The 72089-nt window shown below is 39.8% G+C and overlaps 1 protein-coding gene and 2 long non-coding RNA genes across 9 annotated transcripts; 1 reads left to right on the plus strand and 2 right to left on the minus strand.

Moving 5' to 3' along the window:
- Positions 1 to 15961: 15961 nt before the first annotated feature.
- On the minus strand, positions 15962 to 24142 carry LOC148416324 (uncharacterized). Its single transcript, XR_015867229.1, has 4 exons — positions 23822 to 24142; positions 22954 to 23041; positions 19895 to 19992; positions 15962 to 16637 (listed from the first exon to the last, which is right to left on the minus strand). It is a non-coding gene; the product is annotated as an uncharacterized LOC148416324 (long non-coding RNA).
- On the plus strand, positions 23691 to 42485 carry LOC148416325 (uncharacterized). Its single transcript, XR_015867228.1, has 3 exons — positions 23691 to 23862; positions 32043 to 32152; positions 41913 to 42485. It is a non-coding gene; the product is annotated as an uncharacterized LOC148416325 (long non-coding RNA).
- Positions 42486 to 55914: 13429 nt separating this feature from the next.
- On the minus strand, positions 55915 to 61825 carry LOC148416326 (uncharacterized). 7 transcript variants are annotated; one of them, XM_088427652.1, is made up of 5 exons: positions 61546 to 61825; positions 60592 to 60679; positions 60435 to 60508; positions 59887 to 59975; positions 55915 to 56275 (listed from the first exon to the last, which is right to left on the minus strand). In XM_088427652.1, exons 1-5 carry the CDS (start codon positions 61678 to 61680, stop codon positions 56215 to 56217), a joined length of 447 nt encoding a protein of 148 aa, XP_088283778.1. In that variant the 5' UTR covers positions 61681 to 61825; the 3' UTR covers positions 55915 to 56214. The 7 variants fall into 7 exon arrangements, 1 of the variants encoding a protein (XP_088283778.1); XR_015867210.1 differs by lacking the exon at positions 60435 to 60508 and having other exon boundaries at positions 59887 to 59980; positions 61546 to 61820; XR_015867213.1 differs by lacking the exons at positions 60435 to 60508; positions 60592 to 60679 and having other exon boundaries at positions 59887 to 59980.
- Positions 61826 to 72089: the final 10264 nt, after the last annotated feature.

Below are 72089 nucleotides of genomic sequence, written 5' to 3' on the forward strand. Positions count from 1 at the left end.
ACTTTGAATGATACCGGAAGAACGGGGTGGCAAAAACTTATGTCAGCGGGGCCCCCGGACCACAACGAGTCCGGCAACTTGTCCAAAAGCGAAGCGGCGTCCTCGTGGTCCGCGAGCTCCCTGCCGTGAAATCGAGAGCGTGTGACATGCTCCAGCAACCCAGGATCCACAGCGTCAACCTGGATACAAAAACGTTCAGTGCTCTGGGAATACATTACCAAGGAAATGTCACCTTGTGTTCGATCACTGGCCAATTGGCATTACCACACAATGGGTCCCAGTTCACGTGCCTCCCAGCCTGCTCCTACAGCCAGTTATGTGTGGTGTGAATGACTCAGCTATCATGAACAATTGAGATCGCTTATCTGTCAGTGATGTGTACGTCGCAATGCCTTGTCTCTCCACAAAAATGTGATGACTAGTCAATTTCCACTCATCGCCTTTGATTGTTTGAAATGCTTCCTAATAATTAAATCATTGTTGCAGGCATACAACAGTGTGAGATGGAGAGAGTCGGCTGAGGCAGGAGGAGAACAAGTCGATTCAGGGTTTTCACCGCAGGAACGTCAAGTAGACACTCCCTCCCTCCTTTAGTTCATGTAGATGGCTGCTTGTGTCTTTGTTCATAGGTCTTGCCACATGCAATGAATAGGTGTTTGATTTTCAGTCAACACCAAGTGGTGGGTGAGAGTTTGTCCAACAATACAAGTCATTTTGTGGTGTGGAGACAGGTAGAGTTGTGGGAAGATCAACAAAACCCATCTTTGGCCCAGTCATCGTCATCTGCATAGAGGTGGCTGATGACCGCCTGCTGGTGTAGCTTGCTCAGTTGTTGCTGTCGCCAGGGAGCAGGGCCACGTTGCCCAAGTCCTTGCTTCGTGGAGGTTGTCTTCCTCTGTCTCCCCTCGGGGGAGGATGGCCCTGGTGCTGGCTTTGTTCTAGCCAAGGAAACGTGCACTGTCTCCACCAATGGTCCATACCGTCACACCTGAAGCAGCCTTGATTTGGAGCTTGGCGAGAGCCGCCATGACCTCCTTTGGTGTTCCCCCTTCCACAACACGCCCCTCTGCCTCTCGCCGGCCGTCCCTCAACCATCCACGTCCGTTGATCTGCCACCCCCTTTTTGGACTTTGTGTCCTTTGCTTTTTTTTTTTTTCTGCGCTTGTGCTAATTGAAGTCTCAGAAGCCGTTCCTGCATTCCTTTCACTCCCTCATCCGATTTGTTTTGCCTGTGAACATATAATTTTACGTGGTGAGTCACATGTTGATTAAAATAACCGTCATTACCTTCCAGCAGATCAGGGTCTTCAGAAAGCTTCTCCCTGACCTCCATGGAAAGTGTGTCTAGATGCACATGTCTACAAATCACACAAAGCGGCTTGTCACAAGATGGATGTGAACTAGTCTTATCTGTCAATGCGGTCTGGCAAGCACTGAGGTGTGCAGCGGGATCCATGGTGGGTTTCAAGTCTGGAAGTTTTGCTACGGCTGACGCGGAAGAAGGAAAGAGATCCTGGAGCACAGCAAACAGTCGCATGGTGAAAGGAGCAAACAACCAATCAGGTTCAACCATATTGAGGCCAGAATGCCTCAGGACTTCGTCAGATTGGTGAATTGAGGAACAACATGCCTGGATTAATCTTACCATGTCGCCGCAAGCCAAATTCATACCATCAGTGTGTCTCCTGAAAGCTTGGATCCAGGGCTTGGCGCCGCCCATTAATGCGGGGAGCATCTTCTGCAAAAAAATCTAAATTTTTCCAACGTCATTTCTTGATAAACTAACCCACGAGGGGCTGGTATCATGGGGTAATTTCTCATTGGTCAGGTATATCTATCAGATGGTCTAGTTTGAAATTCAGATTGAGGTCTGATCTGACTCTTTTCATAATTAGTGGTCAAACAGTTGTTGTCATTTGTTGCTTGTCTACTCCAGTCATATTCTGTTGAGTGCGCGCGTTGCATGTATGTGGCAAGAGGTTAGGAGTCAGTAGGAGGGAGGAGTGTGAAATCAAACAATGGGTTCCCCCTCCCCGTTCTCAATGTCTGTGTCTGTTTTTTTTTTTTTTTTCTCATACTGGTTCTAAATTTGTCCACTAAGGACAACCACTCTGGATCTTGGGATGCATATTGTCCACAGTTCGCCTGTCTAACTGCTCTGTCCAGTTGTATGTCTTTGAGTTGGGGGTCATCTGGTCAGTCACCACGATTTCCTGTCGATTTCCCCCGCCTATGTCCTCTACAACAAGTTTTAGTCCGTCAGTCCTTTCAGTATTTGCAGTCTCTACAAAAATTCCTTCCCCACCCAGTTCATAAACTGAGGCTTGCAAAGTTACTCGTTGACCATTAGATGCAGTTTGGGATGGCTCAGTGTGCTCGGGGGGTGCAGCGGTCCTGCCCTCTTTTGCAACACGCAATGGCGGGTCAAAGTGACCCTCTTTTCCCTCCTGACCAGCAGCCACAGCAGTCATCATCAAACAAATTTCATGCAAATTGCACTGCAACTTTTCATACTCCTTTATTTTTCTTTGGTTAAATTTCTCCTCTTTGTCCATCCACTTTCCTCTATCTTCTCCCTCAACTCTTTTTCCACTGCAATGACTTCCCTTTCTGCCATTTGAAATCCTTAGCCAAATGTGCAAATGTACATTTATCTCTATTAACCTTTTTATCCTCCTTCCATTTCACCCACACTTTTTCCACTTTGCTTGTTTTACTTTTTGCTTCTCCTTTTCCACACATGCTAACAACTCACTTTCTAGTTCTCTCCATAACTCATCCATTGTTTTATGCCATCTTCCACCATAACTTTCACAACCAAATTTACAACATTCTGCATTCCTTTTTCTGTAACTGCCGCGCTAACTTCGACACGTCCCATGTTCCAGGTTCTCCGCAAAACAATTCATCCTTCTTTAATTTCAGAAACAACTTCTGGTACCGTTCTTTTCCCTTAATTTTCTTACTTTCTGTTCCACTAATCAACTGTGATTCCAGTTTAGCGTAATGACCATTAATCTCCGACCAGACTTCAGTCCGTTCGTCTGAAGTGCCACACCCGAGACCCCTATCACACTCCCTCTTATCCGCCATCCTGAAATCCACCCGTGTGTGTCCCAATCACTTTTTACACAGAACAATTTTAGTTTTCACACTCACACACTTTCACGCTTCCACACTGATACGTAAATCCCAGATTTTAAACCGTATCGTAACCACGAATAGTTCCAAACTATTCTAGTAGGTAAATCCCAGATTTTATACCCTACTAACGTCCACACTGTTACACTTTTACGCCGTTCCGCTCCTCCTTCCTCTTATAATTTAGCATTCCCAATGTGCAGAATTTGAAAAGGAATCTGCCTACCTTGTTTCACTGTGGGCCCAAGAGGAAAGACGGTCGGACGTGTGGCTCCTTTATCAGGTCGTCACCTGGTGTGGACGTGGGTCCCAGACCCGAGTCCCAGACTCTTGTGGTTTTTCATGAAGTCCCAGACTTCTTGAAGTCCCAGACTTCTTTTACCTCTCTTGCATCACGTCGGGGTCACCATAAATTGTTGGAATTTTATTTCTAATTCAACATAAACTCAAGTTAGTAATCTGACTCCAATTTGTGACCTTACCCAACTGCCACTCATCCAACAATTTGCGCGCTCGTTCTGCAATAGAAAGGTATCAGGAAGCCGGCATTTTCACACACGAGTGGATTTATTCCTAACACGCAGATCTAATACAAGCACCTGGGTCTCGGGTCCCTCTCAATACAGCCCTGTACGCCGCTGTTGCCACCAGCAGACGTACTCTCATCCGAGTTGCCCAGCAATGAGTTATATCACACAATATGCAAATGGCACATCAACAAAGGCATCCTGGCATTATTTTATTGGCTATGTGTATACTGTTGTTAACTTTAGCTTGCTCTCATTGGTCTTTCTTCCCCTGCAGAATTGCTTGCTTACTCCTCCTGGTTGTAGTTTTCCTCAAAGTTGTTTTTCACCAGGTGCCAAGGTCATCTCGTCCCCGCGACTAGCACCGTTTGCTCTGAAACATTCCATTCTTACACTCCCTTGCACCCCATATTGTTTTGTTCACTTTACAGTCTCACACTCTCATACACAGAATGTAGCAACATCTAATGAACTACTTTAAGCTCAAACTCTTATATTCCTTTACCCGTCATGCTTCTGCAACAAAACTGAAGTCATGAATCCCTGTTTAGCGGTCACTCTTTGCTCAAATGGTTTGCTGTAATCCGGTAGTGTCAATACGGATGAATTAAACCAATTCCAATTTCACACTGTCAACTGCCTCGTCAGCTTTTTTCATAACTGATATCAAGCAGTGGCCTAGTCAATTCAAAACAAATTTTGGAATCCATATGCTACAATAATTCATCAGCCTCAAAAATGACATCATTTGTCTTTTAGTCTGAGTTTTTGGGCTTTCGCAATGGCCTCCTTTTGTCTGTCAGTAACAATTCTGCCATCCTTATCTCATTAGTTCTGCCAACCTTCTTCCATTTGTTTCCACTTGCCCAAAATCTTTCTTGCCACAACGCCAACATCCTTATGCATTCAATTTTGTCTTTCAACTCTCTCTTACATCCTTCTTTTCCGCTACCACAATTCCTGTTTCCAACACAACACACTTCCACTTCTCCATCACACCAGAATGTCTGTTTTCTCCCCTACATTCTTCTACTTCTCTTCTTCTACTCCACTCTCAGCTGAATAGTCGATTTATCTAATCTCTGAGTGTTGGAGGTCACTCACATCTACATTTTTGTTTGTCGTATAGTTCCATTTAGCCTTGCATTTTCTCAGCTGCTGTCAATATGTTCAGCCTGTTTATCCATTATCTACCATAATGCGATTTGTTTTTAGAAAACTCTTGCAAACTATACTATATCAAACAATTAACATATCAACTGGTTCATCCTCCTTTTGCACAGTTGAATCTATTTTACTGTAAGACCTGATCCTATCATGCTAATCTCTTCAAACAATTATTACATATAAGGCATCAATCTTCTACCTTTTAAATTCATATTTTGTAAGGTGCCAGGCTTTCTTCCGCTTTTGCGTACTTGTATTTTGCAGGGCCAGTATACAAAAATAATTCTGTCCTTTCTGCCTCCTTTTGTCTTAACATGCAGGGTTTGCTACTTGGATCATGAAATACAACTCCCTATCACGTGTCTATGCAATTTTCTATACAGGTGTGGTTGGTAGAGAAGGGTCGCATTCCTGTTTTCAGAAAGTGGAGGATAAATTACGAAAAAAAGGTCGCAGTCACGGTCAAAAAGGGAGGCAGAGGCCTCTGATTGCCACCCCTGCTCTCCGCGCCTCTGTTTGTCCTGTTATCTGCAATTCTCGCAAGCAGCTTTGTTTGGTGTCTACTTGGCTGTTTTATTTTTTCTACAGGTCATTTAGTGGCTGCTGCTATTTCCAGATTCAACTTTTTCTCTTTTATCGATTTTGCTATTTGAAATTTTTCTTCAGCTTTGTTCTAACAAATTCAGTGGTCTCTATCAATTTGCCAGTTACAAATATTTTCCACTTTGAAGAACAAAAACAGCAACAACAACAAAATCAACTTTAGCAAAAACGACAATTCTCACAACTATGACAACAACAATAACAGCAACACATGCAGCAAACTGTGTGAAAATTTCAACAGAGCAAGCTTCATAAACTTAAACTCACAATCACTTCTCATTTTCATACCACAGTCTCCCAAACTGGCTATCATACGACAACATGCCTACATGTTATTAAGCTATGAAAACACAACATTTATAATTCAACGTCATCTGGCTATCCACCCCTGGTATAGCCTCACATATAACACAACAACTTTGTGTATTTTATTTGTGTTTCAACCACTAATTATTCATTGCCAGTTAATCTAGCATTTGGAAACATCCTAATTCTTAATTTAGTCTCAACTGATCCCATAATATATTTTTCCATTTTTTCTCATTTCACCTGTGTGCTGAGAATTAACCCTGTGAATGGACCAGTTTCTGCCCACAAACCTCAGGTTTGAAACCATCCCAAATTTGTCATTTTGACTTTTAACCATGCAGACTAGATCAAGCCCGATCTAACAATGTATTTTAGCCAAATTTCAACAAATATCATTGTTTATTTCTAACAATCTAACATACAAACATGTAACACACCAATAGTTACACACCAGCAAACTGACAGATACACACGCAGATCCACATCACACAACATGCAGTTTACAACGTATATGCGGACTTTGTTAAGCACGTACAAGACACACTTTTTGCACACACCATTTCAAATGGCATCACTCCTTTGGCTTCATGTCAACCCTCAGTACTCAGATGTGGAGCTGAGACCCAGTCCCGAAAAGGGTCTACTGCCGTGGCCACGGTCTTGCCTGGTTGTCAACTCCGCCTCTGAAAACCTCAGGTGTCTGGGTTTAAGAATATGGTGGTAAACTCAGGTACGAATTGTTGGTGTCTGTTTTCCACCGTTAATTTGGGTTTACTGTCTGGCTGTGTTAGTTGCCGACAGGTTAGTGGCTGCGGTCAAATCATCATCTGCTTTCCTTTTTTTCTCAGCCACCTTCCATGGTCGTTTCGGTTTGGCTCTATCAACTAAAGCCTTGCATTTAAACCACAGTTAACCATCACTGTTTTCAATCCTTTCCCTGTCCTTCAATGACAACTTCCGCAACACTTTCTCCAATCCACCACAATCATCCACGTCTCCTGAAAAACCGTATTGGATTTTCCATTTTTCCACATACTTAGTACTTTCTCTGCTATCTATCTCTGCCCGACGTACTTTTTCCTTCGATTCATCCACAAAACAACAACATTCCTTTTCCCATTTTGCCTCCTTGGGCCGAGTTGCGGCCTCGGAGGACTTATTTCTTTTTTTTTCTCATGATTAACTATGTTTCCTTCGTCACGGGAGAAATGCTACGTGCCTGGTGTCGTGTCGGATACCGAGCTTCTACCTCGAAAGGCGGATATCCCCAGGTGTTTATACTCACGACCGTTTCACCAGTTTTAGATTTCCCGTCACTCAGGACAACCACTCCACATTCATTCCACACTCATACATCACAAAAATGATCAGCAACTGTGCACCGGATGTTAAACTTTCTCTTTTTTAAGTCAGGCCGTTTGTTTAAAGTCCAATTGACTATACGTTTAAGGTCCAATGGACCAGCCAGTCTCGTCAGACTGAACCCGTCAAGACGTTCGTTTAAGGTCCGATGGACCGCACGTTTAAGGTCCGATGGACCGCTCGTTTAAGGTCCGATGGACCGCACGTTTAAGGTCCGATGGACCGCACTTTTAAGGTCCGATGGACCGCCCGTTTAAGGTCCGATGGACCGCCCGTTTAACATCCGGTGGACAATTCAGACTCGTCAGACTGACATTTTGTTCTTGCAATCTCTCCGCTGGTCGAGTCACTCTGGTTCGTTGGATGGTGTTTGCGTTCCTCCGGTGAGCGGTGTCCGACGTCTGGCCTCGTGGAAAGGAGGGCTTCCAGAATCTAACGGATTCCGACGGTATACCGATTGGTTCAGCTGTCGTCGATCGTCCACCGAAGAGAAGGCTTCTTAACCATCCGGCTCGAAGGACCAAGTTAGAATGTCAGAGAAATCTCAGAAAAGAAGACTAGGACAAGCCTAGCTGCTTAAACAGCAAAAAGAGTAACTCAGACCAGCCAAGATTGACTTTTCTATGCCGGCATAGGGAAAAAAGCTTGGGCAAATGTAACTCGTGGGTCTTCCAACGCTAGTTTTCCCCTGCCCAGCCGTCCCCCCCTGGCTTTTATTGAGTAGAAGCATAGCAGATTACAAGACACAACAAAAGAGCCAGCCGGGCGCCACCGGCAGCTGGGCCAAGGTCCCGGCTCACACTTTCGTGCGTCAACAGTTCTATCTAAGGACAGGGTCAAGATGAACTAGGATTGCATAAATGGGTAACAATGAACTAAGAACATAATGATAACAACCTAATATATGATTCCCTTCACAGTCATGACAATCCTGTCCAAGCAATTCATTGTGATTGGGGTCAGTGCTATGGGACTTCAGAGTTTAGTTTGCTCCCTAGCTCGGACTAAACTTATGCTCGTCTCGGTGAGGACAGAATAGTTTCACATTGCTGTTAAGAAATGAACTATTGAAATAAATTTGGGAAAACGTTTAAAAATATAATCATAATTATTAATATAATAATAAAATAGTATTTTTTTTGGAATATGAAATGACAATCTTGTTCTTTTTTGTTTCCTCTTATTTTATGCTGTAAAAGCTAAACAGGTTATAGTTAGCTAAAAAAAAATAGCAATTGTCAACATACTATTTTTGTGGAAAAAGGCATGCTTCTTACAAATCAAAACTTAAAAAAAAATACACTATCTACTTCTGTTATTCTGTCTGGCAAAAACGACCCACATAGTATGATGGTTCTTTGCATTAAATGTATATAGATTAAAGTAGAAATCATTCTGAAGTAATGGAATCGAATTGTTTTGAATCAAAAATCAATTCTGAATCGAATCGGAGACCCCAAAATCGAATCAAATTGTGAGACAGTCAATGATTCCCACCCCTATTATCTCACATGCGTTTGGCCACAAGCAAAAAATGGTCATGTTTTGCTGGTTGAACACTTTTTTGCATTAAATGTAATGTAATAAAACTAAACACATTAAATCACTTCAGCTGTGGCGCACACATCATGTGACAAGGGCGTGACCTACCACAATATTTTTTTCATACTCAATGTGAAAAGTGTAAACATTACAATTCGATTTTAGTTTCATCCCTCTTAGTACAGCAATAATGTGTACTTCAGTCTGCCACGACGTCATTGTGTTATCATTACAAAACTAGCAATAATGTGTACTTCAGTCTGCCACGACGTCGTTGTGTTATCATTACAAAACTAGTAAAAATGAAAACATTGAGAAGTGACCCAAAACATTATATTACAGTGATCCCCCTACTTCGTGGTTGATGGGGGAGTCAACCCCCGCGAAGTCTGAATCCCGCGAAGTAGGGTATCAGATCCTAGATTTCTATGTACGCCTCAATATAGCCGCAGTAACCATAAACAATCCTTTTTTTCTTTGTATTTTTTGCGTATTTTATTTCCTTTCTCCTATTATTTAAAATTACATTATCCTTATTAACATTATTGTATATTCATTAAATAACTAATATTACTTAGTTTGTTGAGAATTTGTTCTCAGGACCGGTTATCTGCCCCAAGACTCCGGTGAAAGAGTACGCAAGTCATCACGTTGAACCACATTTATTTTGGCTCATGTATGGTGTACCATGTAGTATCTGTTGAATAATAAATCAACAACAATGTAAAAGTCAATCAACTAACATATAAGCACTTGCCGAATTTTAATCTATGAATATACTGTATTTTTAGCCGACATTAGCGGGTTAGCAACAACTAACAACAACTACTAACTATAAAGTGCAACCTCTACACAAACAAATACATAAACAGATGAACACTAATCGTTTACTAAACATAGGCAGTAGCGTGCGTTATCAACATAAATGATAATAATCTATGAGATTACGTTGTCATTCACCATGTCACCGTAACGAGCCGAATGACGCACAGAGAACGTAAAACAGGAAACGGAAATGCAACGCGACCCGACAAATTAAAAGCATACATTTCAAAATAATATAACAAACGTCACGAACTCAAACGCTTTAAGAATTCTTAACATAGTCATTAACTAATATTACTTAGTTATTTGATGAATACAGTACTGTATAATGAACTTTTTTGGTTTTTCCATTTTTTTTCCATTTTTGTGCATTTTTTTTAATTATTTTTTTATTTTGAAATACTTTTAATTTTTCCTGAAAAAACCCGTGAAGTGCTGAGACCGCAATATCTGAGATCGCGAAGTAGGAGGGATCACTGTATTGACATTACATTATTCAGTTTATAGATGACATTGTGGATTTTGCATGTTTTCCCCTCGCTCTTGTGGGTCTTCTCCGGCAAACTCTGGCCTCCTCTTATATTCCAAAAACATGCATGTTAGGTACGCATATTTGACTCTCCAAATTCCCCTCAGGTGTGATTTGAGTGTGAATGGTTGTTTATCTCTGTGTGTATGGTGTTATATTTGTGCCAGAATTACGAGCGCGCAAAAAAAAAAATTGAGCAGAGAAAATCAAACTGAGCGAGCGAAAACAGATTTTGAGCGCAAGAAAAAAACTATTGAGCGCGTAATTATAAGAGTTTGTTTTAGCGCGCAGAAAAAGAAATTGCTCGCTCAAAATTCCTTTTTGCTCGCTCGGGATAGCCCTCTCTCGCTCAACATCTCGCTCTCGCTCGTGATACTCCTCCCTTCCTCGCTCAACATCGCGTTTGCTCAACATCGAGCTCTCGCTCGCTCGAGTTGTCCTCTGCGCTCGCTCATTTCTGCTCACGCGTTACGTTTGTGCCACAAAACCAGCCAATCAGAGCTTGTAAAAGCACTTTGATTAACAGCTTGGTATCCAATGAGATTGCTTGTACGCTATCCGTTGACGCACTGTTTGCCCTGTGTTCACCTGGAAAGGGCAAACGAGAGTGCGCCAACACGGACTTGGGCTGGAGAATTAATTTTAATATTATTATTTTTACTGTATTGTATCATTTGACAGAAATACCTTGTTAGTTTTTGTACTTTAATAATATAAGCCCACCTCCTCCCGCCCACGTCGATGTGACGCACTCTCGTTTGCTCGTTCCGGGTGAACACAACAAGCAATCTCATTGGATACGAAGCTGTCAATCAATGTGCTTCTACAAGCTCTGATTGGTTGATTTTGTGGCACAAACGTAACGCGTGAGCAGAACTGAGCGAGCGCAGAGGACGACTCGAGCGAGCGAGCGCTCGATGTTGAGCAAACACGATGTTGAGCGAGGGAGGGAGGAGTATCGCGAATGCTAGTGCCAGCAAGCTAAAAGGAATTTTGAGTGAGAAACTTCTTTTCAAGAACTTTTTTTCTGCGCTCAAAATCTGTTATCGCCTGCTCAGTTTTATTTTCAACGCTCAAAATTTTTTCCACGCGCTCGTAATTGTGGCACACATATAACGCCATATGTGTGCCCTACAATTGGCTGACAACCAGTTCTGGGTGTCCCCCAGCTACTGCCTCAAGACAGCTGGGATAGGCACTAGTAAGCCAGCAACACTGTTGAGGAGAAGCGCCTATAGAAAATGGATGGATGTTGTGAGTGGTGTATATGAGCTGACATATTGAATATGGACTGTCATATTGAATATGGATCACTTAAAAAAAGGACATCAGAATTAGCACTCGCAGTGTTGATCCTAGCTGTTGATTTATCTCAACACAAGGTGCTGATTGGTATGCCCGACAAGTTAGAAGCTTGTCAAGATAGATCGGTGTGATTATTCTCTTGGCTCCAGCTGCTTAGAAGGGTAAGAGGATTTTGTGCTGCCACACAGAACCAAACAAAGTAGATGATTTGTCTCTGATTTAAAACATAAATTGAAGACCTCCTTTTTTATTGATTGCTTTGCCTCTTCAGGTTTAAATGTGTGTGTGCGCATGTGTGCGTGTGTGTGTGTGTGTGTGTGTGTGTGGTGGGGGGTGTAAATTGATTCGAACAGAAGATAGGGGAGACAGGTTTCTTGGGGATTTTAGTGTCTGTTCCGTCTAATATTTCCCATACAGCTCTTTACTTGCTGAACTGGTCTTCTATCATTGTCACAGAGGAGTAAATGATGTGAGGCATATGTTGATGGAGAAATGTTTTAACACTAGGCAGCCAGGACTTTGCATCATGATATTTGTCAAGCGAGTCTGCCTGATTGATGCATATTTCTAAGTGATTTTTTTATGCATCACTCAAAAAAAAAAAAGAAAAAAAATATCAAAAGCTTACATACCATATTCCCACAAAAGGTGGCCAGAAGAATTTATTTCCTCGACTGGAAATAGGGGAAGGACTTTATTTGACATACATTGTTAAAACATTAAATAAAGTTATGTTAAATTTATTATTTTATGTACATGGAATTAGGTAATATAAAAATTCTATATACAATCCCACCAGCCTTACTGTTTGCGCTCCAGTTGTTTTTTGCCAGCAATGAAAAGGAGTTGGTCACCAAACAACGACAGGAAGACAGTAGCACTGCACAGATAGCTGCATTCTCATTTCCTATGTTCATTCAACTGATCTCAAGATGCTCATAGTTGCCCCTTACAGCCACACGCACACTTCCGCTTTACAGTTTCATTGGTCCACTCTAAAGTACTGGGTTAGGATTATTGATAAATCTCATTGAAAATCTATTAACAACTTGAATCTTGTCAGTAAAAACTCATATATAAACTTGAAAGGCATTACATTACAAGCTGAAGAGTTCCATGTGGTAATAAAGCTTGTAGTATGGTAAATGTGGTAAATGTGTTCATGTTGAAATGTTTACTGTTGTTTAGGAAAGACATTATTTCAAATGTAGGATAAACCTCCGGTTGTCAGTTTAAATGCAATAAATACTTGAGTTTATGTACGATTACTTGGCAACTCGACTCATTTCAGATGATTTTTTTAACATTGCTTAAAAAGTGCAAATGATTTATTATTATTTATTTGCCAGCCAAACACAATACGAGGAGGGAAATTATGTTTGCAAATAAAATTGTGGGGGGGTAGCAACTAATGAGTGAGGATGAAAAAACAAAATTTATCAAATTAAATAGAATTGAATAGAATTTGAACACATGCTACCTCTCCCAGGCCATCAACTTCAACACTGTTTATTTTTTTGAAGGAAAGAATTTATATAATGTGGAAATGCAATAAAATATAAAATTACGCCAAGGTGAAATTGGAGTATAAAAATAAAAAATAAAAATAAAAAATGTATACATTCATCAAAATGGCAGGAACACAGACAGAAACACTTGAGCTGCATAGCTGCACAATGAGAAAAATCTCAGCATGCATTACCTGATAATGCCAGAATCTGATCAATTGATTCATATTCAATTAAGAACTCATTTAGATCACAAGATAAGACGAAAGAGTAAACCATCTTATGTTTCTGTGCTGGTTAGTAAGCGTTGAATAGTAAGCGACAAATTGGAAGCGTTAATTTGAGGGTGGTGTTTTTGTTTGTCATATGCAGGTGATACACTTGATTAGTTGGGCCATGGGGTTCATCAGATGATCCGTGAAATTAAGTCAAACGTCTTATCAAAGCACCTGTATTATCTAATTCCTAAGAAAAGAAATTTTAAAAAAATTCAGAAAAGAGTGTGAGACACCTAACAAGCAATAAACAAAAACATTTACATATGAATGTCTCTAGTTACAAAAAGCTCAGGTTGTGAAACACCTCTTTGGAAAAAAATATTGTCTGTTTTTACAAATGAAAATTCAGGATATGAAAGGCGAAATGTTTGTTGGATAGTTAGACACAAGACACCAGCACTCACTCTTACAAGACAGTAATGGCATACTGCGTCACAACAAATATGTATTTGTTACAATCCTCAATGCCATTTTATAATTGATGAAATTGCTGCCTTGTCCACAAACTAGAGACACGAGTTCTTAACATTGATGTCTACTGTTTTCTTGCACTTTTCATCTTTACACACTTCATCCATACTTTCAACCATCAATTCACACTGTAGGACTAACAGTCATAAAATTGACATTAATATTTAACATTGAACATATTCACGAAAAAAAAAAAAACATACAGATACCACTTTGGACTACAGTAAACAAACTGGTGAACATTTACTCTTGAATTACTAGCTAACTAGCGCTGTCATGTCTGTCATTTGCATCGTTTCCAGAAGGCTGAACAACACAACCCCACTTAAACCTAAACTTAAGTAAACCTATATGCTCAAAATGATTCAAAAAATAAATCTTACTGCTCCTGTGGACTTGTAAACGTTGCTCGTAGATCACTGGAAACGGACAAAATAAATTCCCCAAACAAAATTCGCTGCACACACCACCAGCACACCAGCCCCATCTCAAAGGCAAACAAATGAACAGCATGTATCTTGTCATCTGCTTCAATTAATATTATTCATTTAAAGGGTTTTGAAGTTTTCAGGGGGGCTTGGAATGGATTAGGTTATTTCTACTGGTAATACATTTCCATAATGAAATAACTTCTGGAACATATTAATTTCATTAATTGCGGTACCACTGAATTTTAAAATTTCTATTGCACAAACAAAACAGTTTTGTTGTCCCTATTAAGAAGTTGCCATATTAATTTTGCATGTCAGATGATTAGACGGTTTCTATTTAAATCTGCCTCCTTAGAAGTGTTAAAAAAAAAAGATTTGTTTACCAGTTCCATCACAAATTATAGTTATTCTAATTGTTAAAGTTTATTATACTTATGATGTCAGGTTATATTAGGCCAGCAGAGAAGGCCTTGCTGGCCCTGACCGTCCCCCACTGCTAAATTGACCTTAGGTGTAATCGGGTGCGTGAATAACAACCAACCCTCTCTCTTCCTTCCTCAATTAATGAACTACTAATGCATTCGCTTTCACTCCCCCACCCACATGTACGTCACACACAACTCTTGTCACATTCAGGCCTTGTCTACATGTAGCTGGGGTTCTTGCAAACAGGCAGTAAATGTCTCTGTTGTGCCCTATTTGTTATATGTGGCTGGGCTTTTTTTTTTCATCAAAATCGAATGTTTTAAAACCTTCGGCCAAAGTGGAGATTTGCCCAAGCCTCCGGTTGCTTCAACAGGGATTTGCGTCATTGCGCCGCTTTTGTTCCCGCCAAAGACGCGATACCAGTGGCGTCATATGCGTCAGAGGCGAAAGTTCTTTCTGATTGGACATAATTGCGACATTACTGCCACCTAGCAACTTGGCATGCTTGTACATGAATTTGAAACCGCACAATGCCGTTTCATATAGCCGTGACTTCTTTAAATAAACAAACAATGACGACGAGCGGAAGACTATGCGGATTTAAATTTGCATTTTACATGTAGACAAGTCCTCTGTTTAAACCAATACAAAAGGATTTCCTAGAAAATCCATGAATTTTAAACTAACAGCGGATCCTGCACTCAGCCATGAACAGCAGACATGAGTCAACAAGACTACAGTAAAGGTTATAATCACCCATCCCTCGATTTAAGATAGCCTGTAATAGCTCCTTGATCCTCGATTTTTGCACCCCGATGGGCATTGGAGGCTCTCCCAAATATGGCAGTGTGAAATCAGCTTGCGGTTCGCTTCAATGTTTTGAGGAGCAAGGAGCTAGAATGAAACAATTAAATTACATGAGTTGAACCCTGTATACAACAGCTCAAACCATCTGTTCCACCACGAATTCCCAACTCTTATTACATACCCATTCCAGATTGTCTTTACTGTAATGTGTTTCGGCTTTTGGTAAAGTGTTTCATGAAATGTAAATTCTTTTCGGCTTTTGGTCATTTGTTTTCTGAAATTTAAAAGTGTATAGTCTTTTAGTGATTTGTTTGTGAAATGTCTGATATTTTAATGTATTGTTTCACAATTTGTTAATTAGTTTTGCACTTCTGGGCCACCATATAGTTTGATCTTCCAAGGCTGAAAGGAGAAGTACTGCAAACCTGAGTAAGCGAGTGAGTGAGACTCGGTCTCTCATGGCAGTTGGACAAATCTGAACATGTGACTGGCACAGTCCAGAAGTGTATTTTCATTCATAGTGTTGACAACTGTTAAATGACTATAAGTTGTTTGGTGATATCACTACAAAAGAGGAACTATTTATTTCATACATTTTGGTGTATTTTGATCTCTGGTTACACAAGATATCATCAAATGTAAATGTAAATGTGCTTTATTTATATAGCGCTTTACAACCATCTAGAGGTGGTTTACAGTAAAACATACAGTACAACACATACAATTTAAGACGTAGAATACGCAATAAAAAAACATAGAATAAAAGATTTAAAAAAGAGAGTCACCACACTACTGAATATTGAAAGCCGTCCTGAATAAATGGGTTTTCAGTCTTGATCTGAAGAGGCCCAGGTCAACAACAGCTCCTTCCAAAGATTCTGGAGTACCCCCTCTCAAAATAATACTGTGTTAACAGTTTTTTTTGTCCTCCAACAAAGCAGTTACATTTGTCTGCTAAATGACTGAAGGGTGCTTTCCAGTGACCTTAGGCAGCAGAGCTCACAAGGTCAAATATGCATGTATTATTTTCACTCAGCATCACTTCATTTCATCTTATAGGCATGACATAATCTATTATGGGGAAAACCTAATGTTGTACAGAGACAATTAGACACTACTTGCTAAATAAAAGGCAGTCACATGAAAATGCTCCAAAAGAAATGGATGAAGTAGTATCACCACGTTGTGAAAACATTTTGTTTTAATGTGTTAATAAGGTTTTAACAGGTATTTTCACGAGAAGATCCTTTTTGAAAAATAAAGTGGAAAAACAACATTGGTCATAGCTTCTTCTACATTCAAAGCTGGGGACTATACTAAGGCCAAGCCAATTTTCCAGACTGACTATGTGCTGAGGCGTGACCGATGCTGCTGCCAGTGAAGCATGATCATTTCTTTGACAAGTCCTAGCAAGAAAGAATGACAAGAAATGAAAAATTCAACACAAAGAAAGGTGGTCCTTATTGGTTATTATAAACCATGTGACACACATTTGACTGCATGGGTGTTTCATTTTTTTTTCTTTTTTAAAAATATAAATCACAGGAGTTACCCTGACGAAATGTCAGTGATGCATAAATGCCTCTGTGTCTCAGTGCAGTGAACATATTATTTAATGACCAAAACGACATGAGGCATAATGCTCAAGATTGCCAGGAGCTTTAAATTAAAACTTGAACACACATAAAATAACATAACATTCATTCATTTGTCCGTACTGTTTGTTATGTTCAGGAGGGTGCTGGTCATGGTATCACCAACAATAGTTCTCAAATGGGGTACTAGTACCCGTAAGGGTACTTGAAGGAACTTCAGGGAGTACTCGAGATTGAATATTACACAATTAAAATAATTCAAATTAAAATAATCATTGAATTAATGAATTGTTTCAGGAAAGTTCATTGAACAAATTTTATGTTTAGAAGGTTATTCAATTCATTATTGTAAAAAGCCAGATTCTTCCACATACTACAATGGTTCGACCCAATTTGTCACCTTTCTCGTCACCTGTCTAGTTGATGATTTATTTTTGCAAATACATCTCTACTATGATCCCAAAAGTTGAATATTTTTCTGTGGATTAATGTTTATTTATAATTTGTTCATTTATTTTTGAAATGCCTGACGCTTTATGTTGATTATTTTTGGGGGGGACAAATATTTATTAATAATTAAGTTCATTATTTTTGTGAAGAGATCTTTATTGTAATCCCAGAACAGGACACTTTATGTTGAATATTTTTCTGTGGACAAATATTTATAATTATTTCTTTTTTAGAACAGATCTGACAGTTTGTTGATTATTTTTTGTGGACAAATATTTATGAATACTTAAGTTATTTATTTTTGTGAACAGATATCTATCAGCCAGTCAGGTCACGTTCAACGTGAGGCCTCTAGATGGCGAACGTGTGGCTCGATTAACTATTACAGCTGTCTATTAAGCATTAGGGCCACTAACATATCCATCTGCACTCTTGCAGAAGCCTGCGCCATGTTGATGCAAATGCCCTGGCCTCTGGCGCAGGCAGATTTCACACAGCATGTCGACACAAGTTAGCTGAATTCTAATTGGCTAAAAACTCTAACATAAAACTACAGCCCTGCAAGGAGTGTAACCAAATGTAGAGAATATGGAGAATGATTGTATATATATATATATATATATATATATATATATATATATATATATATATATATATATATATATATATATATATATATATATATATATATATATATATATATTTAGTAAAAATACATGTAAAATGAAATTAACTTTTATGATAGTTATTACAATTATTATAGTTTATTATATTTATTAATATCAGGTTATTTTAGGCTAGCAGGCCTTATTGGCCCTGACGGTCCACCACTGATTAAAATATACACCAGAAACACAACTAGACAGGCACGACTTTCAGCATTTGCCTTCATGTCAATAGAAAACGATTTTTCAGAAATGAAATGCGCAGACAAATTCAACAACCAAGTAATTGAAGTCTTTCTAAGGAAAGAAAGAAGAATGGATTTTGTTTTAAAATAAAGGAGAGACAGCTGTTTGTTTTGGTGAGTGAAAGGATTTTCTTTATTTATTGTCATTTAAATATGTTTGTGTTTTATTCATTTCGTTCATATTCTTGTAAGTAAAAAAAATAAAAATAAAATGATATTATTCTCATATTAAACAGTGATTTGTAATTTGGACTTCATACAATTTTGTGGATATTTATTTTAAATGAATTCTTTTAAGTTTTGACAGCATGACACATAATGACAAGTTGTAATTGCTGATGCGGATTTATTGACGTTTAAGTGCTCCGGAAAATAGCCTGTGTGGACCAGCAATGCGTAACAAGGGTATTTATTCAACAGTCTGACATCACAGAAGGCGTATGCGTCAAACTCACAGCCTGCCACTGCATATAACCATAGGTTATTAACATCTTAAATGCCTTACAATACTATATCAAATTAGAGGAATAATCGTTTTAAGCCTTGTAAATGTAATATTACTTCTTTTGCATTTGAATTCATGTAATTCAAACACAGATATGTGACGAAAATTAGTCAGATTCTGAGTTATGCAGGTATAAGCATCCGCGAGTCTGGCTTTAATATACGCTAATGCTAATATTTGCTGGTTGAGCAACATCTTTTTTTTTCTTTTTTTTAAATAACTTTATTTGACTACTTCAACCGTTAAACATGGTGGATCAATATCGCACCGCCTTCCTGCAGTGAGCATCCAGTTACGACACGTTCTACGTGAGGGTTCTTAAATGTGTTTTTATGGGTCGATTGGCTATTGCAGCTGTCTAACAAAATATTGGCCCGTACATCATATGTCATTGCACACCGCACAAAAGTCTTTATACCAGCGGTCCCCAACCACCGGTCCGCGGCCCGGTACCAGTCCGTGGATCAAGAGGTACTGGACCGTGTGGGCCGCACCCGAAATAATGTTTTGGAACTGATTTAGTTTAACAGTTCATTCATTTGTACTTTGTTTGGCGTGATCTTTGTTTTTTAGCACTGCTTCTGGCCGCTGTTGATATTATATAGTGTCGCGGGGGTGCGCGGCGGGTAGGAAGGCTGGGGTGGTTGCGGAGGTGGAGGACCCAAAAGCAGGGAGGCTTCGATCCAGGGGCTTCATGTGATCCATATTTATTGACTCAACGAACGGGAACGAAAGCGGGAAAAACAGGACGGCAAAAACTCAAACTAAGGGCGCAGGCAGGCTGGCAAAACAGAAAACAAACACTATGGGCAGGCTAGCAGGAAAACACAGGGCTGACGGACGACGGAAGAGACACGACAATACGACAGTACGAAAATGCGAAAATGAGACATTGATCCGACAAGGGCTATAACGGAAACTAGGTTTAAATATATTCACACACTAATCAGAAACGCATGGCAGCTGGGCAGGGACAATAGGCAAAGGGAGCGGATTGGAGGACACGAGGGGCAGGTAACGCGGACAGGTGGACTAAATCAAAACTAACGCAGGGAGACACGAGAGGAGCAGAAGCAGGAACTATATACGTAAACAGAAAGGAACAGAACCCCTCAAAATAAACCCACAACCCAAAATCCAACAAACCATGACATATAGTGAAAAGGATGTGCTTTTTGAGAGCAGTCAGTCAGTGATACGCACCCGGACCGCAATATAAATCCCAAGGTCCATGGTGATGAAAAGGTTGGGGACCGCTGCTTTATACTGTTCGAGCCTCCAGGCTCAGGGAGATATGAAGTCTGCATGGCGAAACACATTAGGTGAATGCTAATTGGCTAAAAACTCTACAATACAACTGCAGCACTTAGGAGGAATGTAACCATATGGATATGACACGAAAAGAACAGAAAATGGTGAATGATTCTATATATAAAATATATATATATTAAGAAAAATAGATTTAAAAGGAAATTAACTTTTATTATAGTTATTATAATTATTATAGTTTATTATACTTATGATAATATCAGGTTATATTAGGCCAGCAGAGAAGGCCTTGCTGGCCCTGACCGTCCACCACTGCTAAATTGACCTTAGGTGTAATCGGGTGCGTGAATAACAACCAACCCTCTCTCTTCCTTCCTCAATTAATGAACTACTAATGCATTCGCTTTCACTCCCCCACCCACATGTACGTCACACACAACTCTTGTCACATTCAGGCCTTGTCTATATGTAGCCAGGATTCTTGCAAACAGGCAGTAAATGTCTCAATTTTTCCCTATTTTCTATACGTGGCCGGGCTTTTTTTTTTCTTTCCAAAATCGAATGTTTCAAAACCTCCGCCAAAGTGGAGATTTGCCCGAGCCTCCAGTTTCGAGGTTGAGTGTGACTAGCTTCACCGGGGATTTGCGTCATCGAGCTGCTCTTTTTCCCGCTGAAGAAGCGGATACCAGTGACGTCAGAGGCCAAAGTTCCCTCTAATTGGACATAATTATGCGGTTTTATATAGACGCGAACTTTTAAAATAAAAAAAACAACGACGACGAAGGGGAGTCCATGCATATTTAAATTAGCCGGTCACATGCAGACAAGGCTTTATTCACCATACCCGCAACACGCTGTCTCTTCTTTTGGACCAAAATGCCCTCAAATAATGCAACGGCTTCGCACATGTAGAATAGTGAGCAGTGGTTTAGATTAAGCAAATGCTGCTTTATTCGCAGTTGAACAAAACTGAACATTAAAATTTTTAGACTGATTCGGACTCCATGTTAGACTGAGCTTGGGAGTGTTGTTGTAATACAGAGGGTGGGCGCTGGTGTAAAGCCAAGACGGAAATTGTTGTAAACACTGCATCTAGGGTATAATCAACAAATGACAATCGACGTGTGTTTTGGCAAATCCACTGTTAAATGGTAAAACCTGAAGGGATCACTTTAGTTCAAAACAAAGTATACACATTTTTGCCTAATATACAGTAGATATTATTCTTAGATCTATCGATACACACGGATACACACTTGGATATACATGTATATGTTTCAAAGTTCATACAATTTGGTCAAACTTGAAAACGTTCTAGTTTTAAGTAGTTACGAAACATTGACAGGGGTCATAAGTGACAGGCAACTTCTCTCGGGGCTCAACAGGCTACCATGGATGCCAAGTATAAAACTGACACATAATGCAGTACTAAACAATGCAAATTGGAACAAAAGGAGTGTCCATAAAAAGGATGAAAAATTGCAGAAAATTGCTTTCGGAGAAAAAGCTCCTTGCCTGGCAGTTCCATCTTTATAGCACGCTATTTATTCTTGGTCTAGTCTACCCCAGATATTGTTCCCATTGACGGGTGCATATCTGCACAGCAGCTTAGAATTCGGTCATTATCGTGTTGAGCCCACTGCAAGCCAGGAACAAGGGTCGGGAAAGCAAAAGAAGAAGCAGTACTTAAACAGTACACCTAAATGCAGAAGAATAGAATAGAATAGAATAGAATAGAATAGAATAGAATAGAATAGAATAGAATAGAATAGAATAGAATGCCCTTATTGTCATTGTAAAGGTTTGCAGCTAAATTGGGGATTTGAAGAACAGAGTCAAAAATGTCTCAAACATGTTGTAATAGACAATTTGGTGAGGTTCCATAATGCTCACTCAAATAAAAACGGAATGCAAATGTACAAGGAAAAAGACATGAATCTATTCAAATGTCTTTCACAACAAACGAATCTCCACTCCCATCTCTTTGGACAAGCTTTTGGACTAATAATTGGTTTAATTCGTGGCTAGAGTGGAAAATAGATTAATGTAGATCAGTCAGTGAAAGTACTAACAGGTCACGATGTAGCTGACTATTTTAGGAAACGTTGTAAAACACTAGGTCCGTGAAGGTGCTTTTCTTTCGTCTTAACTATCTGCCTCACTTTTTAATGAAAATGTTAATCATGGTAGTCTTAAGTAATTTTGATGGGATCCTGCCTTGTGCACAGTCAAAACTTGGATCTGAGTGAGTCACGATGATAGAAGTTCCCTTAATTAGCTTGCGCAGAGAATCACTCGTAACTGCTGATATATTAGGAAAGCATTTCTACATGGGAGGTAGACAGACAAACTTGCATCTGCAGTTCCAATAACACAGGAAATGAATATGATAATAGACGTGTATGGGTATCAAGTGCCAATCATGTCGGGATCAGGTAATGTGACATCTACGCTATGGAAGCTATCAAGCCGACTGAGTTGATGCAACACTCCAGAGAGGTGCACTGATGAACACAATCAAATGGCACTACCAGTCCTTGCATCCTCTGGGATGCCTTGCAGCTACTCGAAATAAAGATGGTTTCCAATCTCTTGCAACAAAAATAGTTTACAATTTTCATTTATTCAACTGCTCTCGCCTCACAGAAATCTAACAGAACGCATTTATTTTGGTCTCGGAAACAGACTATGCAAATGGGGATAGAATAATGTTAAGAGTTTGTCTGAAACACAAATATATTTTTAACTAAACTAAACTTAAAATCCTATATTTTGTCAGAAATTGACAGTGCAGCTTAAAATTAGGTGTGCCTTATGTATGCATGTGAAATTGAATTCAAATTTTGCTCATTTGCTGTACTGTTTATTCTCCCAATATTAAGTAATGCTTCTGACGCCTGGTGTGCTTTATGATTATTGAAAAGCCAAATGAAGCAGGACTTTGGAGTGCATCTCGAGTAAAAGTGACCAGGTGAACTAGCGCTCATCCTTACTAGGGTTGCTGGTTTGCTGTCTACGGGCAGTAGGCGGGGTACACCGTGAATTGGGACACAGGGCACACAGAACGAGCAGGTCGTAAACCTTGAAAAAAAGACAATTAAAACAATGTACATTGATACAATGGTATCTGACAAATTAGCTAACAAAATGCCTATGCACATACAATGGGTAGTTATATAAACATGATATACAAACAGATATGTAGAAACATGTATAGCCTAAATTTTACGCAGTTATACTACTTATACTGTATTTGATAAAATATCTTGTATTCACTTGTATTGTATTGAACTGTATTCACTTGTATTCATTACAAAGCTGATGTAAATCGATAATTGAAAACTCAGATAAACTACACTGCCCAAAATGTTTTGTTCAACTGATACATTCGCAGTGTCTCCCTGCCATCTGTCAATACCAGCAAATAAACTTACACACGCAAAAACTTATCAGTCCTTGCAGTAGAAGCAAAATCCCCGGTCCGCAGGCCGGTACCGGTCCGTGGATCAACTGGTACCGGGCCGCGTGGGCTGCACCCGAAATAATGTTTTGGAGATGATTTAGTTTAATGGAGTTGGCGTGACTGGGCGCGAAGGCACGTCGGGCGACGCGATGGACGTGAATGGAGTGACGCAAATGGCCGCGTGCGGTCACGAGAAGCGAAATTTCGCCTTTTGCGTGAAGTTATTTTTTGATTTACTTTTTCCGCGTTTCGAGTCGCCACAGCCAATCAACTTCGGGAACATTCAACGGCTGCAGGGGCAGGAATGAATCATGGCAGCCGCTTTGCGGTCACCGGGAGCGATCCGACACAGCCAGCTGAGCTTTCAATACAAAACAGAGCCAAGCAAGAGCCCTCACCTGGCTTGTCGAAAGGCGGAAGCGAGAACTTGGGACAACTGGTATGTGCAGGGTTTGCTTCACTTAACAGGTGTTGAACCGTAGTTACTGTGCTAAGCTAACGATAGCGCAGCATTGTCAGCACAATATTCAGCACGGTCTCGGCCACTTGATTTCAACATTGAAACTAATTTTTTGGCAGGCGAGTATTGCTGCAAAGAATAAAGTTGCTGTCGGTGAAAATATTAACTCTGTCACATCCCAGAAAAGTGAAAGTTCTCAGTAATGCTCTTCTTTCCGGGATCTACCGTAAAGTGCACAGCAAGCTCGATCCACTCCCCTCACCTCCCCTCTCCTCGCGCGATTTAAAAAAAAAAAAAAAAGTGGACAAAAGTACAACAGCGACAGAAAGCCCCCGTCCATACGTTTGTGATGTGTTTTTTTTAAAGCAGCAGCACCCCCCCCCCCTCCGCCGGTCCGCAAAATAAAAATATAAATTTCAAAATAGAGCAGCCAGCACCCCCCACAGTAATCCCTGATTTTTGTGAAGCGTGGGTAGACAAAAGTTCTTCCTTTGTGCACTTTACTTGCCTCCAATGCACACACAGGTTGCAACCATAACTGATAGTTCTTTCAGTGACACTTGGCATTGTTGTTGGCCTCTAGCTCGGACAGCACAGACAGCGTTTTCGCAGTGTCCATGCAGTGAGCCACGAGTACCATGTAACAACAAGAGAACAACAACTCGTCTGTTATTTGGGTCTAAATGTTGTATTCAATGACCAAACTTGGCTCGCTCAAAACTAAAACAAGGAATTGGCATATAACCGGTGGTGGACCGTCAGGGCCAGCAAGGCCTTCTCTGCTAGCCTAAATAAAACAACCTGACATTATCATACCTATTATAAACTGCGATAATTATTGTAGCTATAGTAAAAGTCAATTTCATATTAAATTTATTTTTACAAAATATATTTATTTTGCATATAAAATTATTCACCATATTCCGTTCTATCATATTGTATCCATTTGGTTATGATCCTTCAAGTGCTGTAGTTTTATATTAGACTTTTTAGCCAATTAGAATTTAGCTAACTTGTGTCGCTATGCTGTATGAAATCTGCCTTCGCGGCACGGGCTTCTGTGCAAGCGCAGATGGATTTGTGAGCAGCATGTATACTTAATAGACTGCTGCAATTGCCAATTGAGTCATAAGATCGCACTCTAGAGGCCTCAAGTTGAACGTGGCGTGATTGGAAACAATGCATGTGAGGCGGTGCTATGCTCAGCAACCAAACTACAAGGTGCTGCATTAACCAAGTTGTGTTGCTGCGTTAAATGCGTAGTGTGCAGCGAAGCCAGACTCACAAGATAAATCAAATCCATTGAGCAAAACATAGATTTGGTACCGGATTTACGTGCGAGGTAATTTTCAAGACGGACCTTTTGTCAGAGAAATCTCAGAAAAGAAGACTAGGACAAGCCTAGCTGCTTAAACAGCAAAAAGAGTAACTCAGACCAGCCAAGATTGACTTTTCTACGCCGGCGTAGGGAAAAAAGGCTTGAGCAAATGTAACTCGTGGGTCTTCCAACGCCAGTTTTTCCACTTGCCCAGCCGTTCCCCCCGGCTTTTATTGAATAGAAGCATAGCAGATTACAAGACACAACAAAAGAGCCAGCCGGGCGCCACCGGCAGCTGGGCCAAGGTCCCGGCTCACACTTTCGTGCGTCAACAGTTCTATCTAAGGACAGGGTCAAGATGAACTAGGATTGCATAAATGGGTAACAATGAACTAAGAACATAATGATAACAACCTAATATATGATTCCCTTCACACCTTTCAAGAGAAGCTACTGTAGATCTCGTGAGAGGAGGTTCATCTGATATTTGAAAGAAACTAGACAAAGGAGAAAAGACTTTTGTTTTTCCACCTCATGCATGAGGAAAACGGAGGACTGCATGAGTACAATTCTTCGGTGCTCTGCCCAGCCTCTCCGAACCCTCTCTTTTTATTTGATTCAGAGGTTCCTAACTACATGAAGGTTCCGGCCCTAAAAGGGGGAAAGTGCATCAGGGAAGATAACTATGGCAGGAACCCTGTCTACTTGTCCTTCAATGTGTATACATTTGGGTGAAAGATTAGTACATATATGGTAAAACATCATGTGTAGCTAGACATTCTGCAAAACTATTTTGTCTCCAAGATATTCTGTAAATCATAGGTGAAGTGCCATCTGTCTGCAGTAGAGCCCGAGCAGGCTGGTTTGAGCTGCCCTTCCTCCGGCAAAGTTTGAGACAAAATAACAACAAAACATTTTTTCTTTGCAGTCATCCTCACAGCAAAGAATTTCTTCGTTGCAAGCAGTTACATTGATTGTGACAAATGTATAATGACAAGTTTTAAAATTACTATAGCACAAAATCATCAGACTAAATGAAAAGTGTATACCTTCATGAGGAGTAGGAAAACGTTGAATCAAACTTAACCATTTTGTTGAAACCTCTCTTTCAAGTGTAACCCCATAATTACTAATGAAGATTTGGGTTGATACTTATAATTATAAAGTATAAGTATAAAGTCGACATTGGCCTCAATTATTTTAAAATAAAATAGATTTTATTATGTCAAAGAAATTCGAACCAAAGAAGATGAATAAAGTGGAGCACAAATAATTTGGAGCATTTAAGTCGAGCATATTGTCTGTCATCATGATGGCTTTAACTTAATGTTCCACATTTCTGTTGGGGAACATAGCACTGTTACTTTGAAAATCCATGAACACATTGTGAATTAGATTGGAGGTGTTTTGTGCTCAACACCAATGGGTATTTAGCAATGATATACAGCGTGTGACACCTTCTCACATTTAATAAGCTTGGACGCCAAAGTGAGTTTTCATAGGAAACATTCAAAGCTAGCATGCAGCTGTCACTTTGCTTTAGTCAGGACAGCAACCCAATAAATATCAAGCAGCTTCTTATAGATTTACTGTACTACAAAAATTCTGGTCACTATTGTATATTTATGATGCATAATACTCCTATAGAATTTATTATTTACTGTAATGTGCTGTTATTGTTGATGTCATATGCACTGAATGTAGTTTGATAAGATATGGTTGAACATTTTTCTTTGTTTTTGTTTTTTTTTTTTTTTTAATACATGACATGCCTCTTGGGGGTTGTTGCCATTTATGCATGACTGAACCGGTCCGCTCAATGTAGTCAGCTTCTTTGCTGTAGGTGGAATCCTGGGCTCCATTTAATGATTATCACACAAGAAGCTAAACATGTGAATTAAACAGCAAACATTTTCCCTGTATCTAACATATGTTGAACGGCAATCCAATTTGATCCTCTTCCAAGTCTGTAAGTGCTTCTAAGCTATTTTATTGCAAACAAGTCTTAGGTTCTGACCTGCGTAAGACAGCATGATTTGTTAGCCTTTCTAAATGAATTTGTTGGGTCGACTCCAGCTGTGTGTCCCCTGACTCTTCACGCAATGCCACATTTTCTTGCTCTCCATCTTCAGTACAGTTTTTATTATCTGCTCTCTTTCTCTTTACCATATAGCTGCTTGAGTACATCCACTGCAAGACTGTTAAAGCTGAAGGTGACACTGCAGGTCACATGCATCACTTTTTATGGATAAGAAAATTTCAGCAAGGCAATGCTTTGTTTCTCCAAGGCTGCATTCAGGCTGCAGGTCAAAAACTGGGGTTAAAATATATTATTGAGACCAGACAATTTGGATATGTTGTGCCATCCATCATCTTAACCGTTTATCCTCTTGAGGTTCACGGGCATATTGGAGCCCATCTCGACTGTCTTCAAACAGAAGGTACACCCTGAAATGATGGCAAGCCAAATGCAAGGTAAACAAAGACAAACAACCATTCATACTTGCAATATACCTAATTGGAAAAAGTGATTCCAATCTGAGCATTGCAGAAAGCATGCATTTCATGCTGCCATGTCATGATCAATATTCAAATTATTAGAGCTAAAAAAGTTTGAGGTTCTGTTTGTTAAAGGGATGATTCAGTTTTTAACCATTTGCACCTTGGCAGCTGGATACTCCAGACCCTGCAACTCGCCTGCTGGATGTCCCAGATCCTGCACCTCGGCTGGTGGTCTTCACAGACCCTGCACCTCGGCATCTGATCATTCTGGACCCTGTGCCATGGCCGCTGGTTGCCCGGACCCTGCGCCTTGGCGTCTGGTCGTCTTGGACCCTGCGCCTCGGTTGCAAGTCTGCCAGTTGTAAAACTCGTTAACTTTGTGATAGCGAGGGGACTTCATCACCTCCAATTTATTTTCTTAAGGAAACTAACGCTGATCACACTGACTTATTGTACCATTTTAATGTCCACTGGTTAAGTTTAGGAAAGGTATGTCAATGTGTGTGGGAGCTCAAACTGTGGATTATTTTATTTTGAGAGCTACTTGAGGATACTGACAATTTTCCTAAGTTGAATGACACAGACTGATATGACATGAACTAGCTGAATGTGAAAAGGGAAAAAGCAGTTCGTGAAATGCAAGCAAACATCAGAGCCTTCAAAACCAAGCTCGTTTTATTTTCTTACGTGAATGTCAGACAAAACATTTTCTCATTTCCCCACACTGGGCTAAAGAGGCCCTGCAAATGTGAAAAAAAAATATAGAAAAATCTTTGAATCACTTGAAGGAATTCTGCCGTTGGTTTTGTGATTTTGGAAAATTGAAAGGGCACAAGCTGGTGTCATGTCCATTCTCACAAGATCCCGATGACGATCCACAGACAGAAAAATACCAAGAGAGCATAATAGGCCACCCCCAATGGATGGAACCCAGACATCCCACAATCAAAACAAAAAACACAAGCAGGGCGGGCAAAAGTGGGCCCGCAGGAGGGAACAAGGCCAATCAGCAGTTACAGTCCAGGGGGTGTCTTGGGCGCCAGATGATGTGCACCCGGAGGGGTGAGTCAGGAGGTCCTCCAGACAGGCTTTGTGACCCAGATGATGGTGCCCACTTGATGCTGATTGGCAGTGACAGCAATGGTCGCCGGATGCTGACCTGAGACGGAGTTGGCTACTGGATACTGACCTGAGACTGAGGGGAGGTGGGGGACGTCTGGACGCTGACTGAAGACGGCGGCTGCTTAACACTGACTTGCAGCTGAGACGTAGGCAGACGGAGGGCTGCACCTTGACTTGAGGAAGCCACTGCACCTTGACAGCGAAGGAGATCAGGCGCCGACTTTTAAAGGACTCAGAGGTCAGGCTCTGACATGTAATGGACTTGGAAGTCGGGCGCCGACTTGTAGCAGACACAGACCTCGGGTGCCGACTTATAGCATACACAAGGTTGGGTGCAGAGAGCCTACAGGACATCGAGCTGCCGAGACGCAGGCTACGGGCCACCTAGCTGCCGAGGTGCAGGGTCTGGAACATCCAACCGCCGAGGCGCAGGATCCAGGGCCAGCCAACCAGGCTTAGAAATAGGGACAGAGGCTCTTGCCACATTAGCCTGCCACCATTGGGCATGAGGAATAATAAAGGGACTGAGGCTACAGGAACTGGTGCTGGTGAATGGAGTGGGTCAAGACGATGTGAGGAAGACAGGAAACTACGTGATGTGGGGACATATTGTGAAGGGAATCATATATTAGGTTGTTATCATTATGTTCTTAGTTCATTGTTACCCATTTATGCAATCCTAGTTCATCTTGACCCTGTCCTTAGATAGAACTGTTGACGCACGAAAGTGTGAGCCGGGACCTTGGCCCAGCTGCCGGTGGCGCCCGGCTGGCTCTTTTGTTGTGTCTTGTAATCTGCTATGCTTCTATTCAATAAAAGCCAGGGGGAACGGCTGGGCAAGTGGAAAACTGGCGTTGGAAGACCCACGAGTTACATTTGCCCAAGCTTTTTTCCCTATGCCGGCGTAGAAAAGTCAATCTTGGCTGGTCTGAGTTACTCTTTTTGCTGTTTAAGCAGCTAGGCTTGTCCTAGTCTTCTTTTCTGAGATTTCTCTGACACATATTCATGAGGGAGCTGCTTGGAATTATGTGGTGTAGAATTATGTGGTAGTGAGATAACGAGAAGGGAAATTAATTATTTTAGAATTGTGTCCTTTACTTGGTTGCCCACGCTGGCCACCACAAGGAGGGTAAATGGCCCAACGGGTGATCAAGTAAAGATCACAATGGCCAGGACTTAGGATCACCAGAAGCAAACGGGACAAAAATTGGCCAAGTTTAGAAAAAGTAATGTAAAAAAATCAAAATTAGAATCAAAATCATAGTCATCAAATCAGAGGGGAAAGACAGGGATGAAAAGTCGAAGTCTAAAAAGAGTCGTCGAAATCAGAAGCAGAAAGAAGTTTTCCTGAGTTTTCCAAATCAGGGACATCAGTAGTTGGGCAAAGTATTATGGGAGGAAAGACAACGGACACGGGTGAAAGAAACAAAGAGGAACAGCACAGAGGGCTTACATGAGAGGAATCAGGATGGACAGCAGGGTGAGGGTGTGGGCGTGTGGCATCTTGTCCGCTGCTGAGAGCTTCCTGCTGGTTCCTGTCTTGGTCAGTTTAAATAAGGACATGATGGGAGAGTGTGTGGACAAAGAGTAATATTGTAATAAATCAGAATGTCAAGTGTCACCGCTGCTTCCCTGTGATCATGTTTGGTCAGCTATATGCTCCTCTTTAGGTCGACATTTGAGGGATGTTAAACTATACATACATACATACATACATATATATATACATATATATATATACATATATATATATATATATATATATATATATTTGCTTGTATGACGAATTGCTTGTATGACGGGCAATCCAAACCTATGTTAATTAGTGAATGCGTGCAACACGTGCAAAAACCTTAGGTAAAAACATCACGACTTTAAACATAAATAGATAATCTACTGTACAGTTAAATTAAATAACATAAACATACAAAGGAAAAATGACATTTATTTTGGGGCGACGTGACTTGAGCTGGGTGGAGGCGGAGGGGAGCAGAAACCAACCCGCAGAATTTATTTATTTATTTTATTTATTTTCTCGAACTAGAACATATCACCGGCGATTTCCTTCTCTTTAATCCATAATAAAAGAAGCCTCTCCATTTTGTTGTTGACCGCGGTCCGTCCCCCGGCAATGAAAGTCTTGCCCTTAGGAGATTGCCGAGCAGTACGGCCATACTCACTAGCAAGGTTAACTATGCGTGCGCCTCCTTCGTATTTTTTTATTATCTCCTGCTTTGTTTCTATTGTCATCATCCTCTTACTTCTTCCTTTACCGCCACTTGCAATTTTAGAAGCCATGTCTAACAGATAAAGTTTGCAAAGTCTTCACAACACACCGGCCAGCTGTGCCTAGATGAAGGCATTCAGCCAATAGCATATCGGCATTTCTATGATTGACGGGACGCCGGCCAATAGAAAAAGAGTTCTGTTTTTAAGGTGGAAAGAGTAATAGGCCAACTGTCGTGTTGACAGAGTTTGTCACAAAAACAACAAGGGTACAAATGCATAGGTAATGAGAGAAAAGTTATGTTTCTAGGTAGAGGTAATGATGCATAAGAGAGGGAGATAGAAGAAAAGATCATGATCCAGCAACAGCTGTTAAAAATAGCTGCCCTTCCTAGCATGTTCTATACCTTCCAGCAGTTAACTGCCTAATAATAGTAAATATACCCACACATGGCACATGGCTGAAGGCCACTGCAAACATGGTGGGGAGAGTGAAAGCAGGAGAGTAACATACCTGGAGGACAGTGGACACGAGGCTTATGGTAATTTTTTGAAAGACAAGCTTCATCCTTAGGACATGTCACATTTCTCGCAGTGCCTTAGTGCTTAATGAGCTCCAACAGACATGAATTGAATACAAGCAGAGAAGGCACAAGGAAGAAGATGGTATGATGATAAATTGCCGTCTTGGTCAACAAAACTACTTTCCAGAAAGTATAAAAAGTACATTGTCAGTGTTAAAAAATACCACACTCTGAGAACAGCTGGGGTGAAAATAACCCAATAATGGATCAACCAAACCAAAACAAAGAGGATCAACCCAATCGGGTCAATTTGATCCAACTTTTTGGAAGTGACTTGCTCTGTTCAAGATAACTTCAAAATGTGGCTTGTTTTGTACAAATTGTTTTTATTAAACAAAAATAACAAGAAAATATGCATACAGAAAAGAGCTTAGTTGAACAAAAACATGATGTTTTTGCAATTTCAGGGAACCATGACTGACTATTTTCCAGATGCAATGCAGTTTGCCATCCAAGCGATGAGATATTTGTTATGCTTGTGTCAGGACAGGGTGAGAACCCAAACCCAGGGAAGCAGGTAGGCTGTTCAAAACATCATTCTTTAATTTGGCATAAAGAAAAGAAAATAAGGTTACAATAACATAAAACTAACGAACAAAACCAGAAATAAACAGACATAGATAGAAAAATAATCATGGTAATTAAAAAAAAAAAATACTACCAAAATAATAGTCGTTGAACAATAATGCTGTGAATCTACGCTTTCAATTAAAGGTGAAGTCAACCCCCAATTTGATTTTTCCTAAAATATGTTCTCGGCACCCTTACTACTGTCATCTTACCATGATGTTCTGCTTAGTACAGTAAGTATTCCCAACTATGGACCTCTGTCAAACAGCAAATTCTCAAATCTGGAAAAAAAAAAAACATATGTATTAAATTTCTATGATAATATTACATTAACGATTGATCCCTTGCAACGGAACTTCCGGTATCCGGAAGCTATTCAGAAGCGCACACGCCAGAGGTTCCCACTGGGTATTACGGAGTAACTGTGTCCACTCATTTATCATTCACCTCTCATTGGATTTAACACAGCGACATGTAAAGTGACTTTTTATTTTTAGGAGTTTGGCTGTAATTACGAAACATTTTTATGTTATTCATTTACGTCCTGTAGATCATGGCATCCATATGAAAAAGAATGGATGAAGAAGATAATTTACTCAGTTACACTCCTGATCAAAAGCCCCTGTCAAGCAAGGAAGCAACCTGGCATCAAAAATCCTTTTGTATGCACAAGAATGAAAAGGACAATAAAAATCGGGAGATATTGAAAAGATTGATCGATTGTGACCGCCGTTTGATTTGGTGTGTGCAAGCCTTTCTGTATTTATTGTCCATCCATCCATCTATCCATCTTCTACCGCTGTCTTCCGGGGTCGGGTCGCGGGGGGCAGCAGCTTGAGCAAGGAAGCCCAGACTTATATATATATAATATATACAAGGCGCACCTTTTTTTTTAAAAAAAAAAAAGGCTTTTAGGTGCGCCTTATAGTGCGGAAATTACGGTAGTCAAAAAGGGTTAAAGTCCAAATAAAACCTGTTCTCACTTCTTTCTGGTTTTGGCTTCAGTAGCTCTTTCATTTCTGTCTCTAGAGTCTCTTTCTCTGCTGCCCAGTCCTCTCTCTTCCCAAATCAGCCAGGCCTGCTTTTATCCCATTCCATCAGTGGCTGCACCTGTTGAGGCTGTGATGCATGCTGGGCAATGGAGCTCTCGGCATGTCGGCCAATTTGGGGTGTGGCGTTTGCTTATAGAAGGGGAAGTAGATGATGAGATGATGAGAAATTCCTCGGATGTCCTACTAAGAGCAAGGAACAAGGAGCTTAGACTTTAAATTAAGTTTATTACAAAAGGCAAGAGGATTCCAAAGCTTATATTCGTCTTTCATGATTTCTAAGACGCCTGTGTGCTCAAAGCACGTCCTTCCTATGACCAAAAAAAAAAAAAAGTAGTACTGTTCTCACCTGAGTGGCCAAGCGAACTGACAGTTGGCCCCCGCCCAGTGCCCAGTGTCGTGATTGAGTCAATTCAATTGAAAATCTGAAAGGCCAAGAAAAATAGCAGGAAAAGGGATTCCTAGGAAAAGTGAGTCCTGTATAATTTCTCTTTGTGCTAAAATGTGGTCAGCCACCAGAACAACATTAATCACCAAGTTAAACTCTGGAACAAATATGAGCGTCCAAATATAGACGGACTTAAGATTCTAACATGGACTCTCGAAACGAATTAAAGCCTGCCCGAGTGATATGAGTGACAATAAAAGCATCCAAGTGAGACATTTTTTCCTCATTATGCCGCAAGGGAGGGGATTCACTGTGTTCCTCATCAAGCCCGATGCATCTGATTTTATTGGACCAGAGCCAGACACAACAGCTCATTTATATCGAGGATTCTTAGTTTTGGGCATCTGTGGAAAAAGTGAGTCGCAGAAACTTTGTAGAAACAAGTAGACCAAATCTTCTTAGAATCAAGGCTCCTTGACTTTCTTGTGGCTCAGATGCCAGCTAAAGGGGGCTGATGTTTAAAAATAACACCTTGCCAGTCGTGACCCATATTTTCCTAAAAAAAAAAAAAACCTCTCTAGATTACCCAAAACCAAGAATGTGCGAGTTTAAAATCAAATCTGCTTTGCATTTCAGTCACGCTCTTGAAGGCCAGCAGCATTAAACTACAGTACAATCCATTGAAGAAATTAAAGGCCTTTTCTCAGATATTTTTACTTAGCCCATTGTTCTCTTTGATTTATGGAGTTATTATATGATGACTCTTGTCAAACTATAAGATAAATCTCAAGTGTCCGTTTACTGGGATTTTTTGAGGTTCCAAGCTTGACCTTTTAAACAGTGAGAAATTATTTATGTCGTTTCTTTGACCCAACGCCTAACTGATTGAGCTTTTCATTATTAGGGACCAGAAGTAGTTAAATAGTGCGCACTTTCCTGTCCTTCAAGTAATTACACAAAATCGCAATCAAACTGCGAATATATGTTACACACATGAAGAAATCCAAAATGAAAAGAGGTTTATGAGGGAATGATTACTACTTCATGGAGGAAATGATCCTGTCGGGTGTGAAATTAGGAAGCACTAACAAATGCGCATTTCATCTCATTTTCTAATCATCCCAGTAAGACTTGAGCTGTCGATGTTCTGCTGTAGCATTGTCCTGCTTAGCTATCATGTTCACAGATGTTTCCTGCAGGATTCAGTAGTCTGCTGACTTGCTTCAGAACTTGTCATCTGCCAGTATAATCAATATTCTTTTACGAACAGCTTACGTGTAGTTGAATGTAACTAAATGAACTAATGTGTTTCGTCAAGAAATACGAAGAATGATAAACTAGCCTAGCATAGACTAGGCTACCCTCACAAGGGAATATGGCCATAATAAGCTCGTCAGAAAAACATAAATAAATCCTTTCTAATTGTTTTTTTATTTCTGATGTTTTCTGATTGTATACATGTATATTAAATATACGTAGCACATACTATACTATTTTGATAATATTTTTTTAATATGTATATGCAATTTTGATGTTTTTACCTGGGGTTTTACGTGCATTAGCGAATTAAAATAGGTTTGGATGGCCTGCCATACGGCGAATTCACGTTACGATCCCAATCGTGGAACGGGTTAATCTCGTACCCCGGGGGTCCACTGTATTTGCCTTTCATTGCATTGAATTGTATATTTATTATGTAATGTATACAAAATATGTAATTTTTTAAAAAAAAAAAGAAAAAGACCATAGAAAATTTCAATTTGTTTCACGCAACTTCAGGAAAAATGCGATATTGTGATACATAGGGGACCCAAAAATAAGTTAACGCTATTTTACCTTTCTCTGATTTTTTTTTAAATTTACTTTTCGACAATATAATTAGAGTAGACCCCTGCTATTTGCTAGCTATTTCGGTCAAGGCTGGTGTGCCAACCAAACATTTACATATAATTGTTTTTTAGATGTATAAAATTATTTTAGCTGGCAACTTAAACAATTTGTCTGATAGTTGTCAGTCTTCAGTGCACCCCTTCCATCATCGTTCCTTTGCCATTTATTTCACACTGAAAATTGTAATTGTAGGTCTGTCAAAAAATGTCTGGTCCGTCGCCAACTTCTTTCGTCACCCCTCTCTAACTTCGCTAACTTGTGTCGTCAATGCCCTCATCGCTCATTTACGTCGTAAGTTCCCAAAACCTTTTGTAAACACCACCCAAACCATATTTTTTCTCCTCACACTCAAAATTAACTCAATTTCTCTTAACTATACTATTGCACTTCACTTAAAACATAACAGTAATAAAAGTGAAGAAACAAGACAAATTAAACTAAGGCTCTCAACCTTAAGAAAATAAGATATCATGTCATTTAATTTGCATGTAAATGTATGCAGTTGGGACTAAAGTACAATTGCCAATCATGCCCACTGAGGTTCATTGTCATGCTAAACATGATATTTGAATTCTGATAGTTTGCTCTCAATTATAAGCACTTGACCAACCATTATAGGTGATGGTTCCATTCAAATTTTTCAACATTTGTCTAAATTTCATCTGTCACATATACTACATGAAAAACAAAGTAGACCTGAGCTTGGATTTACTGATCATGCCTTTAATTTGGGAATTTATAAACTATCTTGTATTTCCCGACAATAGCCAATCAGAGGGACCTTGTCCATTTGCTGTACACATAGGTAGGTATATAGCCTTTTTTGTCATTACCTGCAGTACAAGGCAACAGAATTTTGACTTAACGAGCTCCAACAGTCTGATAAATAATCTACACAATTGACTGACAGGGAAAGACAAGACGGCCCGGCGGTATGCACCATGGGGCAGCACTCAGCTAAATAGCATAAAACTTGTTAAATGAGAAAAAATGGAGGCGATTAAAAAAAGATACGCATCAGCCATGCCAAAAATGATGACCATGGCTAAAGTCCAGGAAAAACAGTCCCTGTGCATGCGGCAAACAAAAAAAGGACACTATAACATATCTCACAAAGACATGTAGATAGGGGCTAGGGATAGTTGGAATAGTGTGGGGGCAAATAGAAGCAGCCAGTAGAAGTCCCAGCCCACCCACAGCATAGTCCACAGCATAGTCACGTCCAGTAGGTGGAGATTAGGACCAGCAGTGACATTGAGAGTAGGATGTGTGTGTTTTGAAGTCTGTGAATGTGTGTGTATATAAGAGTGCCCTTGAGCTGGTCCAGTCCAGTTCAACCAACAGTCTTAAGGCCACCTGATAGCAGGGAAAAGAAAATTGTCTTATCTCGAGAACTCCTTGTCCTTTGGAGGAAGAAAGTCTAAATATTGATTGTTTTGGAAGCAAGCTGATAAAGTGTGTGCAACTTTGAATCCCTAGCATGAGACTTTGAATGGCTTTCAATAAGCTGAATTAGCAATAAATCATTCGTTTTTAGCCTCCAACTTCTCCATGATGACAACCGTTCTGCTCGGGGATTCTGGGTTAGCTTCTCCTCCAATCCAGCCGCACTCACCCAGATAATTTGTCGATAGAGCCAAAATCTGCTAGCTCCGACGAGGAGGATCCCTTTCATCAAGAATCCAATAATGTAGATGTCCTCGATGTCTGCAATGGACAGAATCACCAGACAAACCACCCTCCACTTGTTACTTGGCCTTCTTGTCTATAAAATGTTTGTCGATTGAATCAAGAGCCCTGCTGACCAATTCCATGACTAGATTCAAGGGCAAGGAATACTGCAAGAGGCTACAATCATCAATAAAAAAGACAAGGACAGCACACAACAAAGTGCAGCAAGCGGAGGAGATGGGGATAGGGAGGAAAAGAGCAAAACGCATATCGCCACCACCAAGAGCCAAGCAGAAAAGGTTACTTTAAAGAGTGACCTCCCTGTCATGGAAACGCATCTCAGAATTCTCCAGCTGCAAGTAATTTCTTTATGTAAATCATATTTACTGTATATGATAGTAAAAATAACCCCAAAAAATCTCTTAACAATTAATTCTAAGCATTACTCTTAACTTTTGGTCTGTGCAATAGGCCCACTGAGCAATATTGTATACAGCATGCATTCGGTTTATGAAAGTATGACTCAGAAAGGCAGCACAAAGACATCCCCAGTAAAGTTGCCCATGTTTTGTCTGTGAATGACAAGTAGTGAATTGAACCAAGGCAGTTTATGCACTCAACTGGACATAGTTCTCCACTGCTGGGTGGCAAAGTAAAGTGATTATACTCACATTGACAACGAAGTGATTCCAGTTTATACTCTAAAGATGCAGTCACACAGCAGACAAACACACATGCCAGTTGCTTTGTATTTCTGTCAGAAAAGGTGTGCATTAGAATGACAAACATCTGACAGAATGTCTATCCCCATGCTTACGACAACAGACGAAAAATAAATTTCCGACATTCTTAATCCATAGTTTTTTTTAGCATTCCTGTCATTTGTTATCGTCGTCTGTCAGCAAAACGTGTATCTGTCGGGGACGGACTGACTGACAGACTGCCCACCTCTGATATTAATAAATTATTAAGTTTGCCAGCTTGTGCAATGAAGGGGAGACATCCCATGTTGTGATGTATTACATTGGAGTCTTGTTTGAGTGAGAGCTGGTGTCGTACTATTATACACCAACAATTTTATTTCAGAAGAGAATTTGAAATATTAAAAATGACATTTTTGGTAACCTGAAATTTTTGTAACATAAGACGTAAGTACAGTGACCACTGTAACAGTTGACAACCCTAATTTGGAGAAAAGGGAATTTAGAAACTGTTGATTCAAAAACATTGAATGCTCAGCTCATCTTTAGCAACTAACCTATGTTTGTTAAATATAGAACATTTGACAAAGCACCCCATCTAGAGCACAGGCTTAGTATGTTCCATGAGTATGTAGGAATTGTAAGCATGCCCAATGTGCCGTGTTATGTAAATGATTCCTTGTGGGCTGCTACTTGTCTCATCTAATATTAAAACGAATACAAATGTTATAATGCTGCAGATGACAAATGAGGAAGACGTCCGGGTATATTCAGTATTTTACACGCAAGTGAATGCAGACAGAGTGACAGTTATCACAATTAAGCATCCCACAAAAAGAGAGAAAAAATAAAACGACCAACAAAGCAACAAAACCCCTGCAGACACAATATGTGCAGCCTGTCATGAGACAAGCACTGAATGCGCTGCTCTCAGATACCTAAACGAATTGCTGAGAAGTAGCTAGCTGGTATTTGAGCCATATCTTCACTCTGCAGTACCACCAAACACAAGCTGAGCCAAGTTAGAGATTTCAGTAAGCGGGTCACTTGCTAATATGAGCTGCTGGCAATGGACACTTATATAAACGACTATATTGTATTGAAGATAAAAAGGTAAACAAAACAGAGGAGTTTGACACAATGAGGGGAAAAAAACACCAGCGAGTTCATTAGCCACCCCAACATAGTAAGCGCCAATACATTGAAAAAAAAACAAAGATGATTCACCACATGGCAGACAGACTACAATTGACTCATTATCAATCACTTATTGTTCAGTACAAAGCCCCCGATCATGCAAATTAAACTTTGTGGAAATTTTAGTCATATTAAACCCCTGGGTGTCTGAGGATTTTTCACTAACCTGGCTATATTATCACCCAGCTTGGGCTGACTTTGAAAGGGTCACACCATCGTCAAATATAAATATATTTTTACTTTCAGCCGCTCAAAGTGTTCCTCAGCCCAGTTTATATATATATATATATATATATATATATATATATATATATATATATATATATATAATTCAACATTTTCAAACACTTTACCCTTCCGATAATTGGGTCATACTTCCAACAACCCAACCGCCATTCAGCCAATCAACTTCTTGCATTCAACAATGTCACTGTTCCCCTATTTTCCCTTTCTTCACCTCGTTGCTTTTAACTTGCCTTTTCCTTGATGGTGTCGACCCATAACAACCCCACTTGGTGCTCGGTTTACACTCCACTGAGCCAATGTCATCACTCTTGCATATCTTGCCAGGTAGAATTGGCCTCTTTTTCTCCTTCCTGTTGTTCAACCACTAAAAATAAAACTCCCTTTTGTTGAACTGCCACAAGGCTGCAGTCTGGTCCTCCACAGGGCTTAGAACCTCACTTCCTGACAAACACAATCCACTTGCAGGAGTTCATCATGAGCAGATGAACAAACATGCCAGGCACACTGCTGTTTTGGGGAGTGTATAACCAAGGGGGGAAAAAAAGCTTTTTTTCTTGGGACTTACATATCCATCCATACCTATAATGCAACAGGAAAATATAAAATATGGGTTTTGACAAGGCAATCTGTTTAATATCATGACTAGAAATTCCGTGGGCAAGCACCTATCCGCCCACTCTTTCCAAAATTGGAAAGCAGAAGATCAGTACCCCGACCATACACAAAAAGAGTTGAGACAAACTTGCTCCATTTGCCAACTTTTCTAGAAGCAGTCTGTAGTTACAGTGCTACTGGTCACACAATCAGAACGGATGAATGTAAAATGTAGAGTGGACATTTATTGGAATTTTTCCATATGTTTTGCACACCAGAGGTCTGTCCAGTTTACTGATTTCGACATAACAAAACAAAAATTAAAAAAATGATGCATCTCCCGGTCTCTCTCACGTGCACTACTGTGATCACAACAGTCATCAGCAAGACATGGGTCCCCCTCTTTTAACAATCTGCATTGCCAAGTCGATATATTATATTCACCACAGGGCAATGCTGGTTGGTGATGAAAATGGAGAGCACTCAGGCATCTTGGTTGGAAAAATATTTTTATTCTATAGTTTCATTCTAATGATTTTAGAGTAGACTCTCTCATGATGAGATGTCAAGATGGCGAGCCCGCATGGCTCTTCGTTCTCTTCTTAAAAAGCCCTCCTCTTCCTATTCAAATAACATGTCTTGGTCCACCTCTGGCCAATGTGGCACCTGGCCATTTCCTTAACTTTTAGGTGTCAGGTGGTCCAGCCAGCCCCAGCACCCCAGGGCTGCCTCTGGTGAGAGGAATGTCCCTCTCTTACTTGACTTAGTAAGTTACGCTGACAAAACTACCACAATGAGACTTCAACAAAATACTTAAAGAAATGAATAAAAAGTAAAAGAAGGCTAGATGGTCATGTCCCAAAATACACAACAGAATCTTTGTATAAGGAACAAAAATGGATAGGGTATTAACAAATAGCACAAAAATCAAATAATCACAGAAATGTATCTATTGTGTCAAGCAAAATTTAAAATTTAAAGAGTTTTTTTTCCTGCCAAAATCATTTTGTTGTTACAGTGTGAGGATTCACTTTTCAATAAATGGGAGATGCAATCTCTGTATACTACCTCTGTATGTTCTGACCTAGTGGTGGTAGCCATAGTACGTGTCTGTTCTCCTTGGCTAGCCCTCGGCTGCTTTCAGGGTTGGGGTCTGCCTGGGCCTTATTTGGGCCTCTTTATAAAACAAAGTCAGATATGTTCTTTTCTTTTCATTGCCGTTTGTCCCTAAACAACAAAAAGAGACTGGATGAATCTCAAACGATTTGTCCTATTCTTGTGGTTAAACTTACTTCAGCTATCAGCCTAGCACTTAAAAAAAAAAAAAAAAACGATGAACATGAGCAAATTTTATTGCTCAGCTGGTTGGTAGTCACACGTTTTTCTGTTTAGCAAAGGCTAAGTAACTTGTAAGTAACTTGCAGCGGCCATGCATCTAAACCGGCAAAGCTGCAGGTGGAAGCCATGGTTCGGCTGCTACGGCTACTCTCACGTCATCTAACTAGCTCAGCCTGCATTTAGTCATCTCGCACAGTTAAACTAATGGAAACCATTTGAAAACCACCATAAAACTTACCTCAGCGTTTTCTTTTTGTTGTTTAAAATTATATATATATATATATATATATATATATATATATATATATATATATTTTTTTTTTTTTTTATCAGATCACTGTCGCTTGTTTGTTTGACTGTGTTTACTGCAGCTACCTTTCACAGTAATGTGGCATATGCACGCGCCATCCCTTTTCTGCTTCTGATTGGCTCATCAGTCACCAAGGCTACAGTTAACCAGCAAGTACCAGCCAATTAGAGAGAGAGAAGAGGGTGGGTCACGGCTTCACCAGTTTTTAGGCAAATTCTTACTGTAAAGTGTGTATACATGGGTATACCTGTACAGCACATACCCTACACTACTGCTCATATTTGTCACGTCCCGCATACCTATTGATATGTCCTGTGTTACAGATTAGGGGGCGGAGCCATCATAATCGGAACTATTTAGGTGCGGCCGAAGCAGGAGGATGTCACCGAATTATTGCTCTTCGCAGCCTTCCAGTGCCCAAGCTTTTCTACAGTTCCTTGTTCCCTCATTTTTTTTTTCCTCTCTGCCTGAGTTTTTCTGTTATTACTTTTCTAGTCTTGTTCCTGTCATTGGTGCCATTGATTTAAATTGTTACATTGTGTTTTTTTTTGTCGACGTCCTCCAGCTGGATCTCCTCCCATTCATGGTTGGTTACATGCACTTTTGCATTGCCTCTTTTATTTGTACTTTAAATCTAGTTTTCACCATTTTGTTGTACTTTGAAGTATTTCAGTTGTCGCTTCACACGTTGCGTGCACTTTGCGTTTGAATGAACATTTTTGTACACACACAAGAGCCATGTTCGGTGCGTCCCGGGGTTCTCTCTCAGCTTGTCCAGGTCACAATCATGACAACATTCCTTCTATTGGCAGATCAAGGAAATGTGAAAATATTTCTTCCTTGCTTCACAAAACTTGCTTTACAACAAGTACGTTATATGTTTATTTGATTTTTACATTTTTCTTTTTTACATGTCTGGACGATCTCTAGCATGATGTCTAGCATCATGCTCACTGGGACAATCTGCCATCTCAGTGGATCAATTCAAAACCTCTTGACTTTCTTTCATTTGGTTTATTAAAAAAAGAAAACCTATCTTACAATTTTGGCCAATATTGTGTGTATCCCCTATGTGTCTGTAAATCACATTTGTCATGCTGACCTCTATCAGCCTTTATTTTCTGTCTATACAACAGGACCCTGTGTGTGATGTTTTGCGTTTCCCGAAGTTGATTGGCTGCCATGAGGTGAGTCAAGAAGCCAACCTACATTGCTAAAAACAAGTACAATAATAATAATAATACAGTAGTACTAATAATAATAATCTACTACAGTTCTTCCCATTTAGGAGTATGGACGTTGCAGGAGATACATGGAAACCTATTTTACTTTCAAAGTTATAGGTATTTTTTCTGAGTCACTCGGGATGAGTTGTGTCTGAAAATGTTTCTCGCTCTGCTCAGGTAGCGAGTGCTGGCAATGTCATCTAGGGAAGGAAGAGATTATCCATTGATTTCCTTGGGCAGTGTTGATTACCGTCTGTATCGCTTTCCTGTTAGCTAGAGTGCACCCTGCGTACCCACACTGTGATGCAACATGCTAACACCCTCTCTTAAACGCAAATAAGACGCAAATTCCAAAACTGAGCTCGAAAACTGCAGCTTGGCTATTGGTCCTCATCAGATCGTCATTGATTATGAATGAGTAAGTGGATTTAAGTAGGAAAATTTGAACAGATCAGCCCGGTTGGTCGCTTGGCTTAAACAAGACTTTTGGCAAAAAATTAAGCGGATAAGACAATGCTGGATTTGGGACCTATTCAATAATGGATTGCCAGGCGATACCTTCCTGCTGAGCAGAGTTGTCATCTAGCAGTAAAGCCCACCCAAAGCGCTGAATGATGCAGTAGTGTGGCTGGATTAGTCATTTAAATGTATGAAAAGGTCATAATGCTTAGTCAGTGGAACTATGACTTGAGGATGAAAATTTGATTAAGTGTACCCCCTCCATGTTGGCACGGTACTGAATTTCAAAGAATGCCCTTAAAGATTTTTTCCCCGCATCAGCATGTTCCCAATGCAGAACTACAGTATAAGAATCCCCATAAATACACACTGATTAATGGAGTAGAATATACTGTAGATCTATTAAATTAAAATAACAATCTCTCATTGGGCATACTAAACAATTTTCATCTGCATTGAGATAACTCCCGTGAATGCTATTCATGAACAATCTGATGAGTCTTGAATTCTGAGAAAGAAATCGGTGTACAATAATAGCCATTCTGGCCTTTAACGTTTATCAAAAGGCAATCTGATTTGGATGAGCAATCTCTGCCTTATTGTCAGAGTAACTGTCAATGCGGGTGGTCACCTACACACCCACTTAATTAGTGGTCAAGGAGGAAAGCATACGATGGTGTTTTCACAGATGGCAATGCACTCATGGATTCTTCTAATCAGGCAGCTGATGTCCTTTGCCAAAGAAAGCAAGCATGAAAAGTAAGCTGTAACATACATCAGGTACCATTTGCTTTGTAACTCAAAGCAACAACCGAGCATGACTGTACATCCAGCTATTTTTTAGGCGGTGTTAACAATTGGGTTACAGTACTCAAATTACAATTGTGTCAGTACAGGTAACTATTTTATTTGCAATCCACAAGCCAATATTGAGTCCACCAAGATGAGCCAGCATGTAATTATTTAGTGGCAGTCATCTTTTTGAACACCCTAAATGTACAGTGAAATTTCTAGAAATTTAAGACAGCATTTTCTAAGTGTATGAATTCCTGTTTTATTGAGATTTGTTCCTTCCTGTCTCCTTATGCTCTATTTACTTAATTATTTAATCATTCATTCATATTCATTATCACCACCTCTCAGACTTATGCAGCACTCAGTTTCAAACGAGAATGAGCGACCTGAAACGGCAGCTCCAATTCAATATTTTACTTCTTTGTCCCCTCATTGTTTTTTCATTGCATTTTTTCACGGTAAAATGTTTGTTTTAGTCCAGCATATACAGTAATGCTTCAGAAAATGCATGTATACATGCAGCCAAGCTGCTACAGCACGCTGCCATATACTTGGTTGTCTTCTGTTAATAGTGTCGATACAATAAAAATCGCAATGTCATGATTAGTAAGTTGTACATGAAGGGACTTATACTGAAAACACTGGTAAGCTTACGCGAGTCGCAGTGGTGGGCTTTCACACGTACGCCTTCTGTGATGTCAGAGTCTCAAATAAATAGCTCCCATGTGCACACGTACGCATTACTGGGCTACACAGGCTACTTTCCGAAGCTTTAAATGTCACCAAACCTGCATTAGCCATTAAAACTTGTCATTATAAGTGATGCTGTCAAAAGTTTAAAAAAATTACTAATAATTTTTAAAAAAATAGCCACAAAATTTTATGAAGTCCAAATTACAAATTGCAGTTTAAATATAAGAACATTTTTATTTCTTTGATTAAATTTACATGAACGAAATAAAATAACACAAACATAAATGAAACCATACATAAAGAAAAGGCTTGCACTCACCAAAAAAAGGGGCTTTCACAATTACTTAATTATTTAATCATTCATTCATATTCATTATCACCACCTCTCAGACTTATGCAGCACTCAGTTTCAAACGAGAATGAGCGACTTTTCAATATCTGCCGATTTTTCTTCACCTTTTCATTATGGAGGTCTTTTTCTCCACGCACTGAGATGTACAATGTTTCTACTCGGGTGTTCCAAAAGTTTTTTTTAAAAAACAACGTAGCGCATTTAGGAGCTCTCTCTACCTTCGAACTGAGATGTACTATACTGTATATCCACTCGGGTGTCCCAAGGAATTTTAAAAGCATTGTAGCGCGTGGGCCCATCCATCCAGACAGTGTCTCGTTGCTGCCTTGGTTAAACAATTGAAGTTTGCAAATCCAGTGGAGCTCCAAACACCAAATCGATTCCTTGCAAACAAAAGGCATTCCCAGCAAAACTATTTGCCAGGGTTATCTCCCCTGGTAGCCCAGTCAGAAATATGGCCAAGTCGGGACAGGTTAGCTTATAGCTACGCTACGCCTCTAAAGCAATCTGGCAAAGCCAACATTGAGTAGCTTGCTTGTTAAGTATTGGACCTACTTCCTGCAGTGAGCATCCACTCATGTCACGTTCAACATGAGGCCTCTAGATGGCGATCTTATGACTCAGTTGGCTAATACAGCTGTCTATTAAGTTATATGGGCCGCTCAGATATCCGTCTGCGCTTGCGCAGAAGCCCGCGCCGTGTTGATGCGAATGCCCTGGCTTCTGGTTAAGGCATTGGCTAAAACCCCAACTTAAAACTACAACACTAAAGGAGCGTAACCAAATGGATGTAATATGACACGAAAAGAACAGAATATGGAGAATAATTTTATAAATTTTGTAAAAATGAATTTGAAATGAAATTGACTTTTTTATAGTTATTTATTTATATAGTTAGTTAGTTCGTTATAATTATTATCGTTTATTATGATAAAGATGTCAGGCCAGCAGAGATGGCCTTGCTGGCCCTGAGGGTCCACCACTGGTGAGTCAACACATGGCATGCAGGCTATAAATGAAATGAAAGTCAAAATGAAATTGCCCCTCATTGGAGTAAAATTGATTGGAATTATAGCATCAGCATTGACTTTGCCTGCTTTATCGTAAAGAGCTGTGATATCAGATGGACTAAACCACAATGGGACACATTTCTACCCTATGTTGCTGTTTCTTGATCACTCTGCAGCAATTACTTACTCTTCTGGACCCGTAAATTTAAGCGGGTTCTGTATGATTCTGAAGCAGTCAAATCTAATGGTGTCAGCGTTACAGGACCAGTAAATTTTAAAACGACTTGGAGGAAATCTTGACTGCAGTGCTTTATTTGAGCAGTGTTTTTCAGTAGAGATCGTTAGATTATTTAAATATTTGGAAATTTACGTACATCGGTGTCAGCCTTTTTTTTTTTTTTCTTTTTTTTTTTTAAATCTGACTGGCCAATATGAAGAAATCTGTCAAGTTTCGGCATGGCGACGCGAGGAGGTGTGGAACGTGGGAGAGGTGGAACCAAAAAAAGTGTAGGACTGAGAGAGGTGAGACTCGAATAATGAAGGTTTAATTTCCAAACAGAGGTGGGAGGAGATGCCACAAAGAATGATACAAAGTACAAAAAAAAAAGGATAAACTCACTGGGGAAAAATGGAAGCAAGAGGGCCAGGCTTCTCGGGTAGGGCGAACTTAGCGAAGTGAGGAAGACACTGGTCGGCAAGGGGGTAACAAAAAAATGACCCAACAAAGGACAAGGCAAAACGCTGGAACTTAAATACAAGCTGAAGTAATTAGGAGACGCGAGACACCTGGAAAACAAAAAGAGGCGGGGTGGGGGGGGGGGGTGACTGGGTGAGACAATAGGCTTGAATACACGGATGACAGGTGAGACAAATCACAATTACGACAGACTCGGGGGAAGCATAGAGAACCTACAACTGAAACTACACAAACTTAAACCCACAACAAATCCGACAATGTGACAAAATCATTGTAAAAGTGTTGCCTTTAAGGCTGACTCAATGGAATATTTTGTTTAAAACAATGCTAAGAAAATATTTTCTATATTGTTAAATGATTGCTGTGTTTCAATCGATGATTATTGCTTTGTTTGTGTGAGGTTTTGCCGATAGTAGTACTTCTGATGTTGCTGATGACGCATATATGCTTCCGGGCAAAAGAGGCAGAAACTGCTAAAACCTTGCCAACCCTTTGTTCCCATGTGCACTCCTCGAACAGCATGATCCAGCCGACGCCATCCTCGGTGAAGAATCAGGCAAGAATGCCATAAGATTCATTTTACTAAATTGCACATATATGAGTAAGGATATGAAGGTATTTTTGTCGTTTTGCCGATAGAAGTACTTTTGGTTTTGCCGATGACGCATTTCCGTTTCCGGGTTTGAATGCCGGCGAAAAGAGGCAGACAATCGCACATATGGCATGTGTTCAGTTAGTCAACACCAGGGAAGAATGTGTGCAAAACATGCAATGGCGAAATCAGCATGGGAGCAAGAGTAACAAAAAATAAAAACACCTCCACTGTGGTCCCACCTCAAAATTCATCACCCAGACTTTTATCACACTTCAAAGACAAGTCATTGTACTTTGTAGTTATATTTATATGTTACAACTTTTGTGTATTTCCAATGAAAATTTTTCAGAGAGCTATTTAATTCAAAATAATAAAGTGATGTGTCTGAGTCTAGGACAATCAGACACTTCGAGAGCCATTATTTTATATTTGTGTGGTTCAATAAACATGATTTAGTTATTGTAATGAAGTTTAGTGATTGCAATATTCATTTTTATTTTACGCCAATTTTAACACTTCGTGCAAATGAATATCGGCTCCAAATATCGGTTATCAACCTCATTGGCCGCCCTGAGATATATATTATATATATATATATATATATATATATATATATATATATATATATATATATATATATATATATATATATATATATATATATATATATATATATATATTTGTGTGTGTGTTTGTGTATATATATGCGCAAAAAGGACCAAGTAAGTACCAAGCAAAAACAACAACAGATATTAACAAATGTCAGTGAAATTGATTAAAATAATATAATGAACTGACATGTAGCATTCATCATCATTATCTTCATATTGCAGCCACAGAGATAACTTAGTCCATTTTGATAGAAAAAATTGCTTGTTTGTTTAGTTTCAACACACTGTTTTGCGCTTCTCAATCTAACGAACTTTTGCTTGTTACTTTCTGGCACATTGTTACTTGATTGTGTATTATTTGACTTGTCTTGATACAAAAAAAAATGCAGAGGTGATGTTTTTTCAGGCCTAAAGACAGAACTTTTTATAGAATTATATCTGAGCTACTATTGTAACTGAGCAATGAAAAAGTTTAAGTTAGTAAGGAAGGATTTTGAGCACAGAAATATATATTAAGCAAGCAATGATAGATTTTGAGCACAGAAAAATGTATTGAGCAGGCAATGATAGATTTTGAGCAAGCAGTATTGGATTTTGAGCACAGAAAAATATATTGAGCAAGCAATAATATAGTTTGAGCAAGAATAATGGATTTTGAGCACAGATAATTATATTGAACAGGCAATGATAGATTTTGAGCAAGCAATGAACGATTTTGAGCACAGAAACAGATAACACTGAACCTAATACGGAATAGCTTGCTTGATTTCTAAAGTGAGAGAAAGTGGAGCACTACATTAACATTCATGTTAGCACTAACTTGATCATGTTACAGTTCAGCACGGGTAAAATCCTTTGATCACCCAAAGAGATTCACAAGGGCCAGGAGCCACTTTCTGTGATTCAACCAGACATTCCACTTTAGTCCACATTGTAATATAAACAACCACTTTTGTATTTCTTTCAAATTATTTTCATTTAAATTTGTAAATCTGTCTTTAAATTTATTTACAGCTCAGCAGTTTGTGAGGGGGATCCTCACGGACAGCACTAACCGCCTGCCACTCATATACCCGTTCCTCACATGCATTTCTTCTTAAAAGGCCAGGCTCAGCCAGCGTTGTCTTGCTTTATTCCCTCAAGCACGGCCCCCACATCCACATATATGTCCCCGCACAGCCCTCTCACTCAGTCATACGCCACCACATTCATTTTATCCAAGATTGAAGAGTTTTATTGTCATATGCACAGTGATACTACACAATTAAATTCTTATTCTGTTCACTTCCCCAAGCAGACTACATTCCACAATTGAGCAAATAATAAAGTAGGTAATAAAACAAAAAACGGTAATAGAGCAATAAGGGCAGTAATAAGGAACCACTAATAAAGGAATATACTTACATTCTGAGCATTTATGGAGTTATGTACAGTAAATAGAGTGTAAGAAACTGTATATGAGAATGATAGTGTAAAATATGTATTGCAAAATAGTAGTCATTTAGCAGCTTTCCTAAAACGTGCAGGATTTGTAAGGTGCATGTTTGCATGTGGTAAAATGCCATGATTCTGTTGATGTAGAATGACAAGCAGTGATTTAGTTTCAAGCAAATTGTGATCGTGTCCTTGGGGAAGGCACCTCACCCACCTTGACCCCATCGGTTGGTTCGGAGGCACAATATGGCAGCTTTGCTTCCATCAGTCTGCCCCAGGGCAACTGTGAATACACAATGTAGTTTACCACGAATGGTGTATATGAATGTGTGACTCTATGAATAATGCATCAATTGTAAAGCGTCTTTGAGTGTCTTGAAAAGCGCTCTGTAAAAGTGATGCATTATTATAAAAGCAAAAGTGAAGCTACTAAAGGTAAAGCATGAAGTGGCGAGGGAACACTGCACCATGGTTTTACAAGTCCAGCCCATTTGGAAATAGACTTTTCTCCATGTGGCTACTGAGCTAATGTGAGTTTTACAAAGTCCTTTTGATTGAATTTGGAATGTTTTCTTTTTTTTTTAAATCATATCTAAAATAATGGTGACTTTGTGTATAGTTTTGATTATCCCAAATTCTTACACATTCCTCTTTACCATTCAATTGTTTGTTGGTACGCAGTATACTGTACATCCTCCATTGATTGGAAAGTACCACAGCCCATGAAAAAATAAATTCCCTTCATAAGAGAATCTTTTCCAAATGCAATTGAGTGAAACAAAATGTTGATAGCTGTGCATGAAGCAGCAACCATTAATAGTTTTGCAAAATAGGCAAGTGAGAGAAGGTTAACAAAACGTTCTATCATCACAAATATGTCTCTGATTTCTCCAGAGCCAATCAGTATCCATATATCAGGTAGCCAGATTGCCACAGTCATGAAAAAACAAAAAACATATAGACAGAAGAGCTTCTAGGACAGATGGAGGAAAAGAGACAGGAATATAATGTAGTAAAGTGGAAAAAGCTCATTTAATGAAATTCTGTTTTAAATACAACATGCTACACTAAAATAAACATGAATGCACAAGTACAACCAGCCCTCCGTTGTGGCCGAATTAATAAAAATCTAAACTAAATTGTACACTATCATCAATATCAGTGGTCTTCTTTGCTGCCCTAAACACAACTATTAAAAAAAAAAAAAAAAAAAACACAGATCCACATTTACAACTTCATTTCTAGTATTTAACCACAATTTACCTGGTATTTTATTGTCTTGACTGATTTCCTTTCCAAGAGAACAAGTGCAGGCAGAAAGATCAATTTATGCCACACTGCTGCAATAGGCAGGCCAGGAGAGAGGGGCAAGATGTCACTTACTGCCAGAACAGAGAACCGCCGCTATGATTATGCACGTTCTGTGCAGCCAGCTCATTCAGCTGCTCATTGCATTATTATCTAAAAATACCTGACGTTTTCCCATAGGTAAAGCAAAAACGCAGACAGAGTAATCCATGGACATCTGTTGCCAAGGTATCCTCAGAGTTGCGCCTCTGGAAGAAAAAGTGCTCATTTATTTTTGTCACTGACAGTGAAAGCAATTACTACTGCGGAACCGCGAAAGCCAAGCATATTCGCATTGCACAGATGACAACAAAAATTGTGATCACTCTATTTGTTTTAGAATAATGATTTTGTCTGTCCGTCATGTACAATTTTACATGTTTATTGTTGTTACGCATTAGTGTAGTGTATGTTGAAGAGATTTGGCAATGCACATGGAGATCCCCATACAATATCGCATCCTGCCTGTTCTCCCTTGTACTCTGATACACATCTGCAGAAGGGTTCTATAAATAGTAATAAAGTTCTGGTTTTTGTCCTATTTTGACTTTGTTTTTTTTTCTCCACAAGACAAGTGCTATCTTTGATGGAAAAAAAAAATCAGTTCCATTCCACAGACTGGAAATGTTGTCCAGGCTGCAGGAACTGTTCTCGTCACATGATTGGGTACTATCTGCTTAGTGTTAAATATGAGGTGAACCTCTGATTATACCAGATACATATCAATGTCCAACAAGGATGTTTGCAACGGAGCTTGTACACGGCGTGCTTTGAGTATTTTGTCGTGGCTAATGGAATAGTGGATGAAAAGTTAGTGCCCATCTTAAGTGTGATGGGTCTCAAGAAGTGTACAAAAATGTATGCAAATTACATTAAGTAAATCATAAAACTGAATTACAAAATCTATTAATTTCAAAGGAAATACTTGGCACAAACGAAAATGCGAACGAGCTAAATGCATACAGGCCAGCACTATATAACATGATGAAGATCAAAACTAATATTAGCTAGCACAGACACAACAACTGGCTGCTCGAAAAACCACACCATCCTTCTCACTACAAAATGTAATGTCAACAGCGGCCAGAGGCGGTGCCCAAAACAGATCACGCCCATCAAAGTTCAAATGAATGAATTGTGAAGCTAAATCAGTTCCAAAACATTATTTCGGGTGCGGCGTGCGCGGTCCGGTGGTTGGGGACCACAACTTCAAATGCCGCTCTAAGAGACAGGCTTTTGTGTGCATTAAGAAATGAAGCAGCACAGAAAAAAAAAAAAATGCCCACAGAAAGTGACTTGACTCTGGAGACAGCAATAAATAAAAGCGTAATAATGGACATAGTATCAAAAGAAGCTCAGCATCCACACACTAAAGATAGAGTACATAAACTCAACAGGGATAAAATGAATAGACAAGGTCCATGGTACCGATGCTGCAAGTTGGGGTACCTTGCTCGTGACTGTTGGTCTAATGAGATGACCTGCAATATTTATTAGGATTTTGGGCTAAACCTAAGGGGGAAGGACATTATATTAAAATGCAGATAGACACAGGATCAAGAGCATCGCTGGTAACTTCTGATGTTCATACAAAGACAATGAAACACTGAGACACTGTCTTTACGGCATACACAGGACGCCGAATGCCCATGAAAGGCATGTCAGATGTTCCTGTAGAGTACAATGGTAAGACTGTCAAGCTACCAGTTTACATCACCAACAAGAACTGTCCGGCCGTAATGGGGTATGTGTGGCTGAAGGCAATCATATGGTTCAACTCAGTTAGAGCCCATTTTGGAAATGAACAAAGAGGTTTTTCGTGATGAGTTGATGCATGAATTACAGCATGAAGTACATTGAAGCTGCATCTCAAACTGGGAAGTAAGCCAGTGTTCATAAAGGCCAGGCCAGTGCCATATGCCATTAGGCCAAAAGTGAAAACCGATTTGGAGGTGCTGGTCCGAAATGGAGTTTTTGAAACCTGTAACAACTAGCGACTGTGCCACACCCATAGTCCCTGTACTGAAAAAGGATGGAGGATTTGGATTTATGGAGACTTTAAGGTAACGCTGAATCCTGTTTTACAAGCTGAGCAGTATCCCCTCCCGCTGATTGATGACTTATTTGCTGGCCTGAGCAGGGGGCATAAGTTCAGCAAGATAGAGCTCAACCAGTCACGTGACATGTTGACGATCAACACATATAGGACTTTTCAGATACCGGCAACTGCCATTTGGCATCATATCGGCTCCAGCGCGATTTCAGCGAGCTATGGACCAAATCCTGAGTGGATTAGATTCGCAGGAGTGCAATGCTACCTGGACGATATTCTGTGTACAGGATCAAATGATGACAAGCATCTGCGCAACTTGGACGCAACTCTTCAGAGACTGAAAGAGTATCGACTCAGTATCAGAAAGGCCAAATGTTATTTTTTTTTTTTCAGTGATCTGTGGAATATTTGGGTTAGGTTTTTTTTTTCAGTGATCTGTGGAATATTTGGGTCACGTGATCGATGCAAAGGGATTGCGCACAGCACCATCCAAAATGATAGCCAGTCAGTTTTTGTCTTGTGTGCAGCTGAGCGAGTTTCTAGTTTGTATGTCAATCGCGAATAAAAATTGAGATAAAAGAACATTGGTGGTATGTTTGCCAGTCATAAATAAAAGAAGAAGAAGGGGGAGGGGTGGGCATTTGCTTCACGCAGCAAGTTATTCTACAGATTTGAGTTCACCCGCCAAACACAAAAGAGAACGCCAGCAAAAATATTGCGATACAACAAAGTATTACTTTAGCCTGGGGTTTTCTCTGTATTGCGAATGGCCGGCTTCATGAGTTGTGTTGTTAATCCTATATGGCCTGATCGATGTCCTACATACTGCTTGACTGGTAAGAATTGTGTTTTCGATTTTCTTTACGGAAGCCCAGCGTAGCAAACCAGTGTTTTTTTGACATATTTGCCCAAGCTTTGTAGCTTCCGTGCTATTAGCACTGAAATCAATGGCAAATTGTTTTTGCTAACGCTTTCGCTCAATTGGAGCATGGTTCCAAATTATGGTCTCTCTGTGACGTCGTATTCGCTTGACACCAGTAAACGGCAACTCTCAAAATTTCATCTTGCATCATTAATTGGTCATTCTAAACATTAGTTCTTTAGGCTTGTGCTCGCCTGTACAATTAATGTTCTGATCAGGATTTCATACACATTGGCATTGCACTTGATGAGACCTTGACTGTAGACCGCACAACAAACAATGAGGTCCTAGCCAAGGTTAGCATGCATTGAGAGGGGGACAAAGTTATGTTGAAGTTATAGACCCCTACATATTATTGCTTCCTTCACTCTGAATACATTGTGTTATGTGACAGCATGGTGGCTGATACAGCTGCATCCTCATACTCATACAGCCAGTAATTGATAATAAAACTACAGCATTTTTATGCGCATATGCAGTAATCAGTTAGCCCCGAGATCAAGCATATTGACTTGCTGCTTAGTCTGACTGCATCTAATGCTCCCATATTCACAATAATAAGATAGTTTCATCAATAGCCACCAAGATGATTTGATTCATCAGGTGACTTCTGATAATTGCAATGACGGACAAAAGCGCCAGTGGAAACTAATCATTCAATCATGCTTAGTTTGTTGTTTCATAAATAATCCATAATAATAATATTGCAGCCTTAGGATTTACCTCAACATTGGTTTGAATTTCTTTCTGTCTTCTAGTTATCTTATTATTCACCGAGACTTTCAAGACAAGGTCCAAAATTTACACTGAAATCAAGCCAATATTTTGTTTGTTTTAATACACTGAGGTGAGTTATGTGGTTTTCTCAACCTTCAGTCAATATCAAATTATTGTATAATATTTTGACATTTGCAGCAGACGAGACCTTGGCAGCTGACTGTGCATTACAAATAAAAAATAAAAAAAATCACCCCACTTACAGATCCCCATTGATTTATTAGCCCATTATCTAATGATTCTTTTGTACACTGCCAAATATTGATTTGGTGGTGGCTCCAGTGTTTGAATTGACAAATTTGAGTAGAAATGTGGGTGTTCTCCAGTGTAAGCCAATCCCCAAAGGTGCTGCCTATAACTAAAAAATAACTGATGATGTAAGATTTGAATGGCATACATGTTATGATTGGATCAAAAGAACAAGGCGCAGGAAGCATTGGGGACAGTAGTAGGGTAGCACCCTCAGCAGTTTCATTAACCCCATGATCCATCCTCTCTAATTTTACCACATAAAGCAGCAAATGCCTTAGACAAAACAGAGGACTAGCATTGTTCTATGAATTTCGTTTACACAAAAAATGTCATAATTTGTAGATTTCAGACACAATTGTAACTAATCCATTTATTCAAGACAGTTCTCAAAGTTAGACAAATCGTATAAACCCAATTGATGCTGTCAACTATTCATGTCAGCACAACAGTTACTTGTTTTCTTGTACATTGCTGGAATAGACTAGGATGTGCTGGGAGCTTGCAACTCTGGTGTTACAGTGCAGTAAGCTTTAACTTCCAACTCATTGAACACACCATAAGTGTGCCGAAGTACAAGAGAAGTGGTACGCGCGTGTGTTCAAGTGGCGTGTAAAATAAAGTAAAATGAAATAAAATAAACAGACTGCTGCATTGGGAACCCTGCCTCCATGCCATTAAGTGCTCCAGTTTGGTCCGAGTGCCATGGACCCATGGTGCCTTGGGTCGTGGCAATTTGGAAAGAGAATCTCCCTGTGGTCTCCTGACTACAGTCAATGGCTGTGAATGGCCCTGAAAGACAATATTTCACTGTGGTGAATAAATGCTGTGTTTCAATATGGTGGCAGAGGGTGGGGCTCGCTGCTGCGAAGACCTGGGGAGAATTAGAACTGCTCTTGCCATGTTCTGGTGCTCTGAATGTTGTTTGTTATAAAATAAAATAAAATTGGTGCCCAAAAAGAGACATGCTTTTTCAGCCTCCGTACTATGGTTAGGAGATCACTGGGCATGAGGAAGAAAGGTAGGCAAAGTCTTTTCAAACACATTTTGTACACTTTATTTACAGTATATAAGTACCGTATCCATCATTCTACGTCGCGGAATTCACTTATTACTGGGGTTTTCCAGTCCTCAACTGTTAAAAACATTGGAACACAGTCTACTTAAAATAAACATGGAAACAGTTAGATTTATCTGTGTTTAACAGATAGATTTATTTCATTTTACAGTGTGTCAGTTACGGCCAAGGTGATGTCTTCAAATCCATAAACGTTCCAGCATACCGAAAGCGGAACTGTTTAGAACACGTTAGGGGGATTTATGTCACCTCCCTATGTGCTCGCCCATTCTCGTTATACACCAATATTGTATGTTGTCACTCTGTCAGTGACCAAAATAAATAACATCAAAGATGGTGGTGTGGCAGTTCAGTTTTTAACGCCAGCCCCAAAAGCCACAGAGTGGACCTGGAAAGAGATTCGATACACAAAATGAGAAAAACGTATGCTGCTGGATTGACAATGCCTAGTGTGTGTATTTGTATATTCATGTGTGCGTGTGCATGAAGTGGTATGTGATGCTAACATGAAAGCTCGGCAGTAAAAATGCATAAAATAAATAGTTAGGCATATCTGTTTGCAGGTTAAAAAAAAAGTATATTATGCACATAATTAATACATCATGAATAATAAAACTGAAAAAGGATGACCAGAAAAAGCGCAGCTCACCTGCTAAGATAACCTAACTAGCGCATTTAGCACACTAATAAAGGATTTTGTTAAAAAAAAAAAGGCTTTTGTAATTTATTTAACTTTTTTTATTTAACTTTTCACACAAGTCTTCCTGGAACTGCGCTCAAGCAAAACTTTGAACAACAAAAAAGCAGGGCAATCAAGTATATTTGAGAAACAAAGGACAATCTTCTGTACTGTCGAAAACCTTACAGGTTAGACAGCCAAATGATAGCGGTGACATGCACACACCTTGATCATAGCATTGTTGAGTTCAAGCAATGGTTTGTGGGTGATTTGCATACAGTAGGTAAATTAGACTTTCAAGTTAAGCAGTAGATTTGATCTATTGCGTTCATGTTCATAGCAACAAAAATACTCAATAACAGTCATTTGCTTGACACATTTCCAGCATGTACACCATCAATCAAGAAAAAAAACAAACACCTAATTTATTTTTTTTAAAAAAAAACAATGTTAGTCGTCACTGAATTTTTTTTTTTTAGTTTTGAACTTGAGTAGTTTTGAACCATGCGAACATAATTGATTTCAGAACAGCATCGTGTTGCTCACATTGAAGCCTGCTTACTCTGGGAACCAAAGATAATCAAGTTGATTGATTAGCGTTTGGATTATGCTTCCATGAAGAACTTCAAAATAAGTGTCCCAATGCCATTCATGTCATATGTTACCTGACCCCTCAGTAGATCGCGGGAGGATGGCTTCTGGAAAAGTAAATGTTGGGTCAAAAAAGTTTGGACAGCCCTGCTCCAAAGCAAAGGGGCATTGTATTTGTCTGATAAATCTGAGACAGTTTTGACATGTTCAGTGCTGGATTCGACATCAGAGGCCAGTTCTGGCTCAAATATCCATGTTGGCGCATTTCTTTTTGACTTCCGCCAGAATTCTCAATTTTAGCAGTGGCAACAACAATCTAACAATCTAGTATTTCACTCGATGCCAGTAGTGGGCTCAAGGGAGGGCCCAGTCAACAATTTGACGTCACATCCGTTCACAAAATGGCGCCAACAAACTAAGGTGATTCCAGGCAAATGTTTTTGGCAAATACAGGGCTAGACACAATAATCGGAAAACCAGATATTGATCAAATTTTCATTGCTCCCTTTTCCTATCAAGATCTCAATTTGGGACCTCTGGAGGTACACTTTAAGCCCAGTTCAATATGACACCAAAAAAGTGAAACATCTGGTCAAGTAACATATTCAAAATCAGCAAGTGGAGCAAATTTTATAATTAGAGTAGACACTAGGGTTGTGCTCCTTGGCACATATATCCCACACTGTTATGCTTTGTCTCTTTTAGGCTAGGGTTCCTGTCCCTTTATTTTTAACCAGTTAAGTGGAAGATCGGTTGTTTCCTTAACAGTAAGTCTCCATTTCATTTTGCCACAAGACCGCTACAGAATGTAGCGCAATGTCTACACTATCCATTTGCACCACTTCCTCAGGGAAAACGCTGACTCCAGTTTAGCTCTCACACTAGTGTGAAAAGGACAGTATTCCTCACAAGTTAAATGTACTTGTGAATGACCCACATTACAAATTCCTGCAAGAGAATGGTGCAGTCATATAGCCACCGAAAGCCTCTGCCATCCAACTGAGGGATCTTAGTGTTTCTAGAAAATGTCTAATACTTCATTGAAGTGGGATTAGGGTTAAGTATATTTTCCTTAAATTGCTGGGGGTCATTGGATGGTGGATAATTATTGTAAACCAGGGTTCTTTAATCCTGGTCCCTGAGGGCTGGTTTTGTAGATGTTTTATGTCTCACGGGTGCAACACACCTGACACAAATAATAAGCAGGGTCTGCAGGAGCTTGACAGTTGTGATCATTGAAAAATATGTGCTGCAGCAGGGAGACATATTTACAGTAATATTAAGGAAACAGGCCCACAAGGACCGGGATTGAAGGCCCTCTTCGCAATTGTATACCTGGAGACATGATGAGACATGAGATAATTAATATTCAAGAACAAGGGATGTCAGGATGATGGTGTCCATCCATAGAGCTAGAGCTGGTAAGTAACCAACACTGTTTCTTCACTCATGAGGAGGAAACAAAAATCTGGCAACTAACAACCAGTCTCCTCTGATTATCAGAATATAAATTATTCATGGACATGCTTTTCCCTCAAAGCCTCGGCACAAAGATATTCAGATATTTTAAAATCTCACATCATCAAGTGGTAGTACGCTTATACATAGAAGTCTTCTCAGTTTCGGACAACATTCAGTTGGGTGTTGTATTGGCCCATTCAATGAACACATAAAGAAGCAGCCTAACATTAGTTCGATGGCTCAACAAGATCTCTTTTCTTTTCCACTTCTGATTTAATGAAATTGATCATCACATAGTTAGTGCCCATTAAAGTGAAGCCCATCTACTAGATCATGTCGGGCTGACATATTTCTCAGGATGCACAGGAAAATGACATTTGTAATAGATGTTCATATTACTAACTTGGAAGCATATGTGCCTGAATCTGTCCGAACATAATGGCCATGTGCTTAATGTAGCTCTGAGACTAAACCTTGATGTGCATCACTGAACTTAGAAATTACAACAATGATTGCTGAAGACAGAGCTTTGAGGGCAAAAAAAAAAAGTAGCCATTAGGAATTTCTATGGTTTAATAAGTGGTATTGAAAGGACTCGGAAATTAAAATAAAAAAGATAAGATGCTGATGGGGAAAAAAAATCATCAGTCATGGTCATCCTGTAACCTTGCCTTCAGGAGCATGCTTGGGAAGTAATCATATGAAACAATACTCTAACTCAGCATTGAGGCTTAAATTAAAGGGCAAATGCCCTATTATAAAAATAAGTTACTTAGATGAGCAGGCAATGAACTCATGATTTTATTAGATGGTTACTGAAGGACACTTCAATGCCTAATATCTTTTTTCATGGTGCTCAATCACTATGGATTCCATTAGTTCCATTGTCAACCTTTGAGAATGTTCCTCATGTGTTCCTGAAATTACTGTATATAACTGAATATTTAAACTATGGTATAATTTAATTAAAAAAATTCTTATCTATAGCACTTTTCACATATGAAGTGCAACAGGAAAACAAAAACAAGACAATAAATATGGCAACAAATACCTAACCCTCCCCCCCTTCTATTCTATTGTATTCAAACAGTTAGTGGCAAATACAGCACAGCTGCACAATGCTGAATGCAAAAACATTTTTCTTCCTGACATAAGTGAAGATGCAAATCAGTAAGTTAGAAAACCCATGGAATTAAAGATAGCGTGACTGCATCGTCAGCCCAATATTAAACTCTTTCACAGTTGCAAGGCCAGGTTGGAAAACGTGCCTCCAAGTTTGACAAGTGTCCTTGTCGACCCCTTTCCTCCTGCAGTGCTTTTTTCTCTTTTCCTCACTAGGGCACGGAACCTTGGAGGTCTGCTCTTGTGACAGGCGTCCCGGTAGACACAGAAAACACTGACAAAGACAAAAATAGGAAGATGTCAGAATCTGCATTTTTACCTTGCATCATGACCAGCATTGCCAAGGATTGGATTTGCTTTTCTTTTACAAGGTTTGAAACATTGCATGAAATTGTACATGTAGGTTGTGTAGGTGGGAGGGTGACTGCCTCAACAACATATATGGTATGACATCCTGCATCACAGCCTGATCCACCAAATAATTCAACAAAGCCAACACAGATTGCTGCTTGCCAACATATGTAAAACTTTAATCATCTTTGAAACCTCTATAAGGCTTAATCTACTATGCAGAGGATGCTTTAAAGCTGTGACGTCATAAAATTTGTTAGTCAACCAAAATCTTCGTAACGATATGACCTCTAAAATGATACAAAACCTAATAGTCAATAAAACATGCGTTAATGAATGACACCTGTTCCACATCTTGTGTATCCGCTGTGCTGCGTTGTGGCTGTGCTGCCAACTTTACGCAGGACTTGAAAAGATCTGTTCTGCCGACATTCGACATGGTCAATTCCACAGTTCAGAAAGCATGTGATTCAAAAAATGTGATTTAAATCCAGATTTACCAAGAAAAAGCACTCCACATGAACGATTGTCTTCTCCTTTGCTGATTGACTGGATGAACCCCAAACCGACTGCTTCTCTTCTGTGCCACTGTCATCGAGACAAAAATTGCAAACTCCATTTTCCAGTTAATTGGCACTGTAGCCGTGTACAAATATTCGCATCTCAATTCTATCAATTCACTTAAAAGGTAAAACAAATGCTGTATGCAGTCACCGATTGTAAATGAAGTATTATCCACACAAACTTTCCACAAATGGACCTTGGTTTGTTTCCAGAATTTATAAAACTTTTTTTTGGTAGTTGGTAGTCCCTGCGCAAGTGCAGTATGAAGGGACTCCAGGGACTCTGTGGCACGGCACGGAGACGCATGCCACAAGGAGAGGCATGCAGTGGGTGGGGATGTGCGGCATCATCGCGGTGGCACTGTGCAGAGAGTGGAGATGCAACGCAGTTCGTGGAATCCACGGGTGAGTGTCAGTTGTTATCGAGCACAAGCATGAGTTTACGCTAACAGCAGCTCAGGACCACATGCCTGGCTGGCTGCTCTAAAAACCACATCACAAACGTATGAACTGTTATGCTACGTGCACACCGAACGCTGAATCATTTGCCGAATCACTACGTTCATTGGCGGGGCTTTCTGTCACTGTTGTACTTTTTGTCCGGAGAGGGGAGGGAGTGGAGCGAGCTTGCTGTGCAATTTACGGTAGATCTGGAAATAAGAGCATTGCTGAGAACTTTCACTTTTCTGGGATGTGACAGAGCCAATAATTTCACCGACAGCACCTTTATTCTTTGCGGCAATACTCGCCTGCCAAAATATACAAGTTTCAATGTCGCAATCAAGTGGCCGAAACCGTGCTAAATATTGTGCTGACAATGCTTCGCTATCGTTAGCTTAGCACAGTAACTACGGTTCAACAGCTGTTAAGTGAAGCAAACGCTGCACATACCAGTTGTCCCAAGTTCTCGCTTCCGCCTTTCGACAAGCCAGGTGAGTGCTCTTGCTTGGCTCTGTTTCGTATTGAAAGCTCATCTGGCTGTGTTGGATCACTCCCGTTGACCGCAAAGCGGCCGCCATGATTCATTCCTGCCCCTGCGTGAGCCGTTGAATGTTCCCGAAGTTGATTGGCTGTGGCGACTCGAAACGCGGAATAAGTAAATAAAAAATAACTTCACGCAAAAGGCGAAATTTTGCTTCTCGTGACCGCTTGCGGCCATTTGCGACACTCCATTCGCATCCATGGCGTCGCCCGACGTGCATTCGCGCTCAGTCACGCGAACTCCATTGACTACAATACAAAACGTTCTGCTTTTTCGCCTTGTTCGTGTTCTGTGCACGCGTACCGTTAAACTAAATCATCTCCAAAACATTATTTCGGGTGCAGCCCACGGGGGTTGGGGACCACTGCTTTAGCACATGCAAGGGCATTGTGGCATTTTAGACAGCAGACTTATGAGTTTGGTCCTATTCATTTTTTTGTTTGGATTAAACCTCATGGGCCGGATCCAGCCTGCAGGCCATACATTAAACACTACTGTTCTAGAGATACAAAAAAACAAAACCAAACCCAGCACTAACAAAATCTCAAACTCATAGCAGAAATTAGGGGATCCACGTGCGTGTGTGGATATAAAGAAACCCATTGAGGGAGTGCTGCCAGATAGCTGCCATTTACCACTGATTGAAGACTAAATCTTAGAGCTGTGTTGTAATAATCTACCCTAGGGCTCACAAGTACCTACCACACTGACAATAGAGGGTGACTGCTTTCATCACATGTGAATGCCTATCCTGAAGGGCCTGATTTAAATAATTCACTCATCAGCAAGCAATGCAGTAGCTTGAACATGATCATACATCATGGCAACAGTCTCCTTTTCCTCCAACTGTTTAAACACCAGGATCCGATACGTTTGAAAATTTGCTTTCTGAGTCCATTTCTGACTGGCCTTGTAGATTTTCCCATTCGGGTCCGCCATTATTTTTTCATGCTGCTTATTGGGCTTGATTAACCCCATTGAGCCAGTGCACTTTGGTTTTCCTGGTGGGCCAGCAGCTTTCAAATTCCGCCAAGGCTGGACTCCACAGGGTCCTGCCTAGAAGGTTAAAGAGCAGAGCACTTCAGCTCATTGTTACTTAACCATCACAACACCTGCCCCAAAAAATTGGTTCAGGCCCGTTTGAGCATGCAATTGATCGTTTGTGGCAGATGGATTTGCTTCTGTACCAAAGTCCCAAGGTGAGCACAAGATCCCAGCAGTACCAATACACACTGGAAAGACTGGAAAGCAGATTGATGGACTGAATCATTACTGTGCGTTGTCCAAATGCCCCACCGACAGTCAGTACTCATCTTAGTTCGCAGAACTGAAAAGAGACTGGCTAAATCCTCAGACTCGGCCTATATTATAGAGATACAGAGACTGGTAGACAGCAGGTATGTGATGGAATTGGAGCCAGGTGTTTTCTCCCACGAGTTATACCTCATCATATGATTACTTACACACAATGGTAAAAAGAGTTGTGTGGGTTCTTCTGAGTTCCTGGGACAAAGCCTCAACAAACTGGCCTTACTTGTGTTAAAAAGCATGAAAGAAACAGCAGTGAAGTTGCCAAGGAGATATAACAGCTGCATTTTTTTTTTGTGTTTTTTATGTGGACAATTGCTTTCTGAGTTTGTCATCAGCGAAGCATGCTCACCACTTATTAGACAAATTACACTCACACCAGGAGGAAGTTAGAACTCCTCCAGTGTGCTAGTAACAGGCCATCTATCATCAGCCATATGCCCTCCAAAGGTCAACTACCGTTGAATTCTGGATTTTTCAAGGCCAAGTAGACAGTCAGGAGGAGGCCCTTGGTCTCTTCAGGAATGTCCAAGCAAGACCAGCTGCAAAACCTCTCCTATCCCAAGACAATGTCCACATCATTTATTAAGTTCTTGCCAGCCAGTAGACACCCTCGCTTACTTTGTACCCAACACTACCCAAGTAAAGGTAGAGGTACAACAGCTGTGGGTTAAGAACCAAGAAAAGGATGACCTGAACCTCCCTGCTGACCACCTACAGATATGGTCAAATGGTAAATGGACTTTCACTTATATAGCGGTTTTCTACCTTATGTACTCAAAGCGCTTTACACTAACTAGTCTTCTACCTACTGTTGACGCAGCATCAGGAGCAACTGGGGGTTCAGTGTCTTAATCAAGGACACTTAGACATGGTCGGAGGATCGAACCCACGGCCTTTCGGCTGGAAGATGACCACTCTACCACCGAGCCATGCTGCCCACGATATGGCAGGACTGAGAACATTACACAACAATACAGTTACCCCTGGATTTCAACGATGCTGCATACCCCCGCCATCAATATGCGTCCCCACTCTGCTGCGCCATGGCACGAAGTCCCTGGTAGATCATACTGCGCTTGCGCGCGGACTACCAAATCGTGAGATTAAAACAAAAAAATAAAAGCTTTCTAAACTTCCAGAAACAAACCAAGCTCCATTTGTGGAAGGTTTGCATGGATAACGCTTCATTGTATGCTTCATTTACAATGGGTGAGTACACACGGTATTTGTTTTAACTTTTAATTGAATCGATAGAATGGTGACTCAAGCATTTGTACACAGTTACAGTGCCAATTAACAGGAAGAAATCTTTTGTTCTTTTTGTCTCAATGGCAATGGCGCAGAGAAGGAAAAAGTCATTTTGGGTTCATCCAGTCAATCAGTAAAGGATGAGACAATTGCCCGTGTGGAAGACTTTTTCATTGTAATTCCGGATGTAGATCACATTCTCTTTCTTGTTTGGTGTCTTCTGAACTGTGGAATTGACCATGGCGGATGCCAGCTCAGATTTTAACTAACTATAAGTAACTTTAAGTAACTATTCATCAAGTTATGCAAGACCAAAACCACTCTCTCTCAATGACAATAATGAGTGACTTGCACACCCCGATTCAGAGCAACTTTGTGGAGGTCCGTTGGAAATTCTGGATCCTACAGGGGTGACAGGAAATCTGCCGATATCTGCAAGGATATATGGAGTGCCATAAATTGTGCACCCAACCCGCCCGTAATACCCCCTTCTAGGCTGCACCTTCATAAACCAGCATTCTACTGAACTAGAACGGGTTGTTTGGGGCCTTACCAGAACCACTGTGGTGGTATTTTATTGACTGATCGGACCATGTTTTTAACAGACGTAAAAAAAAAAAAAAATAATAATCATGTAACCTGTAACTAGTACAAACGTACCTAATGAATTGTCACTTAACTTTTGCAGAAGTTCATTTTGCTTTGTGTTAACATGAGCAGGTGTTTCAGGCAGGATGCACTCATTGGAATGGATATGGCAGAGGTGCACACTGAGGTGTTATTAATTTGACAGTCTCCAGCCCACAGCTTGCGTTTGAAGTTTCACCATCCTTCTGTCGTAGTGTGTTGTCTCTGTGCTTCTGTAATGGGTCTTTAACTGCCAAAAGTCATTCTTCACTTGTAGTAAACAACTACACACCTGTTTCATACCTGAGGTGTCAGTTGTCAGATTGAAGAATGGCATAAAACCAGTTTTTGTTTTGGCTTTTGGAGTTTTCTCCTCATTCTTTCTACTGTTAGCTTTTCCACAACGCTCTCTATCCGTCAACTTCCACTTAGCCTCATCCCACCAGGCCTTTTGTCCCTGCACTGCACTCTCACAATGCATTTGGCCTGTTGTGATGAAACACTCTTTTATTTCCCCCAAGCTAACCTCTTTCTTCTATATTCTGCCCTAAATTTGACCTCCCATCAAAAACACAGATTCTCAAGGTTTATGATTAAATGTTTCAGAGATCTCACTTTATATGGTTTGTCATGAAAATTGGATATAAATATATCAATGTTTTACTAGTTAACAAATGTGTATATAAATTGGATTTCACAATCAGAGATCAACTGATATGGACCACACTACTGTCAAAGATATATTATTGATACGACAAACTTCAACAGCTGATTATGCTCAGTATAAAACATTGAATTAGAATAGAAACAATAGAAACATGGAAACTGACATTAGTTGATGGCAAAATATGCAATGAGCAGCTTTATGTTTGTATACACAGTGGGAGGTGGACATTTGGTCTATGTAAGTATGAAAAAAGCACCAACACTGTTAGCACCGTCTGCATGTGCGAGATGCGATGTGACAGTTGAGCAGAGATGTGAGGGCAGAGATGATTTCACAAAAGGTAGCCCAAGGGACCATTGGTTTTTATGATGGAAGGGAGGAGGTGGGCAGGGGGTAAGGTGGATGATGTAGTGCACACTGTGGAGGGACGCAGTGAAAGGATTGGAAGGGTAAACAATATGTGATGTGCCCAGGATTTTGCCTTAATCATCTCTGCCCTTTTTTGTTTTTCACTTAGGATCACATTTATGGCCTTTTTACAATTTTTGGTCTATTTCTAAGATGTCAAGCAGCTGTGAAAATAATTTTACACTATAGATGTTTTTCATGAGTCTATTGATGTAGACTACAATATTCAAGGTTTATTGTAAGAGGACTTCAAGTTGATTCCTAAATATTTTTCTTTAATTAATACTTTATTTAATATAAATACTAAATGAGATAGATATACTAGGGAAGTGCCCAACAAATAACCGCGATTCTCGTTAAGTATGTTTTAAATCGAGTTAAAACGTCACTAAAATGATATTAAAGCTTAAAGGAAATCTATATGCTTCTTGTCGGCTTTTGTACTACTTCAGAGGTGCGCTGTGCCGAGACGTCACCGGACAGCCCATTCTGGAAACTCAAGCCTGCGCGGCAGGACTCATAAAAACTAACAATGGAGGAAATTCAACCGCCCAGTCCTCATTGAAACCAGTCTTGCCGCATTTTGCAAACTTGCGTGACGCATGAAAAGAACACGGCTGAAAGTGCAAATGCAATGTTTTACTCCTCTGCTAAAACTGGAGTTTGACCATCACGAATCTGCTGTGTAAGCATTAGAAGTGGCTTTTCCCTCTCTCGGCTCCCTATCACGTTGAAGCCATGATAAATATTTCAAGGCAAGAATCTGTCAGATCAATCATTGTTGATCTATTTAAAAGATGTATTTAATAGATCTGTTAAATAGATCAACAATGACACCATCACTACCTTTAGTCTCTCACACGCACACGTGAATTAAGATGAGCTAACCAGCAACAAATATTCATACAGAACAGAAAGCAAATGGTCCATAATCAACACAACAGAAAAGGTCAGCATGTTCACCAAATAACATAAAACAAAACAATGTATGCAAAGATGAAATACTAAACAATGTATGCAAACTCCAAATTAATTCACACACACATATTGCTCACATAAATGTAAATGAATACTGTCTATACTGTACTAAATAGTAAGTTACAACTGTGACTGATAAGGCTCTTGATATGCTCAAGTATTAACAAACATGCACGTGTTTCATGCTGAGCCCATAATCTCAATTTAGTTGCTCTCTTATTAGTTTACTGGCTTAGTTTATTATTCCATCTTTAAGTCATAAATGTAAACTGAGAAATATTCAGATTTTCCATTTGGGCAACAGTTTTTCACATAATAATTTGGAACTGCAATTTTGCGTAAAATAATGTGTTTTATTTTTATTTTTGCGACAAAAACAACTGTCATGACCCTAGGGAGTTGGCTGTATTTGTGTTGTTTTGTATCCATCTGCAGGCGTTTTTAGGTAACTGCACTTATTTTCTGTTGCCGTCACATGGCGGAGATGCTGGTCTGCTATTGGTTGGCATCACTCGTTTCAAAATGGCGCAATGGTAAAGCTTTGTTCTATCATGAGTGGGTACAAAACCGTATTTATAGTGAATTTTACTGATTAATTCAAACTTGAATGGGTTAGCCATGGGTCCCAAGATTGCTAGTGATCTTAAAGAGAGAAGTAAGAAGATGATTTAGATGGAAACGCTGGATATAATCAAGAAATATGAAGCTAGCCTAGCCTAGGCTACCCTTACAAGGGAATATGGTCATAACAAGCGCCACTCAGAGGTAAATAAATCCTTTCTTTATTTTTTATTTATGATGTTTTCTGATTGTATACATGTATATTATATATACATTGCACTTACTATACTAATTTGGTACCAATTTTTAATATGTATGTACAATTTTGATGTTTTTACCTGGGGTTCTAAACACATTAGCTATTTAACATAGGTTTGGATGTCCCGCCATACGGTGAATTCGCCTTACGAGCCCAACCATGGAATGAATTGATCTTGTAATACGGGGGCACTCTGTATCTTGTTCTATCTTTTTTTTTCATCTTGGTTTTTTTTTCTATAAAAGCTATTAAATTTATAGATAGCTTAAAAAATTAAGAGTTGTTAACATGTTACTTTTGTGGACAAATTAAGGCATTTTACGAACAATTCTAAACTTTGTAAAAAAAAAAAAAATGACACTGACTCCCTTTGTTATTGTCTTGCAAAGCAGATTGAAGTGGTATGAATCTTTTAACATCTATAGTTTGAAGCAGTAGTCACTTTAGATTGACTTGAATAAAAAATCGTTTTGAATTGAATATTGATTCTGAATCGGATCTTGGACCCCAATATCGGAAGTGAACTGTGAGACCACCCCTAATATATGGCTTCATCTCACGGGATTTATAACCAGGATAAGTGGTACAGAAAATGGATGGATGACTTTGTATGTATTATGCATGTCCATAATAACACATTAAGGATTAATGTATCCAGTCTTTGAGTGAAATTTAAAAATTCTCAGAGCTAGGTCTTTGAGCACGCCGATTGCCAAGACTGTTATTGAATTGTAATTGAATTGGTGTTCATTTTGACTTTTTTTTTTAATGCTAGCATACATATAGGCGTGACACTTCTCAGAGAAGCAAAGCTTGCTAAATTACAAACAGCTCTCCAGAACAGATCACACAAGCCCTGAGCTTTATAATAAAAGATTATTTTATTTTGGAATTGGATTATACTGGGACCGCTTGGTGGCGCAGTGAATAGCACCTTCCTCCCACACTCCAAAAACATGCATGGCAGGTGAATTGAACATACTAAATTGTCCATAGGAGTGATTGGTGCGTGAATAGTTGTTCGTTTCTGTGTGCCCTTGCACGTGCACACAAGCACATGAAGAACCACTTAAGACAACCACTACTTGTCATCAAATATTTTTGAAGGCCTCCAATATATATATATATATATATATATATATATATATATATATATATATATATATATATATATATATATTAAAAATGATGTATTATTGTTTTAGTCAAAATAGCACATTCATTGTTCCCTACTTATTAGAAGATAACCATGTTTTAAAGTACTTGTAAAGAGGTCAAACAATACATTCTTTTAATTAGAGATTCAGACAATAAAAAGGCTAAAAAAACAAGAGATTTGTAAAAAGTTAAATGTATTTATATAGTTTTTTGTACCCCTAGCATTATTTTTTCAAACTATTTTTACTATTTTAATTATTATTATTATTATTATTATTATTCTCTCCTTTTAAAAATTTTATATTTAATTTATTGTCTCTGTATAACTGAGATCTTCTACTAATGTTTTACTCTGTTCTTCAGAGTGGTTGTTTTATTTGTTACTTCTATATGTTATTAAACATATTCTGTTTTATTTTGTACTTCTATATTGAAATTAGTGTAATTTAAAAAACAAAACAAAAAAATACTTGCATTTTTTTTTCATTGAACATTAAAAATACTTGAAAAAAAATTCCAATATATTATAATTTTTGAAATCTATAAATCTATTAGAAACTATACAAAAAGCTTATTGTGGCACCAACAACTTGCTTTGCCATATGGAGTTGAGTCCCACTAATTCCAAATGATGACAAAAAGATGATGTACTAACATTGTATTCTCATATTGTGGGCCTCAGATAGTGTCATCTACAAATGCTTGTCGGGCCAAGGCCTTTGCTGTTTTTCCTCTCGAGAGAATAGCAGTACATTGAGGCGTTCTTGATCAAATCTGCTCCTTAAATATTTTGTGAATAACACCTATCTTCCAAGTACCAGTTTCCCTCAAAACACCTGCTGCCTAGATTTTGTTTGTGAGAAAAAGTTTGAACTTTTTTTTTTCTTAGACTTCTCCATGGGCCCCTATGCATTAGTTACACCTCTAAAGAAGCTTACTTACACCTCCTGCATTGCATTTGTGCAAGTGTACCTGATGTTGTAGCTAGTGTGTTGGCAAAACATTAAACAGTGAGTGCATACCAGACTGTCGATGACATTTAACAGCATTCTAACATTACATTTCTGTCACATCTCGGTAAGGCACACATTCTACATCTACGCTTGAATCCCTGCTTTCAGACAAGGCAAACTTAATCAATGAGGTCATATACCAAGAGGATGACAACGCGCACATCATACACATACACTGTGTCAGCAGTGCTGCAAGTTGGGAAAGCAAGTGGGAGAGAATTAGAAAAACCATTTAATATTTTAAATACCAGCACCGATCTTTCACTCAAGCAAGACCCATTAATTAAAAAGATATGCCCCGGTGCTACTTAAATGAAATCTCCCTCTCATTCATTCTAAGATATGTCTTTTGGAATGAGTTTTACCCCGCTCCTACAAAAAAAAAACCTTATAATCGAGGCTACAGACTTTATCATAATTGGATAAGTGTGATTCATGGCTGGTAGAGAGGAATGATGAGGGTGAACGGTACCTCTGTCACACTTTCCCTCATTCTCTCATGCAGCTACTACACAGAAGACATCTTAATGAGTCAAATTGACATTTTCATCTCAGTGGAAGATTAGTTTACACACGGTTGGGGAGGACATTGATGCTTAATTCAGCAAGTTGGGCCTAAATGGAGATCTTTAGTTATGACAATCACTGCACATCTAGAGACAAATTTCATCTTATTTCTGAAATAAAAAAATGTTACTACTTGTTTGCTGTGCAGTCTAGTTACCTATGCAAGTGGTAACTATACTTTACAATCAGGTCATATATACTGTATTATTACACAAGCATCACACACATATGATTATTTCTTTACTTACTGTATTTTCTGCACTGAGGCACACCTAAACGCGTTCAATTTTCTCAAAAGCTGATGGCGCACCTTATAATCAGGTGCGCCTAATATATCAATCATACCAAATGATACAACAGTAAAACCAATGTGATGTCTCACAAGCCATTAAACTGAGCGTCTTGCTACTTAATCTCAATTTAGTGGTGAGCTTCATGAACATGCAGTCATACTAAAAGTAACAACTAAATAAGCATTAGCCCATTACTAAACAAACAATGCGCCACAAAAAACCCATGTGATGAAGAGACAATCTTACTCGAGACCCATTTAGTGGGTGGCCCAGACGACAAGCTGTTTATTTCCGTTCAGCTGCGCTCCCAGTCCTACAGTGGACCCAAGTTTCCTTTCACCCGGAGGTCCACAGAACACAGTTCTTGGTGGAACAAAGGTTCTGGTGGCCGTGAATGCAATTGTACTTTAAAAACTATGTGGCTGCTTGCCAAATCTGAGCTAGCAGTAAATCGTCACACTGCTCCCCAGCGGAGCTTTTGCATTCATTGCCGGTGCCTTCTTGACCCTGGTCCCACATCGCTTTGGACATACTATGTGGCCTGCCAGCATCCTGAGGAAAATCTGTCAATCTGTCCATTATTGATCGCTTCTCCAATATGTCTCACTTCGTCGGCCTTAAGAGACAGCCCGTCTCCTGGTCCAACACGTCTTCCGGCTCCATGGCATCCCTTCAAACGTGGTGTCGGACCAGGGACCCCAGTCCGTATACCGTGTGCGGAAGGCATTCTGCAAAGCAGTGGGCGCCACCACTAGTCTATCTTCAGGGCGCCACCCTCAGTCCAATGGACAAACTGAGCAGGCCAAGACTTAGAGGCGGCTATCCGATGTGTGAGTCAACAGCTCCGGTCATCCTGAGCCATTCATCTCCCTTGGGTGTAATAGGTCCATAACTCCCTCGTGTCATCAGCAACCAGCAAGCCTGTTACATCATGCTCGTTAAGCCCTCCAGTGGTGCCTCCTGTGGTCGACGGCTGGCCGGTCTACACGGTGAAGGCGATCCTGGACTCCAAGAGGAGGGGCAGGGCTGTCCACCACCTCTTTCACTGGGAAGGTTACGGGCCTGAGGACCGTTCATGGGTCCCCCGCTCCTGGGTTGTCAATCCCACCCTCATTCGGGACTTCCACTCGTCACACAGGAAAAGCCAGGTAGACTGCTAGGGGGCATTTGGTAAATAGTCGCGTTATGTTCTGCTCTGTCTCCCTCTGGTGGGAATTGCAATGAAAAATATGTATTAGTATAACATTTTATTGTTCTTTGACCACCTGACTTTGTTTTGGACAAAGACTCTTTCACCTAGCATACATGGGAACTCTCTTACCGAGAATCACGGACTCAACAGATTAGTCTAACACTGACATAT

This window comes from Hippichthys cyanospilos, chromosome 11 (assembly GCF_059441005.1).
Source record: "Hippichthys cyanospilos isolate Australia breed blue-spotted pipefish chromosome 11, RoL_Hcya_1.0, whole genome shotgun sequence".
In the NCBI taxonomy this organism is placed as follows: domain Eukaryota; kingdom Metazoa; phylum Chordata; class Actinopteri; order Syngnathiformes; family Syngnathidae; genus Hippichthys; species Hippichthys cyanospilos.

Bases quoted from the DNA above. Each gene is read 5' to 3' on its own strand.
- LOC148416326 (XM_088427652.1), bottom strand. From the start codon at position 61,680: ATGAATCATGGCGGCCGCTTTGCGGTCAACGGGAGTGATCCAACACAG. The intron at 60,680-61,545 runs GTATGTGCAGCG...TCTCGATGACAG, and splicing joins GCGAGAACTTGGGACAACTG to TGGCACAGAAGAGAAGCAGT. The intron at 59,976-60,434 runs GTGTCATTCATT...TCACAAGAGCAG, and splicing joins ATACACAAGATGTGGAACAG to ACCTCCAAGGTTCCGTGCCC.